Genomic DNA, 72,089 nt, shown 5'->3' with positions numbered 1-72,089 from the left:
CAAACATTCATCAAAAAGGCAACTTCTCAAAGAGCTTGCAGGTTACCTTTTATGGAGGGCTAGGGGATTTTTCCAAAAGAGTTAGGTAAGCACTAAGATGATGGATAGTGGGCAAAGCAGTGACATTAGTGCAATTTTGACTGGTTGCTATGTTAGTTTCTTTATATTAGGTGAGTCCTTGAAGAATGTTGGATACTAGCTCAGTTCTCGCTTTGTTATCTCCTCCAGCTAGGTGTCCCAGGAGCTGAATTATTCTCCCTGAGTCAGGGACATCTTTAAAGGCCCAAATGTCAGTGGCTTATTCTGAGGAGCCCAGTAAGCTTCCTGGGAAACTGAAAAATTTTTTTAAGACTCATTTATTTATTTTATGTATGAGTGTTCTATCTGCGTGTACAGCTACACACCAGATGAGGGCATCAGATTACATTATAGATGGTTGTGAGCTATGTGTTTGGGAATTGAACTTCGGATATGTGTAAGAGCAGCCAGTGCTCTTAACCACTGAGCCGTCTCTCCAACCCAGGAATTGAAATTTTTACTCCTAAGCTTTTTTGACCTCTCAAAAAGACCAGCTGAGTCAAGTAACCTGGACTCCTGGGGGCTGCCAGAGACTGAGCCATCCACCAATAGCATACATGGGCTGGACAGTTCCCTGTACCCTCAGAAAAAAGGAGCAAGTGTGCAGCTTGGTCCTCTTGTGGATCCTCCAACAGTTGGAGTGAGGGCTATTCTCTGACTCTGTTGCTTGACTGTGGATCCTGTCTCCCTATCTGACTGCCTTGTCTGACCTTAGTGGGAGAGGATGTGCCTAGTCCTGGAGTGACTTGATGTGCCAGGGTGGATTAGTATAAATAGGGGCCTCCCCCTTCTCAGAGTAGAAGGGGAGGAGGTATGGGGGAAGGGGCTGCTTGAAGGGAGATTTGGGAGGAGGCGGGCTCTGATCAGAATGTAAAGGTGAATAAATAAATAAATAAATAAATAAATAAATAAATAAATAAATAAATATAAATGAAAAATATTTCTACCCATGGAAGGGTCCATGATTCGCCAAAGAATGACACCATGGACTCAAATCTCAATGAGTGTTTTATTCTGCACAAGTCCAGCATGCTGGGGTCTCCCCATTACTAAGATGGAGAAACAACCAAGTAAGCTCTCGGGCCTGATTTAAAGCACTTTAAGGAATTCTGGGGTAGGTGATCTTTATGCTAATCTCTTGGGTCCATCTCTACAGACATTCCATTACTGGGCTGTGGGGGCTGGAAACTTGCCGGGGAGGTAGTTGAGAACCTAGCCTTCTCACCTGAAGATTCAGATATGTCTGTCACTCTTGAGTATATATGCAAATACTTTACCTGCTACTGTGGAGATACTTGCACATGATCATTGTTCCTGTATTCATAATAACCAGAAGTTAAAAACAGCCTAGATGTCCATCAACTGACTAGTAGATACTGAACATATGGTACAGGTATATGATGTAATCAAATAAGCTGTTAAAATTATAAAAATTAGAAGGCCTCTAGGACAAAATAATTCAGAGAGAAGTAACTCACACCTCCAAAGACAGATATATGTTTCTCTTTTTTTCCTGTATTAATCATTCCATTTATTTATATTTCAAATGTTATCCCACTTCCTGGTTACCCCTCCACCAGCTCCCCATTCCACATCCGCTCTTCCCTCTCCCCTTTGCCTGTATGAGAGTGCTTGCAATCCCCCTACGATCCTCCAGTCCTTCTGCTAGCTACCCCACCAGGTTCCCTGCACTGGATCTGATGACTGGCTCCAGGCATCTTCATCTGCATTGGTCAGTTGCTGGCTGAATTTCCTCAGGATCCGCCACATTAGGTTCCTGCCAGCAAGCACTGCTTGGCCACGGCAACAGCGTTGGGTTTGGTGTCTGAAGACATGATGGATCTCCAGGTGAGGAAGTCCTTTGTTGGCCCTTTCTTCAATCTCTGTTCCATTTTTTGTCCTTGTTCTTCCTTTGGACAAAAACATTTCTGGGTTAAAAACTTTGAGATGGGTGGATGTCCTCATCTCTTGCCTAAAGGCTGTGCCTATCTGCTGGAGGAGGTTTCTAGAGGATCTCTCTCCCCCTTCTCTGAGCATTTCGACTAAAGTCATCCCTGTTGGAGCCTGGGAGCCTCACATTTCCCTGGTGTCTGGGACCCTCCAGTGTCTAGCCTCAGTTTCTCATCCCCACTGCAACATATAAAAATATGTTCAATTTCCTGACCCTATATACCTCTCTGACCTCTCCTCCAGATCCTGATGCTGCCACCCTTCTTTCCTCCTCCCTGGTCCCCCTTTCCCTCGCCTCCCACAATCATTCTGTTCTCCCCTCAATGCAGGACTGAAACATCCACACCCTGGTCTTTCTTCTCCATATGTTCTGTGGGTTATAGTATGGGCATTATAGGCTTTGGGCTAATATCCACTTATTAGTAAGTACATACCACGTGTGCTCTTTTGCTCCAGGGTTACCTCACTCAGGATGATATTCCTTTTTTTTTTTATTATTAACTTGAGTATTTCTTATATACATTTTGAGTGTTATTCCCTTTGGCGGTTTCGGGCAAACATCCCCTAATCCCTCCCCCTCCCTTCTTTATGGGTGTTCCCTCTCCATCCTCCCCCATTGCCGCCCCTCCCCCAACAATCTAGTTCACTGGGGGTTCAATCTTAGCAGGACCCAGGGCTTCCCCTTCCACTGGTGCTCTTACTAGGATATTCATTGCTACCTATGAGGTCAGAATCCAGGGTCAGTTCATGTATAGTCTTTAGGTAGTGGCTTAGTCCCTGGAAGCTCTGGTTGCTTGGCATTGTTGTACATATGGGGTCTCGAGCCCCTTTAAGCTCTTCCAATTCTTTCTCTGATTCCTTCAACGGGGGTCCTATTCTCAGTTCAGTGGTTTGCTGCTGGCATTCACCTCTGTATTTGCTGTATTCTGGCTGTGTCTCTCAGGAGAGATCTACATCCGGCTCCTGTTGGCCTGCACTTCTTTGCTTCATCCATCTTGTCTAATTGGATGGCTGTATATGTATGGGCCACATGTTGGGCAGGCTCTGAATGGGTGTTCCTTCTGTGTCTGTTTTAATCTTTGCCTCTCTATTCCCTGCCAAGGGTATTCTTGTTCCCCCTTTTAAAGAAGGAGTGAAGCATTCACATTTTGATCATCCGTCTTGAGTTTCATTTGTTCTAGGCATCTAGGTAATTCAAGCATTTGGGCTAATAGCCACTTATCAATGAGTTCATACCATGTGTGTTTTTCTGTGATTGGGTTACCTCACTCAGGATGATATTTTCCAGTTCCAACCATTTGCCTCAATTAATTTCATAAAGTCATTGTTTTTGATAGCTGAGTAATATTCCATTGTGTAGATGTACCACATTTTCTGTATCCATTCCTCTGTTGAAGGCATCTGGGTTCTTTCCAGCTTCTGGCTATTATAAATAAGGCTGCGATGAACATAGTGGAGCACGTGTCTTTTTTTTTATATGTTGGGGCATCTTTTTGGGTATATGCCCAAGAGAGGTATAGCTGGATCCTCAGGCAGTTCAATGTCCAATTTTCTGAGGAACCTCAGACTGATTTCCAGAATGGTTGTACCAGTCTGCAATCCCACCAACAATGGAGGAGTGTTCCTCTTTCTCCACATCTCGCCAGCATCTGCTGTCACCTGAGTTTTTGATCTTAGCCATTCTCACTGGTGTGAGGTGAAATCTCATGGTTGTTTTGATTTGCATTTCCCTGATGACTAAAGATGTTGAACATTTCTTTAGGTGTTTCTCAGCCATTCGGCATTCCTCAGCTGTGAATTCTTTGTTTAGCTCTGAACCCCATTTTTTAATAGGGTTATTTGTCTCCCTGCGGTCTAACTTCTTGAGTTCTTTGTATATTTTGGATATAAGGCCTCTATCTGTTGTAGGATTGGTAAAGATCATTTCCCAAACAGTTGGTTGCCATTTTGTTCTACTAACAGTGTCCTTTGCCTTACAGAAGCTTTGCAGTTTTATGAGATCCCATTTGTCGATTCTTGATCTTAGAGCATAAGCCATTGGTGTTTTGTTCAGGAAATTTTTTCCAGTGCCCATGTGTTCGAGATGCTGCCCTAGTTTTTCTTCTATTAGTTTGAGTGTATCTGGTTTGATGTGGAGGTCCTTGATCCACTTGGACTTAAGCTTTGTACAGGGTGATAAGCATGGATCGATCTGCATTCTTCTACATGTTGCCCTCCAGTTGAACCAGCACCATTTGCTGAAAATGCTATCAGGATGATATTCTATAGTTCCAATCATTTGCCAGTGAATTTTATGATGTCATTTTTTTTGTGTTTGTTTAAAGCTTTATTTTATTTATTCAAGTAGCTATAGCTGTTTTCAGACACACCAGAAGAGGGCATCAGACCCCATTACAGATGGTTGTGAAACACCATGTGGTTGCTAGGAATTGAACTCAGGACCTTTGGAAGAGCAGTCAGTGAGTGCTCTTAACCTCTGAGCCATCTCTTCAGCCCAAAGTCATTGTTTTTAATCACTGTGTAGTATTCTATTGTGTAGATATACCACATTTTCTGTATCCATTCCTCTGCTGAAGAACATCTGGGTGGTTTCCAGCTTCTAGTTATTATAAATAAGGCTGCTATGAACATAGTACAGCATGTGTCCTTTTTATATGTTGGAGCATCTTTTGGGTATATTCCCAGGAGTGTTAAAGCTGGATTCTCAGGTACAACTATTTACAATTTTTTCAGGAGCTATCAGACTGATTTCCAAAGTGGTTTTACCAACTTGAAGTTAGTCCCATCAGCAATAGAGGAGTGTTCCTCTTTCTCCACATTCTCTCCAGCATCTGCTGTCACCTGAGTTTTTGATCTTAGCCATTCTGACTGGTGTGAGGTGGAATCTCAGGTAAGTTTTGATTCACATTTCCCTGATGACTAAGTATGTAGAACATTTCTTTAAGTGTTTCTCAGCGATTTGATATTCCTCAGTTGAGAATTCTCTATTTGGCTCTTTACTCCACTTTTTAATAGGATTATTTGATTCTCTGGAGTGTAGCTTCTTGAGTTCTTTGTTTCCTGTATCAGATGTAGAGTTGGTAAATACCTTTTCCTCATCAGTGGGTTGCAGTTTTGTCCTATTGACAGTGTCCTTTGCTTTACAGAAAGCAAATGAGATCCCACTTGTCAATTGTTATCTTAAAGCATAAGCCATTGGTGTTCTGTTCAGGAATTTTTCACCTGTGCCCAAGTAATCAAAGCTCTTCCCCACTTTCTCTTCTATTAGATTCAGTTCATCTGGTTTTATGTGGAGGGCCTTGATCCACTTGGACTTGAACTTTGTACAAGGAGATAATAATGGATCAATTTGCATTCTTCTACATACAGACCACTAGCACCACTTTTGGAAAATGCTGTTCTTTTTTTCCACTGTGTATGGTTTTGACTTCTTTGTCAAAGATCAAGTGACCATAGGTATGTGGGTTCATTTCTGTGTCTTCAATTCTATTCCATTGATCTATCTACCTACCTGTTTCTGTACCAAAACCATACAGTTTTTTTTTATCACTATTGCTCTACTTGCCTGTCTCTGTACCAATACCATGCTCTTTTTTTAATCACTATTGCTCTATAGTATAGTTTGAGGTCAGGGATGGTAATTCCCCCAGAAGTTCTTTTATTGTTGAGAATAATTTTCTCTATGTTAGGTTTTTGGTTATTCCAAATGAATTTGAGAATTGGTCTTTTTAACTCTATGAAGAATTGAGCTCTGTGCCCAGATCCCACTGGGAGAGAACTGGTCTTCTAGGGGTGCTGACACACCTGAGAACATAGGTGAGGCCACCACTTCTGCTCTGAGAGACCTGCCCGGAGTCCTCAGGACACAGGAACCAAGGAGCAGTTTGGGATAGGATCCTTCTGGTTTCTATCTCTGCCAGAGGGTGACCCTGTGCCACAGCACTCAGTACCCAAATCCTGTTGGGAGAGAGCTGTGCTGATACACAGGCTTGGAGGGTCAAGCTACTGTCAGACCACCTAATACCAGAGATAACCAGATGCAAAAACCAAAGGGACTTGGTGTCATCAGAACCCAGTTCTTCGACCACAGCAAGTCCTGGATATCCCAACACACTGGAAAAGCAAGATTCTGATTTAAAATCACATCTCATGATGATGGTAAAGGACTTTAAGAAGGACATAAATAACTCCTTTAAAGAAATACAGGACAACACAGTTAAATAGGTAGAAGCCCTTGAAGAGGAAACACAAAAACCTCTTGAAGAATTACAGGCAAACACAACCAAACAGGTGAAGGGATTGAATAAAATCATACAGGGTCTAAAAATGAAAATAGAAACAATAAAGAAATCACAAAGGGAGACAACCCTGGATATAGAAAATCTAGGAAAGAGATCAAGAGTCATAGACACAAGCATTACCAACAGAATACAAGAAATTGAAGAGAGAATCTAAGTGACAGAAGATACCATAGAAAACATTGACACAAGCATCAAAGAAAATGGAAAACGCTCCTAAACCAAAACATCCAAGAAATCCAGGCCACAATGAGAAGATCAAATGTACGGATAATAGATATAGAAGAGAACAAAGATTCCAACTTAAAGGACCAGTAAATATGTTCAACATAAATGACTTAATTCCCCAATAAAAAGACATAGACTAACATAGATACATAAACAGGACCCAGGATATTGTTGCATAAAGAAACCCACCTAAGTGACAAAGACAGATACTTCGTCAGAGTAAAAGGCTGGGAAAATGTTTCCAAGTAAATGGTCCCAAGAAACAAGATGGACTAGCAATTCTAATATCAAATAAAATTGACTTTCAACCAAAAATTCTAAAAAAGATAAGGAAGGACACTTCATACTTGTCAAAGGAAAAATCCACCAAGATCAACTCTCAATTCCGAATATCTATGGTCCAAATGCAAGGGCATTCACATTCATAAAACAAACTTTACTAAAACTCAAACACACATTGTACCTCACACAATAATAGTGGGAGACATCAAGAACCCACTCTCAGCAATGGAAAGAACATGGAAACAGAAACTAAGCAGAAACACAGTTAAACTAACAGAGGTTATGAACCAAATGGATTTCCCATATATAGAATGTTATGTATAACATTTCACCCTAAAACAAAAGACTATACCTTCTTCTCAGCAACTCATGGTACCTTCTCCAAATTTGACCACATATTCTGCCACAACACAGGACTCAATAGATAGGAGAAGATAGAGATAATCCAGTGCATCCTATTAGATAAAGATGGACTATGGCTGGTCTTCAATAACAACAAAAACTACAGTAAGCCCGCATACACATGGAAGCTGAACAATGCTCTACTCAATGATAACTTGGTCAAGGAAGAAATAAAGAAATTAAAGACTTTTTAGAATGTAATGAAAATGAAGGCACAACATACCCAAACTCATGGGACACAATGAAAGCAGTGCTAAGAGAAAAACTCAAAACTCTGAGTGCCTCCAAAAGTAAACTGGAGAGAGCATACATTAGCAGCTTGACAGCACACGTAAAAAGCTCTAGAATAAAAAGAAGCAAATACACCCAAGAGGAGTAGACAGCAGGAAATAATCAAACTCAGAGCTGAAATCAACCAAGTAGAAAAAAAAAAAAAGAACTATACAAAGAATTAACAGAACCAGTAGCTGGTTCTTTGAGAAAATCAACAAGATAAATAAACCCTTACCCAGATTAACCAGAGGGCACAGAGAGTATAACCAAATTAACAAAATCAGAAATGAAAAGGGAGACATAAGAACAGAATCTGAGGAGATTCAAAACATCATCAGAACCTACTACAAAAGCCTATACTCAACAAAACTGGAAAATCTGGAGGAAATGGACAATTTTCTAGACCAGATACTAGTTACCAAAGTTAAATCAGGATCAGATAAACCATCTAAACAGTCCCATAATTCCTAAAGAAATATAAGTCATTACTAAAAGTCTCCCAACCAAAAAAAAAAAAAAAAAAAAAAAAAAAAAAAAAAGCCCAGGACCAGATGGGTTTAGTGCTAAATTCTATTAGACCTTCATAGAAGACCTAATGCCAATAGTCTCCAAACTGTTCCACAAAATAGAAAAAGAAGGAACACTACCCAACTCATTCAGTGTAGCCACAATTATGCTTATACCTAAACAACGCAAAGAGCCAACAAAGAAAGAGAACTTCAGACCAATTTCCCTTATGAGTATTGACACAAAAATACTCAATAAAATTCTGGCAAATCGAATCCAAGAACACATCAAAATGATCATCCATCCACAAGTAGACTTCATCCCAGGGATGCAGGGATGGTTCAATGTGTGGAAGTCCATCAACATAATCCATGATATAAAGAAACTCAAAGAAAAAAAAACCCATGATCATCTCATTAGATGCTGAAAGCAGTTGACAAAATTCAGCAACCCTTCATTTTAAAAGTCTTGGAAAGATCAGAAATTCTTAGAAATTAGACCCATACCATAGTAAAAGCATAAACATAGTAAAAACAATGTACAGCAAATCAGTAGCCAACATTAAACTAAAGGGAGAGAGACTTGAAGCAATTCCACTAAAATCAGGGACTAAACAAAGCTCCCCACTCCCTTCTTACTTATTCAATATAGTACTCAAAGTCCTAGCCAGAGCAATCAGACAACAAAAGGTCAAAGGGATGCAAATTGGAAAGGAAGAAGTCAAAATATCATATCACAGATGATATGATAATATACTTAAGTGACCCCAAAAGTTCCATCAGAGAATTACTAAGCCTGATCAACAACTTCAGCAAAATGGCTGGGTATAAAATTAACTCAAGCGAATCAGTAGCTTTCCTCTACTCAAATGATAAACAGGCTGATAAAGAAATTAGGGAAATGACACCCTTCACAATAGTCACAATAATATAAAATACCTTGGTGTGACTCTAACCACACAAGAGAAAGATGTTTATGACAAGAACTTCAAGCTTCTGAAGAAAGAAATTGAAGACAATCTCAGAAGATGGAAAGACCTCCCATGCTTGTGGATATAGTAAAAATGGTCATTTTTTGCCAAAAGCAACCTACAGATTCAATGCCATCCCCATCAAAATTCCAACTCAATTTTTCATAGAGTTTGAAAGAGCAGTTTGCAAATTCACTTGGAATAACAAAAAATCCAGGATAGGGAAAACTATCCTCAACAATAAAAGAACTTCTTGGGGAATCACCATCCCTAACCTCAAACTGCATTACAGAGCAATAGTGATAAAAGAAACTGTATGGTTTTGGTACAGAAACAGGTAGGTAGATAGATCAATGGAATAGAATTGAAGACCCAGAAATGAACCCACACACCTATGGTCACTTGATCTTTGACAAAGGACCTAAAACCATCCAGTGGGAAAAAATAGCATTTTCAACAAATGGTGCTGGGTCAAGGTCAGCATGTAGAAGAGTGCAAATTGATCTGTTCTTATTGCCTTGTACAAAGCTCAAGTCCATGTGGATCAAGAACCTCCATATAAAACCAGATACACTGAAACTAATAGAAGACAAATTGGGGAAGTGCCTCGAACAGATGGGCACAAAGACCAATTTCCTGAAAAGAACACCAATGGCTTATGCTCTAAGATCAATAATGTACAAATGGAAAATTGCAAAGCTTTTGTAGTGTAAAGGACACTGTCATTAGGACAAAATAGCAACCAACAGATTGGGAAATGATCCAGTTTTCCTAACCAGTCTTACATCAAATAGAGGGCTAATATCCAATATATACAAAGAACTCAAGAAGGTAGACTTGGGGAATCAAATAATCCTATTAAAAATGAGGTACAGAGCTAAACAAAGAATTCTCAACTGAGGAATATCGAATAGCTGAGAAACACCTAAAGAAATGTTCAACATCCTTAGTCATCAGGGAAATGCAAATCAAAACGACTCTGAGATTCCACCTAACACCAGTCATAATGGCTAAGATCAAGTACTCAGGTGACAGCACATGCTGGCAAGGATGTGAAGAAAAAGGAATACTCCTTCATTGTTGCTGTGATTGCAAACTGGTACCACCTCTCTGGAATTCATTTTGACAGTTTCTCAGAAAATTGGATATAGTACTTCCTGAAGACCCAGCGATATCACTCCTGGGCATATACCCGCAAGATGCTCCAACATATAACAAGGACACATGCTCCACTATGTTCATTGCAGCCTTATTTATAATAGCCAGAAGCTGGAAAGAACCCAGATGCCCTTCTTCAGAGAAATGGATACAGAAATTGAGGTACATCTTCACAATGGAGTACTACTCAGCTATCAAAAACAATGACTTCATGAAATTCTTAGGCAAATGGATGAAAACTGGAAAGTATCAGCCTGAGTGAAGTAGTCCATTCACAAAGCACATACATGGTACACATTTATTCATGAGTGGATATTAGCCCCAAACTCAGACTATCCTAGATATAATTCACAAACCACATGAAGCTCAAGAAGGAAGACTAAAGTGTGGATGCTTCAGACCTTCTTAGGAGGGGAACAAAAATACTCAAAGGAGGAAATATGGAGACAAAATGTGGAGCAGAAACTGAAGGAAAGTCCATTTAGGACTGCCCCACCTGGGGGATTCATCCCATATGCAGACACCAAACCTAGACAATATTGTAGATGCCAAGAAGTGCATCCTGACAGGAGCCTGATATAGCTGTCTCCTCAGAGGCTTTGCCAGAGCCTGACAAATACAAAGGAAGATGTTTTCAGCCAACCATTGAACTGTGAACTGTGTCCCCAATGGAGGAGTTGGAAAGGACTTTAGGTGGTGAAGAGGTTTTCAACCTTATAAGAAGAATAACAATATCAACCAACCAGACCCCCCAGAGTTCCCTGTGACTAAACCACAATTCTAAAAGTACACAGGGATAGATCTATAGCCCTAGCCGAATATGTAGCAGAGGGTGGCTTTGTCGGGCATCAACAGGAGAAGAGGCCCTTAGTCCTGTCAAGGCTTGATGCCCCATTGTAGGGGAATGTTAGGGCGGTGGGTGGGTGAGGGAAGAACACCTTCATAGAAGCAGGAGGAGTGGAGATGGAAGAGTGGGTTTCTGGAGGGGAAACCGGGAAAGGGTCTAACATTTACAAAGTAAATAAAAAACAAGAAAAAGAAAAGAAAAAGAAAGAATTGAGTTGGAATTTTGATGGGAATTGCATTGAATCCATAGGATGTTTTTGGTAATATTTTGGCCATTTATACTATGTTAATCCTGCCAATCCATGAGCATAGGAGCTCTTTCTATTTTCTCAGGTCTTCTGAGATTTCTTTCTTCAAGGATTTGAAGTTCTTATTTGCTTGGTTAGAGTTACCCCAAGATATTTTATATTATTTGTGACTATTGTGAGGGGTGTTGTTTCCCTAATTTCTTTCTCAGTCCTTTTATCCCTTGAGCAGAGGAAGTATACTAATTTGTTTGGGGTAATTTTATATCCAGTCACTTGGTGAAGTGGTTTATCAGGAGCTTTCTGGTAATATCATCTGCAAATAATGGTATCTTGACTTCCTTCCTCCCAATTTGCATTCCTTTGATCTCCTTTTGTTGTCTAATTGCTGTTGCTAGAACTTTGAGTACTATATTGAACAGTAGGGGGAGAGTGGGCAGCCTTGTTGTGTCCCTGATTTTAATGGGATTGCTTTGAGTTTCTCTCCATTTAGTTTGATGTTGGCTATTGGTTTGCTCTATATTGCTTTTATTATATTTAGTTATGCACCTTTAATTCCTGGTCTTCAATACTTTTATCATGAATGGGTGATGTGTCTTGCCACAGGCTTTTTCAGCGTCTAATGAGATGATCACCTGTTTCTTTTTCTTTGAGTTTGTTTATATAGTGGATTTCGTTGATAGATTTCCATATATTGAAGTATTCCTGCATTTCTGGGATGAAGCTTACTTGCTCATGGTGAATGATAGTTTTGATGTGTTCTTGGATTCGGTTTGTGAGTTTTATTGAGTATTTTTGCATCGATATTTATGGGGAAAATTGGTCTGAAGTTCTCTTTCTTTGTAGGGTCTTTTTGTGGTTTAGTTATACACATAATTGTGGCTTCATTGAATGAGTTGGGTAGTGTTTCTTCTGTTTCTATTTTGTGGAATAGTTTGGAGAGTATTGGTATTAGGTCTTCTATGAAGGTCTAATAGAATTTAGCACTAAACCCATCTGGTTCTGGGCTTTTCTTGGTTGGGAGACTTTTAATGACTGTTCCTATTTCTTTAGGAGTTATGGGACTGTTTAGATGGTTTATCAGACCCTGATTTAACTTTGTTACCTGATATCTGTCTAGAAAATTGTCCATTTCATCCAAATTCCAGTTTTGTTGAATGTAGGCTTTTGTAGTAGGATCTGATGATCTTTTTAATTTCCTCATGTGTTGTTATGTCTATCTTTTCATTTCTGGTTTTTATTAATTTGGATACTGTCTCTGTGTCCTCTGCCTAAGGGTTTATCTATCTTTTTGGTTTTCTCAGAGAACCAGCACCTAGCTTTTTGATTCTTTGTATATTTCTTTTTGTTTCTACTTGGTTGATTTCCTCCCTGAGTTTGATTATTTCCTGCTGTCTACTCCTCTTGGGTGTATTTGCTTCTTTTTGTTCTAGAGCTTTCAGGTGAGCTGTTAAGGTGTTAATGTATGATCTGTCCAACTTCTTCATGGAGATACTCAGAGGTATGAGTTTTCCTCTTAGCATTGCTTTCATTGTGTCTCATAAGTTTGTGCATGCTGTGTCTTTATTTTCATTACATTCTAAAAAGTCTTTAATTTCTTTATTTCTTACCTGACCAATGGAATAGATAGTTATTCAGCTTCCATGTGCATATGGGCTTTCCATTATTTTTGTTGCTATTGAAGACTAGCCTTAGTGTGTGGTGGTTTAGTAGGATACATGGGATTAATGCAACGATCTTGTCTCTGTTGAGGTTTGTTTTGTGTCCAAGTATTTGGTCGAATTTTGAGAAGGTGCCATGAGGTGCTGAGAAGAAAGTGTATTCTTTTGTTTTAGGGCGAAATGTTTTGTAGATATCAGTTAAATCCATTTGGTTCATAACTTCTTTTAGCTAAACTGGGTCTCTGTTTAGTTTCTGTTTCCGTGCTCTATCCATTGATTTGAGTGGGGCTGTTGAAATCTTCTAATACTATTGTGTAAGGTTCAATGTGTGCTTTGAGCTTTAGTAATATTTCTTTTACAAATATCGGTGCCCTTGCATTTGGCATAGATGTTTAGAATTGAGAGTAGATCTTGGTGGATTTTTCCTTTGATGAGTATGAAGTATCCTTTCTCATCTTTTTTGATAACTTTTGGATGAAATTCTATTTTGTCAGATGATGTTCAAATATTTACTCCAACTTCTTTCTTGGGACAACTTGCTTGAAAAATGTTTTCCCATCCTTTTACTTTGAGGTAATGTCTGTCATTGACTCTGAGGTTGTATGTTGTATGCCACAAAATGCTGGATCATGTTTATGTTTATAGTCTGTTAATCTATGTCTTTTTATTGAGGAATTGAGTCCATTGATATCGAAAGATATTAGGGACCAATGACTGTTGCTTTCTGTTATTTTTGTTGTTAGAAGTGGAATTATGTTTTTGTGTTTCTCTTATTTTGGGTTTGTTGTGAAAAGATTAATTTCTTGCTTTTTTTATTGCGTAGTTTTCCTCCTTGTGTTGGACTTTTCCTTCTATTATCTTTTGTAGGGCTGGGTTTGTAGAAAGATATTGTTTCAATTTGGTTTTGTCTTGGAATGCCTTGGTTTCTCCATCTATGGTAATCGAGAGTTTTGCTGGGTTAAAGTAGCCTGTGCTGGCAGTTCTGTTCTCTTAGGGTCTGTGTGACATCTGTCCAGACTCTTTTGGTTTTTAGAGTCACTGTTGGGAAATCTGGTGTAATTCTGATAAGTCTCCTTTTATATGTTACTTGACCCTTTTCCCTTACTGCTTTCAATATTCTTTCTTTTTTCTGTGCATTTGATGTTTTAATTATCATGTGATGAGAGGAATTTCTTTTCTGGTCCTTTCTGTTTGGTGTTCTGTAGGCCTCTTGTATGTTTATGGGTATTTCTTTGTTTAGGTTAGAAAAGTTTTCTTTTATAATTTTGTTGAAGATGTTTGCTGGCCCTTTGAGTTGGTAATCTTCACTGTCTTCCATACCTATTATCCTCATGTTCATTCATTTCATTGTGTCCTGGATTTCTTGAATATTTTGAGATATGAGATTTTTGATTTTTGTATTTTTTTGACTGTGTGCCAATGTCTTCTATTCTGTCTTCTGCCACTGAGACTCTCTCTTCTTTCTCTTGTATTCTGTTGTTGATGCTTGTATTTGTGGCTATTGATCTCTTTCTTAGGTTTTCTATCTCCATGGTTGTCTCCCTTTGAGTTTTTTTATTGTTTCTTTTTCCATTTTTAGATGTTTTATGGTTTTGCTCTATTCCTTCACCTGTTTTATTGTGTTCTCCTGTATTTCTTTAAGGGAAATATTTATGTTCTTAAATCCTCTATCATCTTCATGAAATGAGAGTTTAGATTTGAATCTTGCTTTATAGATTTGTTGGGGCATCCAGGACTTGCTATGATGAGAGGACTGGGTTCTGATGTTGCCTTGTCAAATCTGTTTTTGTTTCGTATGTTCTTGCACTTGTCTCTTGGCATCTGGTTATCGCTGGTGTTATCTGGCCTCTCTGTCTCTGACTGGAGCCTGTCCTTCCTTTGAGCCTGTGATCCTTCAATCCTGTGATTCTGTGACCCTGGATGTGTCACAATACTTGGGGAGTCGAGCTACAATGGAGGTATGGGCTTCTAGTATTGGGGCTCTGGACCCTGGCACATGTGGGAACTGGAAGCAACATGTATGTTTCTATGTGTTCTCTTACATGTGAATGCTAGCTCTAAATCCTATAATATGTACACTATAATCAATATAACCATAAAGGTTAGGTACTGTCTCAGTCACTGCTGCACTGCTGTTAAGAGACACTATTACCAAGGCAACTTTTCTGCTAGAAAGTATTTAATTGGGGACTTGCTTAAAGTTTCAGAGGTTTAACTCACTATCATCATAGTGGTAGAATGACTGCATGCAGGTGGGTGCTGGAGTAGTAACTGAGACCTACATCCTAGGTGGGCAAAGAGAAAAGAAGATAGACTAGATCTTACATGGGCTTTTAAAGCCTCAAAGCCTCTTCCAAGTGACATGCTCTCTCCAATAATACCACACCTCATATTTCTTCTAGTCTTTTCAAATAGTTCTACTCCCTTGTGATTAAGCATCAAATTTATAAATGGTAGTTAAAAGATTTGAAACATCTAGTTGTGTATCAACTCAATTTTTCTAGGTTCAATTGCATAAATTTGTGATTCTTCAGTAGTAAAGTCTTACTTTTAGGTTGTCAAAGATAACCAATAGCGTTGTGAGTAGTTTATTATATTTGTTTATGTGGGGTATCTATTTTATCTGACTTTGGATATTTTAAAGAGACTTACAGGGTTGGAATTTTTTAAAGACTGGGACTTCTAAAGTTGTACTGTATTTAATACTTTAGTATTTATGATGTCTTGGGGATAAACAAGAGAGAGGATTATAGCTTAACAATGATGTGTTTGGAGTAGACTTGTATTAACTCATCTTTGTTGTCAACTTGACAAATGAAAAGAGGAAATCTCATTTTAAGACTTGCCTAAGTGAGATTAAACTGTGGGCATCTCTGTGGGGCCTTTTCTTAATCACTAATTGTTGTAGGAGAACCCAGTTGGGTATGGGTATATCATCTTTAGGTAAGTGGGCTTGCACCTCCAAATAAGTTAGGAGAACATAATCTGGAAGTGTAAGGTTCCATGATTCACTGAAGAAAGACACCTCAATAGTATGTAAATGCAAGGAGAGTTTTATTCTGCATTAGTCCAGCATGTTACGGTTTCCCATTACCAAAAAAGAGAGACAAATAAGTGATCTTGCAGGCTCAATTTAAAGCACATTGGTAATCCAGGGTAGTTGAGCTTCATCTTACTCTATCTCTAGGCATTTCAGAACCATTATAGGGCATGAGGGCTGAATCCTGAGTTTTTTTCTATTAGTAATTGACTTGCCTCGCTTGCCTGTGCTTGCCCAGTTCTTAGGCCTAGTTTCCTTAACTGCCAATTTGAATTATGTTATGGAATCAGCCTAACCTTCTCAGTAGCAAGGTGTTAAGTGATGTTTCTCTATCCCTTTCTGTTTCAAGCTCCTGCTTGAGTTTCTGTCCTGACTTTCTTTACTGATGGACTTTTGGTTATGGTGCCATCAGAGCAAAACTACAGCCCAAATGTAGCATTGCAGGCCTTCACTAACACAACCCAACCCTTTGGAATAGTTTTTTTTTTCCAACACAGTTGTGAACTCTCATGTTTTACCTGATTCTTAATAACAGGTTTGGTGTTCTATCACTGTTGACGTTTGTCTAGACATTATTTCAATATTTAATATCATAGGGGAATTTTCCCTTGAACACACTAAGAGACAGTATTGGAGATCTCAGATCTTTCAAAAGCTTTTTAAGCTCTTGCTTAGTCTCCTCCGTGTGTGTGTGTGTGTGTGTGTGTGTGTGTGTGTTGTGTGTGTGTGTTTGATTGTGTGTGTTTCTTGATTGTGTGTGTGTGTGTGTGTGTGTGTGTGTGTGTGTGTGTGTGTGTGTGTGTGTGTGTGTGTGTGCTTTGATTGGGACAACTGTAGAATCAAGAGTTCCAGAGACTAGGGGGGAAATCTTGCCAGAAACAGGAACCTGGAACCGTCCCCTCTATGACGGAGAGCAGCGCGCTGCCGGAAGTGACGCGTGACGTCCTGCGTGCGGCGGTGCGTCTGGTAGAAGGAGAAGATGGCGGTGTCCACAGGTTGGTTCCTAGCCCGGGTCGCCGCGTTCTCCCTGCTGGCTGTCCGGCGGGCCACGCGGGACTGCGGGTGCGCAGTACGGAGGGCCACGCGAGGGGCAAAGGGTGGGGCGGGCGGTGAGGAGGTCGGCCCGCGTGTGTCCGAGCCCGCGGTGACGGGGAACCTGCGCGCCCACCGTCAGCGGCGGCCCTGCGGTACCGGCGATCAGGGTGCCGCAGCCGAGCTGAGGGTGGCTGAGGGTGGAGTGTGCTGGGGCTGCCCGGGTTGGCAGTGGCATTGCCCATCAACGAGGCAATGGCGGAGAGGCATCCTGGATGGAGCCGGGGACCTCGGCTGGGAGTCCACCAGACACGTGCGGGAGGACAGGACTAACAGGTCCGCTGCTGTTCGGAGTAAGAAAGCGATGATTTTACCTAGCTGGCAGAAACCGTGTTCTTTTTTCCTTCTTATTTAAGTGGAAAAACTACAGTACACTGAGCAAGAGAGAAGCTTATTGAAGGACAGTTGGTGCCTTAGATAAGGTGTTCTACTTCTGTCTACAATACTCGGTTTCCTATGAGCAGAAAGTTGAAATTTAAGTGTTGACAGGGCTTAGAAATTTGATGACTTTAAAAATGTTAAGTTAAAAGAGTTAAATTGTTGAATTTTAGCATTTAAAAATGATGTTTCATAAGATTTATTTTTTCCAGTTCTTATTGAATCTAGGTTGTAGAAATGGAAGAGGTTGAATGGATGTTGTGCTTGTTACATTTCAAGGTAGTACCTTTATATTTTCCCTATTGTTTAAATCCTACCTTTATTGTGTATAGGTGTCATAAACAATAAAATCTTTAGAAATTCTACCTCTGGAAGATACATCAATGGTCTGATCAGAGCAGTCTAGGACCAAGGATCATTTTAAAAGTGGTATTTTAATGTTATAACCCTTAATCTCTTACTTGTTATTTGAAATATATGTGCGTATTAATGGGGCCATGTTTTTTAAGAGTTATGCTCAATATCTTAAAGTTTAACTAATAAAATGGCATATGGTAATAGGAAAAATGTCAATTTGTGATTGTATTTGTTTTTTTGAAACGTATTTAACACTACTCATGTGAAAGAATGCTAAGTATTTTGAAGAGAGCAGCAATTAGATAATATGAATGGCACATACTTTTTGTCAAACTTTAATTTTGGAAGTTGAATGTATACAATAAATAAGCTTTGATGGATTATTTGCACATGTATTACATATTAGATATCTGTATTCTGTTTGTTATTGTCACTGGTTTTAGACCAAGGAAATGGGAACCTTGATATAATTAAAATACATTTTAGAAAATGGAGCTTATTTATTTATTTTTTGAGTGGGTGTCCCATGTAGCCAGGCTGGCCTTGAACTCTTAACTGGAAAAAGTTTGGAGAAAAATGATTCAAATTAGATTGAGAATTCCTTCTTAAAAAATTGAGAAAGCAAAGAAGTAAAAAGTTACACATAACTCAGAAGCAAGATTATAACCCAGTGTTCCCTCCATCACAAGTAACTGAATTTGGAGTATTTCTCAAAGGATGAGTTTCCATTCTATTTTAGTCTAGACACTGACTTTTATATATTCCTTACTTGATAACGTTTTCTTTTATACTTTTAGTTCCTTCTCAGATGGTGTTTGAAGTTTTCTCCATCCTTTCCCTAAGTCAAGAGGATTTTACAGAATTTAGCTTAAACATTACTCAAGGGAAGAGATGTTTATTAATATTTAGTATCTGTGACTAAAGATTTTATTTGATTCAATTACTGTAATTTAGTGCGTAAAAAAGGAAGTTGTGTGTGTTTTGTGGTAGTGCTTTGAGATAGGATTGTGAGTTTCTGATGAGCCTGGGCTACATAAGGCTAGCCTAAGCTGGGTAGTAAGGTCCTGTCTCAAAAGTAAACAAAAACTGGACACTTTTGTCATAGTTTTAGATTTACAGAAAAATGGTGAAGATGGTGTTCATTAAGTTTTCTTCCTTTAATAACTTAGTATGACACATTTTTTGAAATTAATAACCTAATATGTCAACATGTTAACTATATATTTTCAGTTTTTACTTTAGGTCCCCTTTTGGTATTAAGAGCTCTTTTTAGGTACTGCATTACATTCTAACATGACATTGAAAAACATTCTCTTAGATTGTATTAGTGTTTGATGGGACTGTAGTTTCTTTGAATGCAGATACATGGGAGGCTTAGGGAAAAAATGAGATTTTGTTCCCTTTTCATAGGTCTGTGTAAGGTCAGGAAACAAACAAAGAAAAATAATTACCCTTTTCAGAAGTGGTCAGAGTTGTTTATTTTGGAAAGACTAGTGTGAGGGCTGGAGGTGGCTCAGTGGTTAAGAGCACTGGCTGCTCTTCTAGAGGTCCTGAGTTCAATTCCCAGCAACCACAAGGTGGCTCACAACCATCTGTTATGGGACCCAATGCTCTCTTCTGGTGTGTCTGGAGACAGCTACAGTGTACTCACATACATAAAATAAATAATCTTTAAAAAGAAAACAACCAAGATGTATAGAACGACTAGTGTGGTGTTATCCTGATTTCCCAGCTTGTCTAGACTGCTATGCCCTGTAGGCATGCCACTTAATTACCAGACCTTGCTTTCTTATGTTATATATGCCAGTGCTCACAAGCAGTACTGGAGGACAGTGCCTTGAGCCTCAGAACTAAATGATGGAAAAATTGAACTTGTGTGTGTTCTTTTCCTCAAACTTTCACTGCTGGCTTAGTAGATTTTGTTGTTGTTGTTGTTGGTCTTTATATAATACATTCTTCATAAACTCTTGATACTGTGAACAAATAAAATAGCCTCATTATACAAGTCAGTCCTTTCTCTACAGAGTAGTTTGGTGAAGGGAAAATGGCTATGAAACTTGTTTAAAGCAATTAGTTAAATGAAAAAGTTACTCTAGGTCTTTGAAAATGTCAAGACATTAAAAACCCTGGTTGACTACAAAGGTGAAAAAAGTAGTAAAATTAATATTTGGCCTAACAAGCATAGTATGGACATTACAGTTTCTTTTTTCTGTTCTTTTGTTTGTTTGTTTTGTTTTGTTTTTTTTAAACAGGTTCTCACTATGTAGTTTCTGCTGTTCTGGAACTCACAGAGATCCACCTGCCTCTGTTTCTGGAGTGCAGAAACAGTTTCATTTTTTGATAAAACACTTGCCAGATGTAATTTGAACACAACTCTCTTTCTTCCAGTTACTTAAGGTAGGATGTAGAACAGGAAGCTTTCTTTTTTAGATTTGGTAAGTGGGTAAATAGGTGAAAAGTCCTGAGCTAGATTATCTATCAGGGCTTTGTACTTTGTCCCTGTGTTAGGAACTATCTCAAGAGGTTTCCGTGTGGAAGGTTTTAGTGTTATGGCGTCTTCCTTTGCAGCTTTTGCTGCTAGGATGGAATTTAGGCTTCTCATATATGCTAGGTAGGTACTCTGCCTAGTGCTATGCTCCCAGCACTCTTTTACTTTATAATTTGGTACAATGTACCCCTAAGTTGCCTAACCATTCCTTGAACTTACGATTCTTGTCGAAGCCTTTCAAATAGCAGAGGTTACAGGTCTGTAGCATCAGGCCTATCTGAAATCATTCTTTGCTTACAACCATTTTTTCCACTTGTGTAGGTGAAGTCGCCAGGGAGGTGGAGGTAGGAGAATATAGAACTCAAGGTCATTCTTTGCTATATAGTTTTTTTTTTTTCCCTCCAGTCCATAAAGTACATGTGGGGATCTGAATTAAGATCCCCAGAACCTACATAAAGCTGGGGAATGCAGGTGGTGTCCATCTGTAACCCAGTGCTTGGCATGGTGTGGTAAAGACAGGTAGATTTTAGAGCTCCTTGACCAAACCAATACCAATAACCAATCACTAAGCTCCAAGTACAGTAGGAAGCATTGTCTCCAAAAGTGAAGAAGCTGTTGAGGAGGTCATTTGATGTTGACCTCTAGTCTTCATATACACACATATATTCCATGTGATGATAGCATAGTATGCTAGCAGAAGTTGGGTTAGTTAGGGTTGGTGTTATTACACTGTGCTTCCAGAAATCCATGCGGATGGGAACCATTCATAGCAAGGGTTACATAACTGTGGAAACAAATATTTGCTTAGTAATTATTTTGGGAATTGTTTAACATAAAATTTACAGGTAGATAGAAAACATGTTGACTAGCATAATAAAATTTGTTGTTTGAGAACTACTGTGAAGTAAGCCTGGAAGACAAGGCTTGGGAGTAGTGAGCTGTCTAGACAAGGTTTGGGAGTAGTGTATTGTTTACAGAGTGTAGTTCATTTGTGTAAGAATAAATGTTATTTTCAGTTTAAATTGGGACTTAGCAAATATTCAGACTATAAAAGAAGAATCTTTTCATCATCTGTAAGGTTTTTAACGTTGAAATAATAGTTGTAGTAAACAGTATATTATAGATCTGTCTTTTAAGCCAAGTTGAGATGTAAACTAAGTCTATGTAATGAGTACAGCTTACAGTTTAGTGTATTTAGAGGTGTGTGAAGTAGAATAAGATTAAAAGAAAAAGAATAGTCAGATACTGACTTATTCATTTATTTGGTGCTATAATTAAGCACTGCTTGTACTGGCTGTTTATCAGTCATGATTTCACTTGCTACCTGAAGCAATGGGTCATTACCCTTCACAGCTTGCTGACTGCCACATAACCTTCTGTAAAACCTCACTTGCTTTCTCAGTCTACCCTGTTGTTTTAGAGCGTAAGATAAAATATGAACTGGTCCCAAGACTGAGGCCTTGCAGGAGGTGTCCTGACTCTGGTACATCGCTGACATCTCATTGGTGGCAGAGTGCTTTTTCCAGGACATGTCCCCAATGTGAATAGTTTCTTAGGAAGTAATTCTAAATACACTAGCACTATTCTACTTCCCCCAGTCCCTAGCAGTTTCCACATTACTTTTTCCCTAATAGATTTGCCTCTTTTTGTCTTTGTATGTGTGGAATCATGCTGCTCTTTATGCTCTTTTCTATGGTCTTTATATCCACCTTTTTCACTGTTATGGCTTAAATATGACTACCCTTGTCCAAGGCTCCTGGGTTAAAGGCTTGATGGTTGTTTGGTAGATCCAGTCATTGAGAGTTGATTGATTTCGATGTAATCGATGGGTTAATCCATTGATGTATTCATAATTTGATGACATTTGGGAAGGAGTAGAAAGTAGGACATAGAGCCCTGTTAAGGTCTTTTTGTGTGTGACCCTTTTCTCTCTGGTTTTGTGCTTCCTGATGGCTGTGAGGTAAGCAGCCGTGGGCTAAAACAATTGGGGACATCTGAAGAAGGACTGTAATTTTTTTTTTTTTTTTTTTTTTTTTTTTTTTTTTTTTTGAGCTGGGGACCGAACCCAGGGCCTTGCGCTTGCTAGGCAAGTGCTCTACCGCTGAGCTAAATCCCCAACCCCAAGGACTGTAATTCTTAAAACTACCCTTCAGTTGTTGAGGTGGTTCGTTACAGTGATGGGAAACCTATACTGTGTAATGTGCTGAAGGGCTATTTGTGTTACAGTGTACATAAATACTTTTATTCTGTTTTGTGGTTAAAGAAATGTGGTATATGTTTACCACATTTTTTTATTCGTCCATTCACCTGTTGATGGGCATCAACTTTTGAAGATTGGCTACTTTTTAAAATTTATTTTGGCCATTGGGAATAAGGCTTCTGTGAACATTTGTATCTGCTCTAAAACATGCTTTTAAAAGGTAGATACCTAATAGAGTGGTGACTGTGCTTAACTGTTGGAGGAGCCGTTGCTCTGCTCTTCCAGGGGGAACTGGTTTTAAAGCCTTGGTAGCAGTGCCTGATGGTCCTGCTTTCTCCACATGCTCACCAGTACTTGCTGACTTTTAGGTTTAGCCATCCTGTGCATAGGATGCATGGGATTTTGCTGCTTGGTTTGTATGAGATGCAAGGTCTGATCATGTATTTCTTACTCCAAAGACTCATTTAACTGAGTTCAGAAAACAGTAGTGAGGATAGCCTGTGTCTCTGGGCAATCTGTTCTTGGAGCTTTCCTTTGGCTTCCTTAATCTCTTTGCCAAAAGTTTAGCATATTCTGCAGCACCTCTCTTATTTTTATCAGTGCATTGTTTCTTCAGAGCAGTGTGCCAACATGTGTGTTGTAGGACATGTGGAGTAATCTTGGGTGTTTTGCTCCTGGGCTGCTTATTTTCTTTGTTTGCAGGCATCCTAACAACATGTCAGTAGGCATGGTCTTCTTTACAGATACTGAAAAGTTTTCAGTTCTACTAGCTCTTTTGGGCCCCACCTAAGGCATAGTAATGTCGGTTAGTCCAAGAATTAATCTTGTCTCCCCCCACCCTCCAGGATAACCAAGTTGAGACCACTTCGATTGGTGTCTACACTACATCTGTGAACAGACTTGTGCTTCCTCTCTCTAGTTCTCCTTGGTCTAGGACAATCAAGTTCCTTTACTCATCAGCAGGCACATTCTGCTGATGGTCAGGATACCTTGGTTTATAGGGAAACCAAATCATTCCTACTACTGATTTGGACCAAATAACCCTTTCACTCTTCACCTAGAGCATTAGCCACTTCTGTGGCTGTAGGCTTCTCACAAAGTATAAAGTTTGTATTCATTTTTCTCTTTCATGAGTTTCTGACCTTGGGTGGCTAGGAAGGAGATACTCATTGTCTTCTTAACAAATCTTCATCTAAGAGGCACCATTAAAAAAGCTTTCCTGTGGTTTTGATTGGCATTTTTCTGATTGCTAGTGATGCTGAGTATCCTTTTGTATGTTAGCCATCTATATGTTTCCTTGAGAAGATTCTATGTCCAACAATTGTTTTCATTTTTAATCTTATATTTTAAAGCAGGGTGTCATTAAGCTTGAATTTACTATGCATTAAAACTGGCTTTGAAAAAAAACTATATGTACATATTTCAAAGTGGAAAGGGTTTTTCTGTATAGCCCTGGGATGTCCTGAAACTCAGTCTGTAGACTAGGCTGGCCTTGAATTCAGAACTTCTACCTCCCAAGTGCTGGGATTAAAGCCCAGCTGAAATATTTTTAAACATTTATTTATTCTTACATTTGTGTGTGTGTGTGTGTGTGTGTGTGTGTGTGTGTGTCCATATGTATGTACCACATGAATGTGGAGGTCAGCGGATAGCTTGTGGGAGTTGTATTGTCTCCTTCCATTATGTGGAGTTTAGGGATTGAACTTGTGTGGCAGGCTTGGTGGCAAGCACCTTTATCTACTGAGCCATTTTGCCAGTTAGTCTTGAACTCTCGACCCTCTGGGCTTTACTTACCGAATGATGGAATTATAGGCATATGTTACTATGGTCAAAATTCTTGGGGTTGGGGATTTAGCTCAGTGGTAGAGCGCTTGCCTAGCAAACGCAAGGCTCTGGGTTTGGTCCCCAGCTCTGGAAAAAAAAAAGAAGAAAAAAGAAAAAAAAAGTCTTTGACTATGCTTAAATTGGGCTGCTTTTTCTTGTTTTAAATTTAGTTAGAGAAGTTCTTTATTCTAGTAGAGGTTCTCAATTAATGTCCTTTGCAAATGTTTTTCCCCCATCTTTGTCACTATAGATATAGTAATAGCAGAACTAAATTTTATTACATTTAAAAAACTCAGTAATCACTGTGCCTTTTTATGCCTATGGGACTTACCTCAGTTCCTGCTGCTATTCCCAAGCCTGCCTTTTTGAAAGTCCACTGGGCCAGCCAGAATATATCAGAACTTAGCTTTCTGAACCCCATCACTGTGCTTGTTTTCTCTTGTTTCCTTTCTGTTGAGAGCTTGTGCTCATGCATAACATATGCCTATAATTCCATCATTTGGTAAGTAAAGCCCAGAGGGTCGAGAGTTCAAGACTAACTGGCAAAATGGCTCAGTAGATAAAGAAATGTATGCATTTCCTTGCCCTCTTTCCACATCACCCAGCACACTACCTGGCAGGAGGTGAATCTGGGTATTGTCTCTCTGAGGACTCAGACTTTTGAACTCTTGAGTACTTGTTGCTTCTCAGGCTAGGGTCATCCTTTTTCTCTCTTGTTTTGCTTCAGGGTTTGAAGATGTTACTGTGCTGGTTCCTCCCAGTCAGTACCATCCTCATTCTCTCTGGTGTGGGGTCATCTTTAGAGCCCTGTGTTGTCACTGGCTTTGATGGGTGCTTTATGGCCTCACTTGCTCTTTTGCTTTTCTAATTGATGACCTTGTGAGAATGATTGTTCATGATTATTACCATGATGGCAGAGTGGCGGAAGGCTGATTTCACCTTAAGATTTGAAGTGTGACTTCACATTAAAAACAGCAATATAGCTAATACTCAGGGATGTTGCAAGCCATCTGCTCTCTGTCGATGCTGTAATTGTGCCATAGGTCTTTCAGTGTAGTGACTGAAATGTTACTGACAAGTACAAACAGTGCACAGATTGGTAAGTTATTGCGCTAGTATCATATACCCAGATTACAAGATGCCATTTACTAAACAGTACTGACAAGAAGCAATTTCTTCACAGGAAATGCTTGCTGTTGAAAGTCTTTCATTTATTTTTGAAGTGTTTACCTCATAAACAATGGTTTGAAGGGATAGCTTTTTATTTTGTTTCATATAATCTTCTGAATTATGGAAGTTAACTACAATTTCCTGGATTATCTAGAAGAGCAGTTATAACCAGTCAGAAGACCACATATCTATATCTTTTAAAAGATGTGTAATTCCTAATTTTACTGAGAAATTAGAACTAGGAGATAGAAAGTCTTATCACTTGCATATATCCCTACTTTATTCTAAGAAAAGCACCTCTTCCTTGTTCTGCAATAAACACTGTTGGATGTTTTCCTGGAGCATGCTAAGCTACTGCTATGTTCTTTCTTGAGCTTGTCTCTCTCACATCTATAACATATACAGACACTTTGGGGCTTTGTATTTGAATGAGCGAATCCACTACCTAATTTTGTCATTGAGTTTTAAGATCTTAGGGGGAAGCATGTTGTTTCTGTTCAGTCTCAGCTGCACTTGGTTTAGGTTGGTGCACAAATATTGAGAAAAGAAAAAAACAGGTTTGTAACTAGGTACCTATTGTCATCATTTTCTGTGGTATTTGCTCTGTCAGCGGCTTAATGAGAAAATAAATTGCTCCAGTACAATCTTACATGGTGATATTTTGCTGCTTTTAATTTGCCATTCTGAAGTAAAAGAATCCTAAAGGTTTGTTATGTCTAAATTCATTAATATAACAGGCTTATTTCCTCTTTATCTAGTGATATTAATATATAGCAAATAGATTTGTGAATGGGTAATCTGTGTACTTTTAAGGTGCTGTGGATAGAGATGGTCAGAATCCCTGTGTTTGGCATTAATAATAATTGTGTGATTAGGTCTTTTTTAAAAAGTTGTTTTATTTATTTACATTCCAAATTTGCCCCCCTTCCCAGTCCCTCCTCTAAGAGTTTTTCACCCCTCCTCTTTGCCTCTGAGAGGCCCCCCCCCCAACCCTCCCACTTACTGCATCCCTGTACCCCTGCATTCCCCTTCCCTGGGACATCAAGTCTCTGCAGGAGTAAGTGCAGTGCGATTAAGTCTTAATCCATTGTCTATACCATAGTGTAATGTAGTTTGCAAGTCATCTAAGTTGGTGGTCCTTTGACTTGTGGTTGAAGTTATGGTTCAGATACTTCAAATGTTCAAATTCTGATTTGAATTTTGTTTTTTCATTTTGTCTAGTTCAATTCCAAGTCATATTTTAGTGTCTTTCATTTGTCTTAGAGTTGATTGTACTTTATGTGGACTCGTCTTATGTAGTTGATGCCATTTTAGATTTATAAAGATTAATAAACATACTTTTTTGGAGTGAGCATGGGCTGGACCTAGGCCCCCTGCACGTAAGTAGCAGTTGTACAGCTTGGATTTCATGTGAATTCCCCAACAATTGGAGCGGGCGCTATCCCTGAATCTCTTGCCTGCCTGCCAGTGGATCCTGCTCCTCTAACTGGGCGGAGGGTATGCACCTAGTCTTGCAATGACTTGGTGCTGGGGTGAGGAGTGGGGGGTGTCGAATGGGGCCTGGGGTGGTGGTGTTGATACCCAAAGGCGGGCTCGGCCTATCAGAGGAAGGGGAAGGAGGAATGGGGGAGAGGGGATCTGCACCAGATGGTATTGGGAGGAGGTGGGGCTGATATTGGGATATAAAGTAAATAAATAAATTTAAAAAAGGTACTCTTGGGGTTGGGGATTTAGCTCAGTGGTAGAGCGCTTACCTAGCAAGCTCAAGGCCCTGGGTTTGGTCCCCAGCTCCGAAAAAAAGAAAAGAAAAAAAAAAAAAAGGTACTCTTTGGGGTGAATGTGTTAGGAATGTATTAGATTTAACATACTCTATTAAAATGTTTCTCTTCTCATCTGTGAATGAAACATGTTATTAATTTAAAATAGTTCCAGGCTAGCTAGAGCTATATAGTGAAACCCTGTTTCAAAAGAAAGTAAAACACAAAACAAAATAAGTATATTGCATACATATTTTTTTAAAGATTTATTTATTTATTATACTTAAGTACACTGTAGCTGTCTTCATACACACCAGAAGAGGGCATCAGATTTCCTTACAGATGGTTGTGAGCCATCATGTGGTTGCTGGGATTTGAACTCTGAAAGAGCAGTCAGTGCTCTTAATCACAGAGCCATCTCTCCAGCCCATATCGTATATTTTAAATGTTAGATATGTCTTCGAAATTCTTATTTTGGAAACTAAAATTAAATTGCTGTTCTAGTGAGTCTTCATTTTGTCAAGATAATCTTGTTCTCTGTAAATTAATGTGAATAAAAATTTACTATTAAACTAATATTTGTATAAATTGTGTCTATAGATGATGGCTGTAATTTAATTGCAAAGTTTTTGTTTTCTGTAGCTTAACAGGGCTGGGAGCATAGCTCAGTGGTAGAATGGTTGGGGTGCTTGAGGCCCTAGGTAGTGGTTAAGTGATGGAGATTAACTGGCAGCTGTCGAGTTCCTTTGATGAGGGTCAGGAGCCCTCTGTATTCTAGAAAACCTTACCTTTTGTTGCATTTCTAAAATTGAATGAGATTCTCATGGGAAATTACTGGTGTGTGTATATTCATGTATATCATTTGCTAGTTGAACTGTATGTCCTTGACTAAGAACCTCAGCTATGGGAAAATGATCATTTTATGATAATTTCCTCACGATTAATATATGTATGAAGCTGATTGAGTAGGAATTTATATACATGCTCAGTACTGTTGGTTATGTTTGACACGATGCTTTCTAGTGGCATTTTCATTAAAAATGTTTGTATATTGCTTCTAATGAAGTTTAAACTGTGTGTGTATACATACATGTATACATATATATGTATGTATACACACACAGTATACCTTTAAACAGTGTATTTTGATCATATTCTTTCTTCTTCCTAAGCCCTTCCTATATGCCCCTATCTCTCACCTGTTGTCATATTCTTTCCCTCTCTGTCTCTTTTTCTCTGTGTGTGTATCAAAAGCAAAATTGAAAAACCAAAACCAAAACCAAACAAAACAAAAAAATAGCAGAAACAAACCCCCCATCCACACACAAAAATGGAGTCTGTGTTGTGTTGGCCTATTACTCCTGGGCATGGCGCCTACTCTGGAGTGTGATTGATACATTCAGTGATACTCCAGTAGTGAAAACTGACAACGTAGGAACTGACAGAGACTATGGCAGCATGTACAAGACCTATTTAGGTTCAAACCAGACAAAAATCCCAGCATTGAGAAGGGGAAGTGGACATAAAGTCCCACCTATCCAAGAAGGCATTTACAACTGACACCTGCTGGCGTTTTCATTTTGAGGGATTGTTACTGAGTCAGATATTTCCTGAGGCACAATTTTTATTTGAGGGAAGTTTGCCTTTGGGTGAAATAATTTGTGAAAACTAATTCACAAAAGGCTTTGATTTAAACATGCATCTCTTGATAATTTTGAGCTTTTTACATTGACATTGACATTCTTTTGTATAGGAGTTAAAGTTCCTCGTAATTTTCGCTTGTTGGAAGAACTTGAAGAAGGACAAAAAGGAGTAGGTGATGGTACGGTTAGCTGGGGCCTTGAAGATGATGAAGACATGACACTTACAAGGTGGACAGGCATGATTATTGGGCCACCAAGGGTCAGTGCTATAAATTATACATTTAATGCTAATATCTGTTGTTTATTTTGAGTAAACATTTAATTTTATTGATATTAAAAGCAACTATGATAACTTTTGACAGGAAGAATTCCTTCATTTTTATATATTGTATGTACATTTATTTATTGATGCCTCCTGTTGGAAGTGTATAAGCTTGATTATCAGAGGACTGGGGTAGAGTGACATGGTTGTTGTCCCCAAAGTGTTTGTGTTTTAGTAAAGAAGAAAAGAAACATCAAGTGCTAGATTCTAATATGGCTGAGCACGTCCACCACCTGGGATAAATATAGGAAAGCTGAGCATAGGACAAGCTACCTTTGGAGTGGCCCACCAAGGACTGCTGGCTGGTAGGACTTTTGAAGGTGGAGATGGGGAAGAAAACATTCCATATCAGACAGGAAGAAAAGTAAGGACATGGAGGGGATACATGGGGGAGAGTGTTGCATGTTACCTGCTCTCTTATGTGACTGAAGATCTCTAAGTTAATGCAGTAATTACACATTGCTGTACCCTATAACGTTTAACAGATCTGGGATACTTAATGCCCTAGTTTATAAAATATAGTAGCAAGTAAGACACTTCTAGATGCAGTGGTAGAACATGTGAAATTAGTGCGCATACAACATGGGTTTTTTAGCAACAATAAAACAAAACAACTAGGTTCCCCCCCACCCCCTTTTGAGATGGGGTTTCTGTACAGCCCTGGTTGTCCTAGAACTCATTCTAGACCTGGCTGCCCTTGAACTCACAAAGATTTGTCTGCCTTTGCCTACTGAGTGCTGGGATTAAAGGTGTGCGCCATCACCGGCTGGCTGAGATTCTTAAATATTTTCTAATATTGCTGTGGATCTCTTGTGCATTTGTTCTTATGTCTTTCTCAGGTTTGTGTTAAGGTGTTTTGTTTTGGTTTTTTATGTATTTCTTTTTCCTATATGGAGAAACTTTCTATTGTGCATTTATTTAGTGGTCTTATGCAGTGCATTGAAATAGGTATTTTTTAATGTTTGTGACTTGTGGCATCTTGGAAAAATACAAATTTGAAAGATTTATTTGTTTTCTTGCTACTGTGATGCTTGGGATTAAACAAAGCATCCACATGTATTAGGCAGGTTCCTACTCCTGAGCTGCATCCCCAGACTCTGGGTTTTACCCTGAGATATAATCTCTGAATCCTCCAGGCTGGCTGTGAACTCACTATGTAGCTTAGGCAGACTTCGTACTTTAATCATGCTAGTTTAGATTTCTGAGTAGTTCAGGATTACTGTTTCTGCCATGGGGTCCAATTTTTCTTTCTTTCTGATGAGAGAATTTTATCTATTCTGTTCCAGTAGAATTTAGATTTTTTTCCTGGTTATTAAAAAAGTGTTTCATCTAATTAGCAATGTTAGATAAGAAATATGTTTTATGATATTTGCTGGAGTTCTCTTTGCAGTCCTTTTAGACCAAGTCTGTTAAGAGGCCACAGTTTGAGGACTTCATGTATACTCCTTCTGAAGTCTCTTTCTGACCTCTCCTGCTCTGATTCTGATAAGACATTTGAGAAAGCAAATATAAGATTGATGGGTAAAAGACTTTGTAATTTAATATTTGTGATGAAAACTTTGATTTTTTTCACTGCCTATAAACATTATTATGATAGTCTAGCTAAAATAAATTAAAAGCAAGTGGCTTTTTAACATTCTGGTATAGAATGACTTAAAGGTTTAAGTCAAAACTTGGTAAAATAGAAATGTGAAATTATTATTATTATTGTTGTTGTTGTTGTTGTTTAGATTTATTTCATTTATATGAGTACACTGTCGCTATCTTCGGACACACCAGAAGAGGGCATCGGATCCTATTACAGATGGTTGTGAGCCACCATGTTGTTGCTGGGAAATCAGGACCTTTGGAAGAGCAGTCAATGCTCTTAACCACTGAGCCATCTCCTTAGCTTTTAATTTGAAATTATTTAGGTTGGGTTTTTCTCTAGCCAGTGCCCTCAGTAGACTTTTATCTGAAAAATGTGTCTGAGCTTATCAGTGGTCTTGCAGGCAGACTCTTAGCCAAGTTTCCAATGGGGAGGAAATGCTGTAGTCTCTACTTTATTTCTCAAACATTTGGGTCCTCATTGGAATTCCTAAGCTGCTTGCATTTCCTGGGGTCATACTATGTCTTGGCCTTGCCCCGTTGGAGCTGAAAGCTATTTCTGTAACTTCTGTCTACAAGCTCACTGAGACCCAGGGACATCGATGCCATAGACCACCTTGTGGGACATTGTATTGGAGCTGTAGGGGATGAAGAACACTACCTTATCTTCACCTTACAAGGTTTATGTCTGAGGTGTATAATACTCATTTATTTCATTAGAGATGACAAGGTAAACTTTACAGTGAAGATCCAGAGAATTTTACACAGGTTGGTTGAGAGTGTACAATCCGGCATATGCTTGCACAAAGAAAGTCTGATCTAGTAGCATTAAACAGGGTGGAGGAGCATTGAACAAGACCTGTTAGGTTCTTCTGTATCTCTGTCTTCAGAAATGAAAAATTTCCTTGTTTCTGGCTATAGGATATGAGGTAATGGCCTATGTTAGGGCACACCTGCCAGGTTTTATCACCTGATTAGAGAAGAAGAGAAAGACCTGCTTCTGTTCATTTTGTGTTTGCTTTTTTGGGAGTAGAGTCTTGCTATATAGCCCAGGCTGGTTTGAGACTTGGAAGTGATCCTCTTGCCTCAGCCTCTCTAATGCTTGGATTGTAGTCATTCCACTATGTCTAGTGTTTTTTGTTTTTCCTTCCTTTTAAATAACTTATTTAATTTGATCTCCATTCAAATTGGAGAACCACGAAGAAGATTCTCTTGAGAACTGTTTGATTTTACTCATTTTTGTATAGTACCAAATTGCTGGGAATATTGACTGTTTGCTGTTAAATTGGAGTTTTATAGAGCTCTTTCAGAATATTAAAGTATTTAATAACATGTGTCAATTTGTTTTATACATTCATATTACAGTAGTTTAATGTTACAAATCTGAAATCTCTTTGAGAGTAGTTTTTAATTTATCAAAACTGAATGTTTGAGTTGACTTATTTTCTCCCTAGTTTTATACAGATATCAGTGTGTATTAAATTTGTTCCATTCACTTATTCTGTAATTTCCTGTTTTAGTACTATACTACTAAGCGAACAAAAACTATAATGAGAAAGAAAGGCTAATTATGAGAATAAGACCTGAATAGCCTTGAGGTATAAGTTATAGCCTTTAAATTACTGTTTGATAAAATAGCCATATTAGCTAAGCTTCATTAATTAGAAATAATGTTTGAAAATAATGTGTAAATATATCATGTCTATTAATTCAGATAATGGGGTTAATAACTACAGAAGTCATTAATAATATAAGTAATGGAAAACAGGAAGTTGTTTTGTTGTTGTAAGATGGCATGCCATGATTTTCGTTTTGCTAGAAGAAATTGCCTGCTCATCTCTGAAAAGCAGAGATCATTCATACTTTTTTATCCAGCAAATCCATGTGAGAATAAAAAGAAGCATTGTTTTTAGTATTACTGAGATGATAGAAATAAATGAGATTACTTGAAACAAATGAAGGTCAAAACCTTTATGTGTGTGTGATACAAACCACATACTTGTCTTTTTCGTATATCTTTTTTAAAAATTTAAGTTTGTTTTTCTTTGTAATTTGTTATAGGCACCATTTATGTCACAAGAATAATTCGATTATTCTGATTCAGTTTGTAGGATTGTTTTAGTTTCATACCATACTTTAAGTATGCTTGGTGCATTTTTCCTAACTATATAGTTCAAATAACTTTGTACAAAATGTTTACACATCAAAAGCAACATAAAGAGTATATTCATACTATATTTCTTAACAGTTGGGCAAGTATTTTAGTTTTGTCATTATGATTATTCCTTCTTTTCCCTATCCTTCCAGACAAACTATGAGAACAGAATATACAGCCTGAAAGTAGAATGCGGATCTAAATACCCAGAAGCACCTCCATCCGTTAGATTTGTAACAAAGATTAATATGAATGGGATCAATAATTCCAGTGGAATGGTAAGTTTTGATAATTTTATTTTTATATAGCATATATATACACACATATATACACACACACATATATATATATACATACATACATACATACATACATACATACATACATACACACACACACACACACAGCGCTGGATTTTAAGTTTTGTTCAGCTGAAAGACTAAAGAAATTTGTCACTCAGAAGGTAGAGGCAGGGCAATTGGGATTTGAGGTCAACCTGGGCTGCATAGTTGGCCCTGCCACAAAATAGATAAAGTCTGTCTTAGGTTGTTTTCTATTGTCTTCCTCTCCTCACCCTCTTCAAGATAATGCACATACTTGTCTTTTTCACATATCTTTTTTAAAAAAGCAAAATCCAAATTTAAGTTTGTTTTTCTTTGTAATTTGTTATAGGCACCATTTGTGTCACAGGAAAAATGGAATAATTTGATTTTTCTTTGTTTCTTTTTTTTTTCTTTCTTTTTTTTCTTTTTTATCGGAGCTGGGGACCGAACCCAGGGCCTTGTGCTTGCTAGGCAAGCGCTCTACCACTGAGCTAAGTCCCCAACCCCTAATTTGATTTTTCTGATTTCAGTTTTAGGATTGTTTTAGTTTCATACTATACTTTAAGTATGCTTTAACTCCACACTAGCCTTGAATTTGAACCAGTCCTCCTGCTTCAGCTTTTTGAATGTCAGAAATAGAGACATTAAGCCACCATTAAGTCTGTCCTTAAAATCTTCATGTGTCTACAAGTTATGGTAGTACTTTTCTTAGAATTTTATTAATTGCATCAGTAATCTTAGTTTGAATAAATCTTGGCTTGATAAAAGACTTATTTTTCCAGGGGCAGTGGTGGTGCACACCTTTAATCCCAGTACTTTGGAAGCAGAGGCTCTTGGATCTTTGATTCTGAGGCCACCCTGGTCTTCAGAGTGAGTTCCAGGACAGCCAAGGCTACAGAGAGAAGCCCTGTCTTGATCCCCAACTCCAAATTTAAAAAAAAAAAAAAGGATTTTTTAGCGTTAAAGGTACTTTTTTGAGATTAAAAGGATGAATATTCATAAAGGGTATTTTTGAGGAACAAGTGTGTCTGTTTGAATACTCAAGACTGAGCATGGTTAACACATTAAAGCAGATAAAAAGAATAAGCTCAATTTCTAACGTGACTGGATTGTTTAGGTTTGTTGGACTTAGGACTCATGCTCTTGAGGTGCCACGTTTAGGACAGACTTAATGCAGAGTACATGTTAGGGAGCAAAATGCGTGGTAGGATGAGCTTTGTCCTTACGCAGAAGTGGGACTGCCAACACTGTTGACTGTGTATGTTCTTGTCTACCTCATCTGTGTTTCCTCTCCTTATCAGTATTTTCATGCTGCTAATACTTTATGTAGTACACATCCATTCTTCCTCCCATTCTCTTATATTATTAAAAGACAAAAGTTTATGCTAATACTGCTAGAAACAGTAATTTTGGTGTCTGCACAAAGGAAAATGTAAATAAAGCGAAAGTAGCTGTTCAAGGCCCTTTTCTTTCTGCACACATGATGTACAGAACCCAAACCTCACTAAAAGCACACGGGGACCAGATGTTTCTTGACATAGGTAGAAACTATTATCTCATTGGTGGGTGCCCAACTCCATATCTGATAAGACTGGCTGATTGGCACAAAGGGGAAGGGGAAGATTCAGGAAATATTCAGTACTTCTGGTCTACAACTATGTTTGGAGTCAGACTTGTACTACCACTGTGCCACAAGTTCTATCCTTGGGGAGGAAAGGGTTTAATTTCATTGGACACTTATGGGAAACATCACTGAGAGAAATTGGGGCAGGAACTGAAGCAGAGCTGTGGGAAGATTGTTCTGACTTGCTTGCTCAGCTGCTGCTCTTACTGGCCCAGGGATCCACTGCCTACAGCAGGGTCGGCTCTCCGTCAGTTACCAGTTAAGGCAGTGCCTTAGACTTGCACACAGGCCAGTTGGATGGACGCAGTTCCTCACTTGAGGATCCCTGTCCCCAGATGCCTCGAGTCTGTTTCAAGTTTACAAACACTAACCATATAAAGTGTGTATGAAAGTAGAGGTAGGCTCCTATGGAAGTCGAGGACTCCTTTCTGGAGTCAGTTCTCTCCTCCTATCTGCCACCAGATTAGCCACATTTCCTGCTTCCACAATGTTTACAACGCAAGTAGCCAGGATAATAACCACTATCACTTTGTTTCAATTTAAAAACAGATTTTAAATCCAAAATTGTGACTTTTTCATTAAATATATGGCTAGAGGTTACAGTGAAGGAGAGCATCAGGATAAAATCTAAATTGTATCATCGTATTCATGCTTTCAAGTCTTTTGGTTTTGGCCCTAGAGGTAACCTTTTCTTCATTTTAGTAGGTGTCATTTCTTTAAATGTTCCCAACATGTCTCACTTTGTATGTCATTATGAACATGCCAATTTGAGATTCTTCATGTTGAACTATAAAAATTGGATTTCTTATTTTCATTGTTTAAAATTCTATGTGTCATTTGCTGAGCAATTATATTATTTCAGGTTTTCACTGAAAAGTTTGCTGTAGCAAGCGCTAAAATTTTTTGCAAACATGTGTGAATGTGTGTGCGCGCACACACACACAAAATACTTGTTCAAAATTTGAGGGTAGGAGTGCACCTAGTCATAAAATATGGGCTGTTGGTCTAGTTTTTCTGTGTGAGGTGTGACTGACAAAGCCTCTGTGAATCTGCTTTTCATGGCAGTGGCCCAAGGAAAGTTCCCTTTACTCAGTTTCATTTAGTAAAGCTCAGACAGGAAGTGGCTAATGGTCTTCAGCCAGCTTTGCAAACTGCCTTTTGCTCCATGTTATTTTGTTCCAATTTTTAAACAACTTATGTTCTTCATAGAAACTTAAAAAATACCAATAATGAAGGGAAAACTTGCACACTCATCCCGGTGGTTCAGTGTGGCTGAATAATTAGAATATTCAGGAGCTATTTGAAATTGGAGCAGAGGAAATGAAGGAAAATCGAAGGAGTTGCTGCTAAAGTCACTGAGCATGCAGCAAAGCATGTCTGTGAATAGAAGTTTACCAGGTGTGTGTATGGGGGCATTAACATTTTCATAAAGATGGGAGAGAAAAAAATGTTTGAATTCTGTCTTATAAACATAAGTTTTGCAGCGTTTAGGAGAAAAACTGATATCCGGTGTTTTTCATACTTGGACCTGACCCCGTTTTCTCCAGGAGCAGCCAATGCACTGCATTGCTGAGCATCGCAGTTTTAAATTGAAAATTTATTTCTAATCTTAATAAATACCCAGGTAACTGAATTAAAACATAAAACATTGGACATTTTATTTTAATATTTTTATAATTTATAAAAATAAGTACAGGCAACAATTTGTTAAGTCTTAGAGACATTTCTATTTTTCTCCCACTTTCAGATTTGAATTAACTTGTTTAAAATTTGTTGGAGAACTAGAGGGGACAGGTAGGCATGGCTCAGCAGCCCACATTTTTTAAAAAAAATGCCCAATGTGGTGAGCTTCAGACCTGTAATCCAAGCACTTCTAAGGCATGGTACATAAAAACAAAAATCCAAACAACCACAGAAAAGCCAAACAATCAGGAAGGGGACTGGACTGTTGGGAAGGACTGGGACCAGTGGGAAGGGGAATGGCAAACATGTTGACTGCTAATTATGGAAATGAGAGGATCTCAGCAGAAGAGTTTGAGGGTGGACAAACAAAGAGGCAGATGTGTTGGGGAAGAGATGAGTAGAGTTCCTTATCCATAAGGTTGCAAGTGTGACAGAATGTACTTAGGGAGGAAAAGTAATAGAAAGGATCAGACTATATCCCATAGCAGAGGCCATTCCTAATGTGGTTTGGATTCAAAATGAGCTGCTGAGCGACTTTTTCCCCTGTGGAAATCACTTCAGAGTTGGTTCACTTGAATCTAGATCTCAGGCAAGAGAGTGGCTTAGAATATTGAATAAGTCCTTAAAGTAATACTCCACAACGGTCATGAATGTTCCTCCTCACCTAAAGTTTGGAAAAATATTGAGGATTCCCAAGTTCCCTATTGGTAGTACTTGCTAAATACAAGGTAATCTCTGGCCAGAAACAAAACAAAACAAAGCTGGAAGAAAAAAAGCCATTGAATAGCTAAGCAACAGCCAAAGAAATTCATTACTTCCGAATTTCCCTATTCCATTTACCAGGGAGGTTTCAGTCTCTTCAAGAGACACAGTGTAAGGGGCTGGAGAGATCAATGGCTCCATAATAAGAGCCTACTCTTAGTTTTCTATTGCTCTGGTAAAATACTTTGCAAAAGCAATTTGGGGAAGAAAGGGTATATTTCAGTTTACAACTTCACACCAGAGTCTATCACTAAGGAAGTTACAACAGGGTCTCAAACAGGTTATGTACCTGGAGGCACGAACACAGTCTATCATTGAAGGAAGTCATGACAGGTCAGGGAGGCCATGGAGGAGTGCTTTTTACTGGCTTGCTTCTTAGCCTGCTTTCTTATTTCACTCAGCCAGCACAGGGGTGGTACTGCCCACATTGAATTGGGCCATCCCTCATCAATCAAGAAAATGTCCCACAGGTTTGCATGTAGACCAAGGCTATGGAGGTATTTTCTTGATTATGATACCTTCTCTGATAATCTGAGCTGCTGTCAAGTTGATATAAAAACGAGCCAACATAAGTGCGCCTTGTTTTTCCAGAGGACCTATTGAACACTTGCCTCTTAAGTTCCAGTGGATCCTCTTCTGACTACAAGGATACTCACAGATACAAAGACAAACACTGTTCTCTCTTTGTCACCAAAAAAAAAAAAAAAAGTAAAATGAAGGGCTGGAGAAATGGTCAAAGAGCACTGCTGCTCTTCCAGAAGACCAGGGTTCACTTCCCAGCGCCCACACGGCAGCTCATAACTGTCCATAGCTCCAACTCCAAATGGCTTGACCCCGGACACAGACATAAAGCAGGTGAACACCAGTGCACATGGAATAAAAATAAGTAATTCTTTTTTTAAAGTAAAAATACATCTTAAAAAATTATCTTTTTTTTTTTTTTCTCTTTACAATGTTTGGGAGTTCGGTTGTGTTTGTGTGTACCTGTATATTCACAGAAGCAGAGCTTGTCATTTGGTGTCATCTTTAGCTGTTCTGAACTTTTTATGAACCATGGGTTTTCTGATTTCCTCCCTCTACCCCATGGTGGGATACAGGTGCACACTGCTCTGCCCAGCTTTTTTGACTTGGGCGTTAGGGATTGAACTCAGGTCCTTAAGTTTACACTTTACTGACTGAACTATCTCTCCAGCACAAAACCCGGCATTTTTGACTTGTATTACAGAAAAGCATTTTCAGGGTGAGTCAATCAATGTGCAGGAGGGTTTATTAAGAAAAATTTAGTGTTAAAGGAGGGAGAAGGATATTTAAGAATAGTTAAGTATAGTTGTGTAAGCCCAAGTGGCAAGAATGTTACCTAGCTATCTCTTTACAGCCATTTTAATACGTGTGGCTGTGGCTTTTCATGTAATCTTCATTCACTTGCAGGTTTTTTTTTTTATTTTCTTTTAATGTTTTTAGCCCTCTTTGGGTTTCATTACCTATCCACCTTTGCCCTCTCTTGTTCTCTATTTCCCTGTCCATTGATCCCTTCTTTCCCAATAGTCCTCCCTCCTGTTTTGTTTTTTTTTGGGGGGGGGTGCCATAGAAGATATTGTAATTATTCTTAAGTGGTCATTTAATATTGTATTGGGTAAAATAAATTTGTATTAAGATAACTCACATTGCAGGGTTTTTTTTCCAAAAAACTTTTATATAGTTCTGACCCCTCCCCAGAACTCTTAGTGAATATTTAAAATCTTTGCTATATATTGATTGCTACATTGTTCTCCAGAAATCAGACTGCAATCCTGCAGAGTTTGTTTACTGAACATGTAGGCTTCTGTTCATTAAAACTTTACTATGTTACAAGTAAAACAAGTATAACTCAAGTTGTTGTTCATTTTCATAGGAAGTAGTGGCTAGGTTAGAATTCCTAAACCTGCTTAGAGTGGATCGGTCATGTGGTATAGCTACTCCATGGCAAGCCTCCATGTCAGCTTACTAGGCTAGAACCAGGCCACCATGCTTGCCACTCTGCTCACAGGCCAGCAGGTGGTAGGTGCTAGGGACCAAACTCAGCTCCTCTGGAAAAGCAGAAGGACCTTGATGCTCTCACACAGTTCATGATCTGGTACTATTACCTGTATGTAGTGTGAGTCGTGTTTCTGGGGAGTACAGTGACAGTGGGTGTGTGTTGAACTGCAAAGCTTAGAGTTGTGTCAGTGTCTGTTCCATTAGCTGTGTAGAAGAGTATCTCATCGAGGGCGGAAGAGATGGCTCAGAGCTTACCAGAGGACCTGAGTTCAAATCTCAGCATGCACATGGTGGCTCATAACCATCTATAATGGAATCTGGTGTGTTCTTCTGACCTGCAGGTATACACAGATGCAGAATGCTGTATACATAATAAACAAATGAATAAATAAATCTTAAAGAAGAAGTTTCTTACCAATATACTTTCTCAAAAATCCCTTTTATTGTCCTTTGGGATTTGAAATATGTTTTAAGTTAAATTATGTACATGTGCATGTGTGTAGTTTATTTGTACTTTTACCGCAGCACACATGTTGTGTCAGGGGACAAATTTCAGGAGTTGTTTTCTTTTCATCATATGGATCATAGAGATTGAACTTAAAAGTGCCTTTACTTACTGAGTTGTCTTGCCATCTCCAGGGAACTATTAATAAAAATAAATTACAGGCCTGTCCATATGCAGATGGATGGCTTCAAATAGGAGTAATGCAACTTTGAGAGGCATCTTACCAGCTACCTGTCTGCCCGCATCTACTTTAGTCTATACATTCATATACATTCATTATATTATAGTTGGGTGGTTAACTTTTTATTGTTTAGTTGTAAGAGTTTTTCATATATTGGGGAAGTGGTATATCATACATTTAGTTTGTAAGTACTTTGTTCTATTCTCTGTGTTTGTTTTTTACTGTATTGATGGTGTGGTTTACAAATTGCTTTTAATTTGGTGCTTCGTTTTGAGACAGGACATTATTGTATTATCCATGTTCTTTTTCTTTTTTTAATCCACTTTACATCCTGATCTATGACCCTCCCCCATCTTCCTTTCTTCCTTTCCCAGAGTTCCTTCCCCCCAATTTCCTTCTTCACATGAGAGAGTGAAGGCTCCCCCTGGGTGCCCCCCACCCCCACACATCAGGTTTCTCTGGGGGATAGGTGCTTCTACTGAGGCCAGATAAGACCACCAAGTTGGCTGAACAGATTCCACAGGCAGGCAACAACTTTAGGGATAGCCATCACACATTGTTTGGGACCCACATGAAGACCAAGCTGCATATCTATTACATATGTGCGGGGTTGTGGGGCTAGGCCCAGCTTATGTATGCTGTTTGGTTCAGTCTCGGAGACTCCCAAGGGGCCAGGTTAGCTGACATTGTTGGTCTTCCTGTGGAGTTTCTATCACCTCCAGGTCCCTCCGTGCTTCCCCCAACTCTTCCATGAGAGTCTGCCAAGCTCCATCTACTTTTTGACTGTGGGTCTCTGCATCTGCCTGGGTCAGGTGCTGGATAGACCCTCTCAGATGACAGTCATGCTAGGTTTCTGTCTGCAAGCATAACTGAGGATTGTGAGTAGTGTCAGGGACTGGTGCTTGCCCATGGGATGGGTCTCTAGTTGGATTAGTTATTGCTTAGTCATTCCCTTTGTGTCTGCTCCAGCTTTGTGCCTGTATTTTTTGTAGGCAGGATAAATTTTTGAGTAGAAAGTTTTTTGGGTGGATTGGTGTTCCTATTGCTTCACTGGAGTTCCTGCCTCGTTACAGGAAGTGACCTCTTCAGGTTCCATATTCCCATTGCTATAAGTATCAGCTACGGTCACTCCCATTGATTCTTGGGAGCCTTCCCTAACTCAGGTCTCTGGCATGTCCTTGAGATCACATCACCACTACCCCACACCAGCTGCAAATTTCCATTCATTCTCATGGGAATCTGGCCATCTCCCGTCTCTTCCTGATCCTGAATCTACCCTCCTACCCTTACCCTCCTGAGCTCTTCTCCCATCCAGTTCCTTTCCTCCATCTGCCTCCTGTGACTATTTTGTTCTCCCTTCTAAGTGAGATTCAAGCTTCCTTGATTGTCCCTTCCTTGTTGTTTAACTTCTTTGGGTCTGTGAAGTATAGTGTGGCCATCATGGATTTTATGGCCAGTATCCATTTATAAGTGCATACATAACCATGCTTGTACTTTGGGTCTTAGTTACCTCACTCAGGATAATAGTCTCAAGTTCCATCCATTTCCCTGCAAAATTCATGATGTCCTTGTTTTTAATAGCTGAACAGTATTCCATTGTGTAGATGTACCACATTTTCTTTTTCTATTCTTCAGTTAGAGACATCTAGTTTGTTTCCAATTCTGTCTGTTATAAATAAAGCTGCTATGAACGTAGTTGAGCAAGTGTCTTTGTGGGGTGGTGGGGCATCTTTTGGGTAGATGCCCAGGAGTTGTATAGCTGGGTCTTGAGGTAGAACTATTTCCCAGTTTCCTGAAAAACTGCTAAATTGGTTTCCAAAGTAGTTGTGCAAGTTTGCACTTCCAGCAGCAATGGAGGGACGTTGTTCTTGCCAGCATGTATAGTCACTGAAATTTTGATCTTAGCCATTCTGACGGCTGTGAGATGGCATCTCAGAATCATTTTGATTTGCATTTCCCCGATGACTAAAGATGTTCAACACTTCTTTAGGTGCTTCTTGGCCATTTGAAATTCCCCTGTTGAGAATTCTGTTTTGCTCTGTGCCCCATTTTTGACTGGGTTACTGGGTTGTTGGAGCCTAACTTCTTGAGTTCTTTATACATTTTGGATATTAGTCCTGTCAGATGTAGGGTTGTTGAAGATCCTTTCCCAATCTGTAGATTGCCATTTTGTCCTAATGAAAGTGTCCTTTGCCTTATAGAAGCTTTAGTTTTGTGAGGCTCCATTTATCAACTGTTGATCGTAGAGCCTGAGCCATTGGTATTCTGTTCAGGAAGATGTCTCCTGTGCCAGTGAGTTCAAGGATACTGTCCACTCTCTGTTCTATTAGATTAGTGTATCCAGTTTTCCATTGAGGTCTTTGATCCCTTGAACTTGAGTTTTGCAGGGTGATAGATATGAACCTATTTGCATTCTTCTATATGTAGACATTTAGTTAGACCAGCACAATTTGCTGAAGATCCTTTTTTTTTTCCCCACTCTATGGTTTTGACTTCTTTGCCAAAAATCAAGTGTCCATAGGCGTATGTGTTTATTTCAGGGTCTTTGATTAGATTCCATTGATCAACATATCTATTTCTGTACCAATGCCATGCAGTTTTTATCACTATTGCTCTGTGATGTAGCTTGAGGTCAGGAATGATTATGCCTCCAGAAGTTCTTTTATTGTTCAGGGTTGTTTTAGCTATCCTGGGCTTTTTGTTTTTCCATATTAAGTTGAGAATTGTTCTGTCAAGGTCTGCAAATAATTATGTTGGAATTTTGATGGGAATTGCATTGAATCTGTCAATTGCTTTGGTGGTGTGGCCATTATCCCTATGTTAGTCCTACTGATCTATGAACACAGGAGCTCTTGCCATCCTCTGATAACTTCCTCAGTTTTTTTCTTCAGTGACTTGAAATTCTTGACTTAAAAGTCTTTCACTTTTTTCGTTAAGAGTTACTCTAAGATTTTTATATATTACTTGTGGTTATTGTGAAGGGTGTTATTTTCCTAATTTCTTTCTCAGTCCATTTTTCATTTGTATAAAGGAAAGCTACTGATTTCTTTCAGTTTATTTTGTATTCAGCCACTTGCCTGAAGATGTTTATTAGCTATAATAGTTCTTTGGTAGAATTTTTGGGGTTGCTTATGAATACTATCATATCATCAGCAAATATCAATAGTTTGAATTCTTCCTTTCTGTTTTGTATCCCCTTGATCTCCTTTAGTTGTCTTTTTGCTCTAGCTAGAACTTCAAGTACTATATTGAATATACATGGAAAGAGTACCCCTTTCTCTATTGAATAGATAGGCCGAGAACAGCCTTGTCCCTGATTTTAGTGGAATTCTCGTAAGTTTCTTTCCATTTAATTTGGTGTTGACTACTGGCTTTCTTTATATCGCTTTTATTATGTTTAGGCATGTACCATGTATCCCTGATCTCACTAAGACTAAACATGAAGGGTGTTGGATTTCATTAAAAGGTTTTCAGCATCTAAAGAGATGACCATGTAATTTTTTTTCTTTCTTTTCTTTTCTTTTTTTTTTTCTTTTTTTTTGGTTTGTTTAATATGGTAGATTACATGGTTGGATTTTTGTATACTGAATCATCTCTGCATCCCTGGGATGAAACCTATTTGATCATGGTGGTTGATACTTTTGATATATTCCTGCATTCCTTTTACCAGTTTTTTTTTTTTTTTGAGTATTCTAGCATCAGTGTTCATAAGAAAAATTGGTCTTAAATTCTCTTTCTTTGTTGAAAATTTGTGTGGTTTATGTATCAGGGTGACTTGGCTTTATGGAATGGGTTTGGCAGTGTTCTTTCTGTTTCTATTTTTGTGAACAGTTTGAAGAAGTATTGGTGTTAGCTCTTTTTTGAAAGTCTGGTGAAATTCTGAAGTAAAACCATTTGGCCCTGAGCTTTTTTTTTTCTTTCTTTCTTTCTTTCTTTTTTTTTTTTTTTTTTTTTTTTTTTTTTTTTTTTTTTTGTTTGGGAGACTTTTAATGACTGCTGCTATTTCCTTAGGGGTTCTTTGAATTTCCTTTTTTGTTATGTCCCACTTTTTATTTCTGATTTTTGTCCATTTGGATACTGTTTCTCTGTATCCTATCTCTTAGCTTTGTTGATTCTTTGTATTGTTTTCTTTGTTTCCAATTGATTGATTTCTGCCTGATTTTGATTATTTACTGTTTTCTGCTCCTCTTTGGTGTGCTTGCTTCTTTTTTTTTCTAGACCTTTCAAGTGTACTTTAAATTGCTTTGTAATTTCTTTATAGAGACACTTAGTGCTATGAACTTCCTCTTAGCCCTGCTTTCAATGTATCCCATAAGTTTGGGTATGTTGTGTCTTCATTAAATTCTAGAAAGTTTTAATTTATTTTTTTATTTCTTCCTTGATCCAGAATTCATTGCATTGAATAGAGAGTTCTTCAAATTCCATGAGTGTGTAGGCTTTCTGGTATTTCTGTTGTTGTTGAAGTCCAGTTTTAATCCATGGGGTTTTGATAAGATACAAGGTGTTATTTCAATTTTCTTGTATCTGTTGAGGTTTGCTTTGTGACTGACTATATGATTAGTATTAGAGAAGGATTCAAGAGGTACTGAGAAGATATATTCTTTTGTATTTGGGTGAAATATTCTGTAGATGTCTGTTAGGTTCATTTAGTTCATAATGTCTGTTTTGTTATTTTTCCGTTTAGGTTTTGTCTGGATGACCTGTCAATTGGTGAGAATGAGGTGTTGAAGTCCTCCACTCTTATTTTTCTTAATGTGTGGGGTTTGATGTACTATATAAGCTTCAGCAATGTTTCTTTTACAAATGTAGGTGTCCTTGTGCTTGGGGCATAGATGTTCAGAATTGAGATATCAGCTTGGTAGATTTTTTTTTCTTTTGATGTGTATAAAGTGTCATTCCCTGTCTCTTTTGATTAATTTTGGTTAAACATCTATTTTATTAGATATTAGAATGGCTGTTCTAGTTTGCTTTCCCAATTTCCTTGCTGTTTGTGTGAGGATATTTTAGATGTAACATTTTCATTGACAAATGTATCAGTTTCTTCTGTTGTATGTTCCAACCAGAGATTCTTTCTTCCATCTCTGCTGTCTGCTTGGCGATGCTTGCATCAGTCCTTTCTGTTCTCTTCCCTATGTTCTCCGTCTCTAGGATTCCCTCAGTTTGTGTGTGTTTTTCTTTAATTGCTTTTATTTCTGTTGTCACGTGTTGAACAACTTTATTTATTTCCTTCCCCATATTTAATTCTATTTTCCTGTATGTCTTTAAGGATTTTATTTGTTCCTCTTTAAAGGCCTTTCTACCTGTTTGGTTGTATTTTCCTGTATTTCATCAAGAGATTTATTCATTTCTTCTTTCAACTTTATAAGATTGGATTTAAGATCATTTTCTTGTGCTTTGGTTGTATTAGGATATCCAGAACTTGTTGTAGTAGGGTAGCCGTGCTCTGAAGGTATCGTGTTGCTCTGGTTTTTGTTCATTGTGTTCATTCGAGGGCCTTTAGTTGTAGTTGTATTGTTGTCTTTAGTCCTTGGACTTCAACTGGATGATCCTGGTATGGGAAGCCTCTGATGTGTATTCTTGGGCCGAGAGCTGGTGGGATAATGGAGGTTCAGCTTGGGTAACAGGTGGCTCTGGGCAGCTATGCGTATCCCAGAGGACTCAGCCAACAGAGGAGATGGTTTCCAGAAGGGAGTCTAACCTGTATGCTTCTAGATCAACAGGTCTGATCACCCAAGCTGTTCTTAAAGTCTTAGCTCAATATATCCATGTATACTCATTTAGGCCTTTTGTTTCCATCAATAATACTTCAGTTCCTGGTGCACAAATATTAATTTTGCTACTATTATTGTGTGTACATATATTTAAATATTTTTATTTATTTATTATGTATACAGTATTCTGTCTGCGTGTGTGCCTGAGGCCAAAAGAGAGCACCAGATTGCATTATAGGTGGTTCTGAGCTACCACATGGTTGCTGGGAATTGAACTCAGGACCTCTTAGGTAGTGCTCTTAAGCTCCGAACCATCTCTCCAGCCCTTGTTTTCCTAATTGTTGCTTTTAGATTCATTGTAAATGTATAGAAATGCAGCTTTTTAAAAAAAAATGTGGATACTATGATCTTATTAGCTTTAGTACTTTATTCCTCCCCTACATCCTGCTTCCTCTTCTCTTTCTCCTCCCTTTCTTCTCCCTTCCTCTCCCTGTTTCCACTTTCTTGGCCACTCCCTTTTCCTGTCTCTTCCTGTGTTTTTGAAACAAGGCATTCCTGACTGGCCTTGCTGGTCTCCAGATCACAGAGATCTGCCTGGCTTTGCCTCCAAGTGCTGGGATTAAGGTGTGCACCACCATTCCTGGCCTCCACTAGTTTTCTTAATGTTATTCTTATAGTTGTCTGTGTACAAGATCATGCCATCCACAAGTAGTAGTTCAACCTTTTTCTTCTTAGTTTTATTAGAAATAGAAAGGAATGTTCTAGTGTTAGTAGATTTGTCTTAAATCAGCAACAATAATTAACTCAGGTTCATCATTGAAAAGGATTTATACATGATTACAAAATTGTTATTTAATGTAATATTTATGTGCATATAGAAATTCTGGTAATAAGATTGCTACATGTTCATTGTAAAATACAGAAAATACTAGAAAATCTTGTTCAAGTATATCTTTTAAAATATATAATTTTAAAATACATTAATTCTGAACCTTGCTGTTACAATAAACATGTTAAATTTGTAATTTCATAGTATAACATTCTTGTTAAATTATATTTAAAATATTGGTATATAATACATCATCATTAATAATACTGTTAATTTTTCTTTCTTTTTTTTTGAGATGGTCTCCATATCTAGCCCGGCCCAGGCTGACTTGAATTTTGTGATCCTCTCTTCTCTGCTGGCTGGGTGTGTTCCACTGTGTCTGGCTATGGTTCTGCAGTGCTTTACACTTGGTAGTTAATTGTCTCTCTTTTCTTCTTCTCTCAGGTGGATGCACGGAGCATACCAGTATTAGCAAAATGGCAAAATTCCTATAGCATTAAAGTTGTACTTCAAGAGCTAAGACGTCTTATGATGTCCAAAGAAAATATGAAGCTTCCACAGCCACCAGAAGGACAGACATACAACAACTAATTTTAGTGGATCTCAAACTTGTCTTAAATCAACAACCTTCTACTCATGTTAATGTCTTGATTAAATATCACCATGCAAAATACCCACACATTAAGTAAAAGAATTGCAGCTGGTAAACATGACCTGGACAGTTGTAAGAATATATTTAATATATGTACACCTATTATGTTTTCAGGTAACAAGAGAAGTGCAGCACAATTTTACTTTCTCTTCTTAAAAGCACTGTCATTTAAACATGAATCTGAAGCATTCAAAATGGAATTCAGGTTATCAAGACAGAAGCATGGCAAAAGAGTGTCAGATGGCCACGGGAACCTTTGTTTTTCTGAAAGTAAAGTCTCAAGAAGGAAGAACAGAACTGGCAGGCTTTATCCACCATATTTAGAGCTGCAGATGGAATTGTTTAAAGTAGCAGACATAATGACTAGTCACCAATTGTGTTAATCCTTGAAGCGGTGTGGGTGCTGACTACTGTTAGTGTCAAACATAGGTGCAGGATGGTTTTGATACCTGTATTTATAATAAAAAGATGTTTGGGGTTTTGAATTTCTGTTAAAAGCTGTTCTCGTTTGTTACATGTAACAGACATGATAAGTTGTTTACAGTCTTTGTTTAATAAAACATGCTTAGAAGTTTTAAGTGAAGACAACAAAAAGGAAATAGGTGTTGGATATGTGATTTTGAGATGAAAGTTAGTCTTAAAATGTAAATAAAATATGGAATGTGTCTTCAAAGACTGTGCTATTTCTGTTACATTGATATATGCTATAGTAGCCATATCAAGGTAGCAAAATTGGGGGTTATTAAGCTAGGCATGGTAATGGCAAAGGCAGGAAGATTTTCAGTTCCAGGCCAGCTTGGGCTGGTACATAAGACTGTATGTAAAACCAAAGAAATACTGAGAGAATATCAAAGATTTTCATTGAAATTCTATTTTATATGCTTATGTTTGGAACTTACAGAGCATCTTTTTGACTTCTTACATGCTCAGTTTAATTTCTTTGCACAAAGAGGTATCTCGGTTACTACATTTCAAGTTTTATTTCATCATGGGTAATTTTAAAATTGCATTTTAGCAATTTTTATAGTTACAGACTGCAAATTATTCAAGTACTCATTCATTTTTTTCTTTATGACATTTTTATTTTTCTATGAAGCTTTTGTTTCATTACAGTTGACTGAATTGAAGACATTTCTTCACCTATCTTTACATTTTTTTTGTTACTTTATTTGTGTGTGTGTATTTGTGTTGTGTGTGTGCGCACATGCACATATGTGTGTGTATACTTGTATGAAGATCAGAGGTTACCTTTGGAGTTGGTTCTTGCCTTCACTTTTATATGTGTTCCTGATGTCAAACTCTGATCACCATGTACCATATGTCTGAATAAGGGAATGAGTGCCTTCACTGAAGAGTCATCGCATTGGTCCCTCTTCTAAGACCAATGAAAGTTAATTTTATCATTCCACTCCACATTCACTTTAACGAATATGTGTCTGAAGTTGAAAGTTCATTTTTATTCTTTTATCATATTGACAAAGTTTGATTGTCAAAATAAAAAATTAGATGTTCAAGCTTTGCCTATAAAGAAAGTAAAGGAAAAGTATTACTAGTAGACTGGATTATTTTGGTTACTTTTATAGCCAAGACAGGTTTCTTTAAACATACTTGGCATGTTTTGATTAAGCTGTTTAAAAATTAACCTTTTTTTAGTTAGCATTTCATTAATTAAACACTAGACAGTTTGTCTAAACATTATCATCACTTTTGTATTTTGAAACAGTATCACCTATGATAGCCTCAAACTTGCAGAATTACTTCTGTCTCAACCTCTCAAGTACTGGTTCTGGTGTACACTGCAATGTCCAGCATAGATGGACTCATTTTAAATGAACTAGTTAATTATCAGCGAGGTTTCTTTATTCTGTGTGTGTGTGTGTGTGTGTGTGTGTGTGTGTGTAGGTGTAGGTGGGGAGGAGTAGTGGTGTATACAGAAGCCTTAGGTTGACGTCTGGAGTCTCCTTTAATTGCTCTTTCACTTTATATAGTGTGAGACAGGGTTTCTAAATGAAGCTCACTGATGCGGCTAGACTTGCTAATCAGCTTGCTACCGAGATAGATCCCCTGCCTCTGCTTTCCAAGGCCGGAATTACAGCCTCAACTGTTATTTTATGTGGGTTCTAGGGATCTGATATCCGACGAGCATTTTCGACCATTGAGCCATCTCAGTCCCTCAAAAATGTTCTAAGTATTTAAAAATCACACAGAATGTACACATTTTCCATGTGTTAATTATTAAAGTAGACTTAAGCATTATACTTAATATTTAATGGTTAAAGATTACATTGAATTGCATCAATACTATAGAATCATTATCAGTCTGTTTTCTGCCTTGAAAATGTGTCTTGTGATATTTGGAAACTAGAAAGTATTGGGATGCTTTTGATAGGCTCTGATAGAATCTGGTACTTTGGTCTCATGTTGTCTTTGTGTATGTTACCCAAGGCTGTTGTCAGACAGAGTCCTACCTATTTAAAAAAAAGGGGGGTTGTTGATTTTAGCAGAAATCTGAGTCAGTTAAAAGATTTCCAAAGCAAAATCCATTTTGCATGTAGCAATTATATATGATAATCTAAGATATATTAATTCATGAAATTTTAGAGTCTTATAAGACAAGTTTAAAAGCAAATTTTCCTTTGTAAAGTGGCTAGGGTTGCAGGAATGTTGTGGTATAGACTAGAAAGTTGCCTTAGAAATTTGTTTCAAGAGATTTTTAAGGATGACCCTTGATACCTGTATGTTAATTAAAAGTTAGGTAAAATTCTTGTTCCAATAGGTTCCTGTTATACCTAATTACTTTGTTATTTTCAGAATTGATAATTTTTTATTATTTGATAATTTAAAATAAAGTTACTGCATGTGTTTAGGGATCTGTATATAATTTTCTAGGATTTTTTTTAACAAACATTGGGAACTGTCAAAGGCACCTAGTCTCTTGGGTGTAAAAACAAAACCTGTAATTTTTTATTGACCTTTTAAAGAACTATTTTACTCAACATTTGGGTACGTGAATAAATAGGAAATTAGTTCGGTTTATCAGTACAAGCTACTTTACCAAGACTGGTTACAATTGATGTGTTCTACATTTTGAATGTATGTGAAGTTAGTATTTGTGTGTGTGTGTGTGTGTGTGTGTGTGTGTGTTCAAAGAACAACTTAGGAATTTGTTTTCTGCTTCCACCATGTGAGGGATTGGACTCAGGTCATCTGGCTTAGGTAGAAACACCTTTACCCTCTGAACCATCTGGCCTGTCCCAAGGGAATCTGACACTGAGCATATTGGATGTTTAGAAAGTTTTCTGGAATGTTGAAAAGAATTTTTCTGAAAAGAAAACTGATAACCGTATTTGTTGATGCAAAAAATAAATAAAAATCAGAACCATTTTGTAAAATCAAGGAGTTTGAGAGACTCATAGAATCAGTTACATTATTTAAAAAGCCATTAGAAGGCTCAGGGAATGAATCTGATGACTTGTTTGGATTTGCAGAAGCTATGTACAAAGCTAGACAGTGTTGTATGTGAGTAATCACATGTTGCTACCAGGAGGTGGGAAGAGAGACAGAACTTTTAAAAAAAGTTTTATAACCACTGCATATAAACTGGTTACTATGGTGTTTATATCCTTAGTAAAAGGTACACAGCTAAGAAATGAGGGTTTTACCCATCTCATTTTTCCATATAATTTAAAAATACTTAGGTAGGTTCCCCCTTTTAAGTTTATGAGATCAATGATAAAAGCTGAATAGATCTTTCTTAACTTAGAAGATCAAGCAATGGTCCTTTCTCAATTGACAAACTGGATGAATCCCATGCAACAGTTGGGCAGTAATGTATGCCAACAAATGTAGGCATAATGACACTTGTCTTTGCTCAGTAACAAGCAGCTTCTTTTTTTTTTTTTTTTTTTTTAAAGATTTATTTATTTATTGTATATAAGTACACTGTCGCTGTCTCAGACTCACCAGAAGGGCATCAGATCCTGTTACAGATGGTTGTGAGCCACCATGTGGTTGCTGGGATTTGAACTCAGGACCTCTGGAAGAGCAGTCAGTGCTCTTAACCACTGAGCCATCTCCAGCCCCAACAAGCAGCTTCTTAAGAAAAAAAAAAAAAAAAAAAACAAAAACCAAAAATCCCTAAAAGCTGGCTAAAAGATTATATACAAAAGCAAGATTGATTTCTGCTTCCAAGCTGTTGTCTTACAGATTCTATGGATATCTGACCCAGCATCTTTGTGCCAGGAAAAGCTGAGGTTGAATCCCAGCTGGCCATGGCTCATGCTTCTCACTTCTTGGGCCTCCTCATGAAGAAATGATTGGTGAGTTGGTTTCAAGCATATATATCCAACTTGCCCATCTCCTTGTATGTGACTTACATAGTTATTTTCCAAGTATGCCAGAGCTGTGAAGGTTTTGTAAAGAAACAAGTACTAGGAGAGTAAAAGGTTTGTATTTACTATTTTTGGATTAAGCCACAACTGTACCAGAGAAGTAAACAGCAGTTACTTTAGTAACTTATAAAGAGGTAAAGGCAGACATTATGATTGACCTTGAAACTGAGCTAAAGGCAAGGCTATTTGATGAACCTAAGTGTCAAAAATGTAAGAAAAGTGGACGTCTTAAGTTATATCTGGCCTAAAAGCGATACTTGGAGAAACAGGAGCCACCAAAGAAGTAGGAAAAAAAAAAATCCTGAACTGGAAGAGACAGTTGTAGAAATAGAGGTGAAAAGGGGATAGATTTTTTTTTAAAGATTTATTTATTTTATATAAGTACACCGTAGCTGACTTCAGATACATAAGAAGAGGGCATCAGATCTCATTACAGATGGCTGTGAGCCACCATGTGGTTGCTGGGATTTGAACTCAGAACCTCTGGAAGAGCAGTCGGTGCTCTTAACCACTGAGCCATCTCTCCAGCCCTGAAGGAAGATTTTTAATCAGATATTCTCATACTAAAATAACATTTTTTTATTTATATTTTTTTGAGACAAGGTCTTACTGTGTCGACTGAGGCTGCCCTGGGACTTGTTAATTGATCAATCAGGCCTCAAACTCACAAACTAACTCAAGCAAAATAGAAGAGAGGAATAAAATTAGTTTTAATTGATGTTCTTTTTCCTGTTTTGGTGTGATGATACTCATTACAATGGATAAATATGATATAAATATGATAAATATGGGTGTTACAAATACTTCTGTAACACCCAAGTTGAGTTCTATAATCTTTAAAAATGATCAATCTTTTAAAATTTTTTGGGTTCTAGTATAATTACATCATTTCCCCTTCCCTTTCTTTCAATATACCCCTTGTTCTCTTTCAAATTCAATGCTTTTTTTATTAGTTGTTGTTACATACATACATATATACTACACACACACACACACACAGACACAGACACAGAGACACAGACACAGACACACACAAACACACACACACACACACACACACACACACACACACACAGCCTCAGCCTGTATAGTGTTATTTGTATATATTCAGGTCCGACCATTTGGTATTGCATAATCAATTGGTATGCTCTTCCCTGGGGCTAATGAAGCATTGAAGTCTCACGGACAGTCAGCCTGTAATTAAAAAAAGAAAATTTATTAACTGATAATTGACAGAATTTATACTGTTTTATTTCTTCTTAAATCACAAATAAATATGTGATGATTGTTAGATATCAATATTTTGCCCAGTGTTAATGCCTCCAAGGGCATAACATTTTATTATGGAGTTGAATATAAATGACCATGGCCTGGTCTGGAAACATGAATTATGATTGACCTTGGAAGTGAGCTAAAGGCAAGACTACTTTGGTGAACCTAAGTGTCAGAAATATAAGAAAAGTGGACACTTACGTTATGTCTGGCCTAAAAGCGATACCTGGAGAGCATGAGCCACCAAGGAAAAAGAAAAAGGAAAAAGGAAATGTTTTCCACTGAGGAAATGCTTATAGGAGATAGTTACTAGTTAACAGAACAATTGGTTTTGATAACGTATCAAATACATTACTGGGACCCATATTCAAGCAGGCAACAGGCACATGAGGAATATACCACTGTAGGCTTTTGATGCTGCCTGGTAACATTCTTAGCTTTTGGATTGGTGAAGGCTAGTGGATTGCTAAGGATGTGATGGTGGTGGTGGTGTTATTTACTTGCTCTTTTACATCTTGATTGAAGCTTCTCCCTCCTACACAGTGCCTCCTTTACACAACTGCTCCACTTCTTAGAAAAGGGAAGGCCTCCCATGGGTATCAGCCAGCCTTGGCATATCAAGTTGCAGTAGACTAGGCACATCTTCTAATTGAGGCTAGACAAGGCAGCCCAGTTAGGGGGAAGGGATCCAAAGGCAGGCAACAAAGTCAGAGATAGTCCCTGCTCCCACTTTAGGAGTCCCACACGAGGACCCAACTGCACAACTGTTGAAATATGGTCTCTGGTTGGCAATTCAGTCTATGAGCCCCTGTGGGCCCATGCTGGTGGATTCTGTAGGTTTTCTTATGGTCTTGACCTTTCTGTCTCCTTCAATTCTTCCCTCCTTATAGGATTCCCCAAGCTCTACTTAATGTTTGGCTGCGAGTCTTTGCATCAATTTCTGTCACTTGCTGGGTGAAGCCTCTCAAGATTTGGATTTCAAAGCAACTGCAAGTCCAAAGATAGTTTGGTTTAGGTCTGCCATAATATGAAACTCATTTGGCAGTGTATAATCTTTTGGTATGGGCACTACATCTCCCAGACCCCCAGTTTCTGCCTTTTTTCTTTGTGAGTTAACAGTTCTTATTGACCAGGCACCACATACATGTACATATACATGTACATACACTGCAGGGCTAGGTTGACTCTTCCTAGGATTTATTAGAAATAAACCTGAGTAGACAGGAAAACAGTCTTCAGGACAGAGAAAAGGTGATAAAGCCTCTAAGATAGAAGTCCCTGGATCATATCATCAAATCTTCATTCATCCTGCCTATATATCTGATATACTTTAAAATGTCATACAATCGGTTCTTAAAATTTTAAAAAAAAAATGGAGCGGCATTATGGCTAAAAAGTAAATAATATGAAAACAGGCATTTTAACTACCTCCCCAAATTCTCTGCATGTGTTAAGCTATACTAGACTGAATCCTTTGTTATCTTTTAATTCTAGTTTTTTAAAAACTAGTTTGGTTCCATAGTATAACATCAGATATAGTGGCTACTTTTAATTCTAGGAAAGATTGTTTTTTCAGTAATAGATTTTTGTATATATTATTTGTCTTATTGGTAATGCATCAGATTTCAGTTTGGGTAGGAAAGTGAATAGTTACATTGCAGGAGAAATTAAATAACCATGACATTTTGAATTTTTCCCACAGCTTTTCCTGTGCATCAGATATTATTGATATATATAAAGAAGGGGTCAGACTTGTGAGAAATCAGGATTCCCTAACCAGATTTTGTTCCACATTTCACAGAAAAGAAAATGGGACTCTAGTGTGGGAGTCACTTGTCTACCTACTTCCCACTGACAGAATGAGCACTGCTCAGAATTTCCCAATCTTAGCTAACTGTACTATGAGATGCCCTGAATATTTGTTTAATTGGGAGAATGAAGGCTCTTGGAGTATAGTGCCTTAAGGTTACAGTTCCATCTATTATTTTCCATAATAGAAGTTTTCCGTAAACTTTCCATAGATCATTACTGCTAGCCTCTACACTAACAAATGTTGGTAGTTGCCCTTCAGCCACTTTGGATTCTGTCTGTACTAAAGTTGTCAACTGTTGTAAGTTAAAAGTCCACCTCTGAGATTGGACTTAGATCATAGTTTTAATCCATTCTTTGACTAAATCATTTTAAAACAGTATTCTTTATTCTCTCAGGGTTAGTAACTCTATATGTTCTGTTTTTGAACATGAGTCTTTTTTTTTTTTTAAAGCAATCAGTGTCTTCATTTGCAATGAATTTAGCTTGTTCCAAATTTTACATACTTTCAGAAGGGTTCTTTTGGCTGTAGCATTTGGTCAGTTTTGGTGAATGCTGTTACCATGTTTGCTTTTGTGCAAATGTAATAAAAAGAATCAACCCCAAAATTTTATGAGTCAATAAGGTAGAAGATATTCTAAGGTAAGCAGGATCCCAGTTGTAACCACAGTGCTTCCCAAATCCTTTGAGGTTTGATGGTAAATTTCATAATCTGGAATTTAAGTTTGGCAAGTTATTCCTACAAGTTGGATTTTCTGAGATACACATGGATGGTTCCCACACTGATATTACCTGTCACATTTGTAGGGCAGCGGGAATATTCTAAATGGGTCTAGGGTCACAGGACACAATACAAACTATTTTGGCAAAGCAAGGGAAAAAAATCACTTCTGGAGAAGAATGTATTACCATGTCAAATCATGCAAAACAACTACAACAACAACAACATCCACTGGGGGTCTGGTTGGGTTATATTTCTAATGTAAAGAGGGCCCCTTACCTCTGAGTAGTCAGAACTTGGTCTCATACTCATAAATAATTGGCTAACTCAGAACAGTTCAGCAGATAAGCAAAGTTCATTTTAAAAGTGTTGACTTGGGGACATTGAATTTCTGCCAAATGGCTTCACACTTTTTTAAAAAATAAAGTTTTGTCAAGAGACAATATATTTTGTTTACATTTCCCACAGTTTCCCCCTCTTTCACAATACATGTCACTAAACATTTTCTCTGCTCGGGTTTGTAAAATGGACTACTTAGTTAATTTTAGCAAATACCTTGACCCTTTGTTAAATGACTAATGTGAGGAGTATTCCCTACATAGAAGAAAATGCAGAATAGAGCACACATAGCTAAATCATTATATGTTTACGTTGTGATTACAGGTTTGGATGATAAGACACTGTCTTTTAATCCTCATCAAAAGTCATGAGGGGTATTATTGCTTTTCATTTTAAGGCAATGCATTTCCTCTTAAAATATCTATTTGGTCTATAATGTTAGGTCTAGCATTTCTCTGTTTAGTTTTTGTTGTGATGACCTGTATGGTGGAGACAGGTATTGACGTTGCTATCAGTGTATGAGGGTCAGCATGTGACTTAAGATGTAGTTGTATTTATTTTTTGAGCTGGGGTGTCCTTGTGTTGATTGCATATTTTTTTTTTTTATTAACTTGAGTATTTCTTATGTACATTTGGCAAACATCCTTCCCTCCCCCTTCCTTATAGATTGTTCCCTCCCCACCCCCCCATTGCGCCCTCCCCCGACAGTCTAGTTCACTGGGGGTTCAGTCTTAGAGGACCCAGGGCTTCTCCTTCCACTGGTGCTCTTACTAGGATATTCATTGCTACCTATGAGGTCAGAGTCCAGGGTCAGTCCATGTATAGTCTTTAGGTAGTGGCTTAGTCCCTGGAAGCTCTGGTTGCTTGGCATTGTTGTACATATGGAGTCTCAAGCCCCTTCAAGCTCTTCCAGTTCATTCTCTGATTCCTTCAACGGGGGTCCCGTTCTCAGTTCAGTGGTTTGCTGCTGGCATTCGCCTCTGTATTTGCTGTATTCTGGCTGTGTCTCTCAGGTTCGATCTACATCCGGCTCCTGTCGGTCTGCACTTCTTTGCTTCATCCATCTTGTCTAATTGGGTGGCTCTATGTATGGGCCACATGTCAGAGCTCTGAATGGGTGTTCCTTCAGTCTCTGTTTTAATCTTTGCCTCTCTCTTCCCTGCCAAGGGTATTCTTGTTCCCCTTTTAAAGAAGGAGTGAAGCATTCACATTTTGATCATCCGTCTTGAGTTTCATTTGTTCTAGGCCACTAGGGTAATTCAAGCATTTGGGCTAATAGCCACTTATCAGTGAGTGCATACCATGTATGTCTTTCTGTGATTGGGTTAGCTCACTCAGAATGATATTTTCCAGTTCAACCATTTGCCTCACAATTTCATAAAAGTCGTTGTTTTTGATAGCTGAGTAATATTCCATTGTGTAGATGTACCACATTTTCTGTATCCATTCCTCTGTTGAAGGGCATCTGGGTTCTTTCAGCTTCTGGCTATTATAAATAAGGCTGCGATGAACATAGTACGTGTCTTTTTATATGTTGGGGCATCTTTTGGGTATATGCCCAAAGAGGTATAGCTGGATCCTCAGGCAGTTCAATGTCCAATTTTCTGAGAAACCTCCAGACTGATTTCCAGAATGGTTGTACCAGTCTGCAACCCACCAACAATGGAGGTGTTCCTCTTTCTCCGCATCCTGCCAGCATTTTGCTGTCACCTGAGTTTTTGATCTTAGCCATTCTCACTGGTGTGAGGTGAAATCTCAGGGTTGTTTTGATTTGCATTTCCCTGATGACTAAAGATGTTGAACATTTCTTTAGGTGTTTCTCAGCCATTCGGCATTCCTCAGCTGTGAATTCTTTGTTTAGCTCTGAACCCCATTTTTTTAATAGGGTTATTTGTCTCCCTCTTGGTCTAACTTTTTGAGTTCTTTGTATATTTTGGATATAAGGCCTCTATCTGTTGTAGGATTGGTAAAGATCTTTTCCCAATCTGTTGGTTGCCATTTTGTCCTGACCACAGTGTCCTTTGCCTTACAAACTTTGTAGTTTTATGAGATCCCATTTGTCGATTCTTGATCTTAGAGCATAAGCCATTGGTGTTTTGTTCAGGAAATTTTTTCCAGTGCCCATGTGTTCAGATGCTTCCCTAGTTTTCTTCTATTAGTTTGAGTGTGTCTGGTTTGATGTGGAGGTCCTTGATCCACTTGGACTTAAGCTTTGTACAGGGTGATAAGCATGGATCGATCTGCATTCTTCTACATGTTGACCTCAGTTGAACCAGCACCATTTGCTGAAAATGCTATCTTTTTCCATTGGATGGATTTGGCTCCTTTGTCAAAAATCAAGTGACCATAGGTGTGTGGGTTCATTTCTGGGTCTTCAATTCTATTCCATTGGTCTATCTGTCTGTCTCTGTACCAATACCATGCAGTTTTATCACAATTGCTCTGTAATACTGCTTGAGTTCAGGGATGTGATTCCCCCAGAATCCTTTTTATTGTTGAGCATAGTTTTAGCTATCCTGGGTTTTTGTTATTCAGATGAATTTGCAAATTGTTCTGTCTAACTCTTTGAAGAATTGGATTGGTATTTTGATGGGATTGCATTGAATCTGTAGATCGCTTTTTGGCAGAATAGCCATTTTACTATATTAATCCTGCCAATCCATGAGCATGGGAGATCTTTCCATCTTCTGAGGTCTTCTTCAATTTCTTTCTTCAGAGTCTTGAAGTTCTTGTTGTACAAATCTTTTACTTGCTTGGTTAAAGTCACACGAGGGTACTTTATATTATTTGGGTCTATTATGAAGGGTGTCGTTTCCCTAATTTCTTTCTCGGCTTGCTTCTCTTTTGTGTAGAGGAAGGCTACTGATTTATTTGAGTTAATTTTATACCCAACCACTTTGCTGAAGTTGTTTATCAGCTTTAGTAGTTCTCTGGTGGAACTTTTGGGATCTTAAATATACTATCATATCATCTGCAAATAGTGATATTTTGACTTCTTCTTTTCGATCTGTATCCTTGACCTCCTTTTGTTGTCTGATTGCTCTGGCTAGAACTTCAAGAACTATATTGAATAAGTAGGGAGAGAGTGGGCAGCCTTGTCTAGTCCCTGATTTTAGTGGGATTGCTTCAAGTTTCTCTCCATTTAGTTTAATGTTAGCCACTGGTTTGCTGTATATGGCTTTTACTATGTTTAGGTATGGGCCTTGGATTCCTATTCTTTCCAGGACTTTTATCTTGAAGGGTGTTGAATTTTTGTCAAATGCTTTCTCAGCATCTAATGAAATGATCATGTGGTTTTGTTCTTTCAGTTTGTTTATATAATGGATCCGTTGATGGTTTTCCGTATATTAAACCATCCCTGCATGCCTGGGATGAAGCCTACTTGATCATGGTGGATGATTGTTTTGATGTGCTCTTGGATTAGGTTTGCCAGAATTTTTTGTTGAGTATTTTTGTCGATGTTCATAAGGGAAATTGGTCTGAAGTTCTCTTTCTTTGTTGGGTCTTTGTGTGGTTTAGGTATAAGAGTAATTGTGGCTTCATAGAAGGAGTTGGTAGTGCTCCATCTGTTTCAATTTTGTGGAATAGTTTGGATAATATTGGTATGAGGTCTTCTATGAAGGTCTGATAAATTCTGCACTAAACCCGTCTGGACCTGGGCTCTTTTTGGTTGGGAGAGTCCTTTTGACTGCTTCTATTTCCTTAGGAGTTATGGGGTTGTTTAACTGGTTTATCTGTTCTGATTTAACCCGGTACCTGGTATCTGTCTAGGAAATTGTCCATTTCCTGCAGATTTTCAAGTTTTGTTGAGTATAGGCTTTTATAGTAAGATCTGATGATATTTTGAATTTCCTCTGAATCTGTAGTTATGTCTCCCTTTTCATTTCTGATTTTGTTAATTTGGACACAATCTCTGTGTCCTCTCGTTAATCTGGCTAAGGGTTTATCTATCTTGTTGATTTTCTCAAAGAACCAACTTTTGGTTCTGTTGATTCTTTCTATGGTCCTTTTGTTTCTACTTGGTTGATTTGGCTCTGGTTTGATTATTTCCTGCCTTCTACTCCTCCTGGGTGTATTTGCTTCTTTTTTGTTCTAGAGCTTTTAGGTGTGCTGTCAAGCTGCTGACATATGCTCTTTCCTGTTTCTTTCTGCAGGCACTCAGCGCTATGAGTTTTCCTCTTAGCACAGCTTTCATCGTGTCCCATAAGTTTGGGTATGTTGTACCTTCATTTTCATTAAATTCTAAAAAGTTTTTAATTTCTTTCTTTATTTCTTCCTTGACCAGGTTATCATTGAGTAGAGCATTGTTCAATTTCCCGTATATGTGGGCATTCTTCCCTTATTGTTATTGAAGACCAGCTTTAGGCCGTGGTGGTCCGATAATGGGATTATTTCTATCTTTCTGTACCTGTTGAGGCCCGTTTTTTGACCAATTATATGGTCAATTTTGGAGAAAAGTACCATGAGGAGCTGAGAAGAAGGTATATCCTTTTGCATTAGGGTAAGCGTTCTATAAATATCCGTTAAGTCCATTTGGCTCATGACTTCTCTTAGTCTGTCTCGTCTCTGTTTTAATTTCTGTTTCCATGATCTGTCCATTGATGAGAGTGGGGTGTTGAAGTCTCCTACTATTATTGTGTGAGGTGCAATGTGTGTTTTGAGCTTTAGTAAGGTTTCTTTTACGTATGTAGGTGCCCTTGTATTTGGGGCATAGATATTTAGGATTGAGAGTTCATCTTGGTGGATTTTTCCTTTGATAAATATAAAGTGTCCTTCCTTATCTTTTTTGATGACTTTTAGTTGAAAATTGACTTTATTTGATATTAGAATGGCTACTCCAGCTTGCTTCTTCCGACCATTTGCCTGGAAAGTTGTTTTCCAGCCTTTCACTCTGAGGTAGTGTCTGTCTTTGTCTCTGAGGTGTGTTTCCTGTAGGCAGCAGAATGCAGGGTCCTCGTTGCGTATCCAGTTTGTTAATCTATGTCTTTTTATTGGGGAGTTGAGGCCATTGATGTTGAGAGATATTAAGGAATAGTGATTATTGCTTCCTGTTATATTCATACGTGGATGTGTTATGTTTTGTGCTTTTCTTCTCTTTGTTTTGTTGCCAAAAGCTTGATTAGTTTCTTACCTCTTCTTGGGTATAGCTTGCCTCCTTATGTTGGGCTTTACCATTTATTATCCTTTGTAGTGCTGGATTTGTAGAAAGATATTGTGTAAATTTGGTTTTGTCATGGAATATCTTGGTTTCTCCATCTATGTTAATTGAGAGTTTGCAGGATACAGTAGCCTGGGCTGGCATTTGTGTTCTCTTAGGGTCTGTATGACATCAGTCCAGGATCTTCTGGCCTTCATAGTTTCTGGCGAAAAGTCTGGTGTGATTCTGATAGGTCTGCCTTTATATGTTACTTGACCTTTTTTCCTTACTGCTTTTAATATTCTTTCTTTATTTTGTGCGTTTGGTGTTTTGACTATTATGTGACGGGGAGGTGTTTCTTTTCTGGTCGAATCTATTTGGAGTTCTGTAGGCTTCTTGTATGCCTATGGGTATCTCTTTTTTTAGGTTAGGGAAGTTTTCTTCTATGATTTTGTTGAAGATATGTACTGGTCCTTTGAGCTGGGAGTCTTCACTCTCTTCTATACCTATTATCCTTAGGTTTGATCTTCTCATTGAGTCCTGGATTTCCTGTATGTTTTGGACCAGTAGCTTTTTCCGCTTTACATTATCTTTGACAGTTGAGTCAATGATTTCTATGGAATCTTCTGCTCCTGAGATTCTCTCTTCCATCTCTTGTATTCTGTTGGTAAAGCTTGTATCTACAGCTCCTTGTCTCTTCTTTTGGTTTTCTATATCCAGGGTTGTTTCCATGTGTTCTTTCTTGATTGCTTCTATTTCCATTTTTAATTCCTTCCACTGTTTGATTGTGTTTTCCTTTAATTCTTTCAGGGATTTTTGTGTCTCCTCTGTATGGGCTTCTACTTGTTTATTTATGTTTTCCTGGAATTCTTTCATGCATTTTTGCGATTCCTCTCTGTAGGCTTCTACTTGTTCTCTAAGGAGTTCATCATGTCTTTCTTGAAGTTCTCAGCATCATGATCAAATATGATTTTGAATCTAGATCTTGCTTTTTCTGGTGTGTTTGGATATTCCATGTTTGTTTTGATGGAGAATTGGGCTCCGATGGTGCCATGTAGTCTTGGTTTCTGTTGCTTGGGTTCCTGCGCTTGCCTCTCGCCATCAAATTATCTCTAGTGTTACTTTGTTCTGCTATTTCTGACAGTGGCTAAACTGTCCTATAGGCCTGTGTGTCAGGAGTGCTGTAGACCTGTTTTCCTCTCTTTCAGTCAGTTATGGGGACAGAGTGTTCTGCTTTCGGGCGTGTAGTTTTTCCTTTCTACAGGTCTTCAGCTGTTCCTGTGGACCTGTGCCTTGAGTTCACCAGGCAGGTCACTTGCAGCAGATAAGTTAGTCTTACCTGTGGCCCGAGGCTCAAGTTAGCTCATGGGGTTCTGCCACGGGCTCTCAGCAGTGGCAGCGACCAGGAAGATCTCTTCTGGGAGCCTCCGCCTCTTCCGGGAGCCTCCGTTGCACTCAGGGTTCAGATGGCCTCGGTGTTTTCCTCGGTCTTTGTTTCCTTCAGGATCCGGTCTGTTTCCTTCAGGTTTGTCTCAGGCAGGGCTCCTGCTGCTCCTGGGCCCTCCCCACAGGAACCCAGGGCCTTGTACAGTTTCCTCTTGGGTCAGGGATGTGGGCAGGGGTGGGCAGTGTTGGTGGTCTCTTCGCTCTGCAGCCTCAGGAGTGCCCACCCGACCAGGCAGTAAAAGGTATCTCTCCACGGGTTCTGGGAGCAGAGAGCTGCTGCGGGCGGGCGGGTGTGGGACTTCAGTGGCTTACAGGGACGTGCCTGGTCCTGGGATTCTGCCTCTGTTGTCCCGATTCCACCAGGCAAGTCACTTGGGCAGTTAGTGCCTGGTTAGAGGCTCGGGATTCGCTCAGCGGGGTTCTGCCCCACCATGGTGTGTGCGCGGCAAGCGATTGCATATTTGTTAACAATTGCCAGGTCCTCTTTGTTTATTTTTCCTTTGATGCATATACAGTGTTCTTCCTTATCTCTTTTGATTGGTTTCTGTTTGAAGTCTATTTTATAAGATACTAAAATGCCTACTATTTACTTGGAATGTCTTTTTCCATCTTTTCAGCATGGGATGATATCTATCCTTGATGTGAAAGTGTCTTTCTTAGATGTAGCAAAAAGATGGATATTCTGTTTGTATTCATTCTGTTTGTGTCTTTTTACTGGTTAATTGAGACCATTGATGTTGAAAGATGTCAATGAACACTATTGATTATTTATTGTGGTAGTATGTGTGCTTCCCCTCTTTTGATTTGCTGGTCTGAGAATAGTTTTTTCCCCTGTGTTTTCTTGGGTGTAGTTAACCTCTTTAGGTTGGAGTTTTCTTTCAGGCACCTTCTGTAGAGCTGGATTTGTATGTAAATATTGCTTAAATTTTGTTTTATATGGAATGTCTTAATTTTTGTGTCTATCATGATAGAAAGTTTTGCTGGGTATAGTAGTCTGGCTGGAATCTCATCTCTGAGAGCCTGTAGAGTATCAGTCTGGGCCCTTCTAGATTTTAGTGTGTCCATTGAGAAGTCAGGTTTTATCACATGGGTCTGCCTTTATATATCACATTGTCCTCTTCCCTAGCAGCTTTGAATATTACTTCTTCATTCTGAATGTTTAGTGTTTTGATTTTTATGTGCTGAGGGGATTTTTTTTTCCTGGCCTGGTCCATTTGGTATACTGGATGCTTCTTACACCGTGATAGGCATTTTCTTCTTTAGATTAGGGAAATTTTCTTCTATGATTTTCTTGAAAATATTTTCTGGGCCTTTGATCTGGGCTGCTTTTTCCTCTATTCCTATTATTTTTAGATTTGGTCTTTTTATAGTGTTCCAGGTGCCCTGGATGTTTTGTGCTAAGTCTTTTTAGATTAAACATTTTCTTTGACTGATGTTTCTATTTCTTCTATTGTGCCTTCAATGTTTGAGATTCTCTCTGTCATCTCTTGTTTTTTGTTGGTGAATCTTACCTCTGAAGTTCCTGTCAGGGTTCCTAAATGCTCAATTTACCTCAGTTTGTATTTATTTGCTTTATTGATTACATTTCCACATTTTGTCTTACACTGTATTAATTTCTTTTCACTTTGTGTTTCCATAGATTTCCTCTTTCTGTATGACTTCATATTCACATGGTCAGAAAGACCTATTTTAAAGTCTTTTTCTTGTGCTTCAGCTGGAATATTCAGGACCTGTTGCTCTGGTAGGGTTGCTGGGTTCTAGTGGAGATAAATTGTCATGGCTATTACTGATTGTGTTTTCACGCTGGAATCTGGGTATCTGGAATTGAGAAGATTGTGATTGCAGGTGCTGATACCTGGTCTTGTTGGATAGGTGTTTAGTTTCTTGGTTTCTGATGTGTATGAAGTGTCCTTTCTTATCTTTTTGTTAATCTTTGGTTGTGTGTCTATTTTGTTGGATATTAGAATGGCTACTCCAGCTTGTTTCTTGGGACCATTTGCTTGGAAATTGTTTTCCAGCCTTTTACTCTGAGGTAGTATTTGTTTTTGTCATTGAGGTATGTTTCCTGTATGCACCAAAATGTTGGGTCCTGTTTATATATTCAGTCTCTTAGCTTATGTCTTTTTATTAGGGAATTTAATCCATTGATACTAAGATAGATTAAGGACCAGTGATTGTTTCTTCCTGTTATTTTTGTTGTAAGAGATGGAGTTATGTTTTAGTGACTATCTTCTTCTGGGTTTGTTTAAAGAGTACTTTCTTGCTTTTTATAGTTTATTTTAGTTTCCCTCCTTGTATTGGAATTTTGCATCTATTATCCTTTGTAGTGTTGAATTTTTGGAAAGATATTGTTTAAATTTAGTTTTGCCACGGAATATCTTGATTCCTCCATCTATAGTAATTGAGAGTTTTGCTGGATAATAGTAGCCTGGGCTGGCATTTGTGTTCTCTTAGGGTCTGTATGATATCTTCCCAGTATCTTCTGGCTTTCACAGTCTCTGTTGAGAAGTCTGGTATAATTCTGATAGGTCTCCCTTTATGTGGTACTTGACCTTTTCCTCTTACTGCTTTTAATATTCTTTGTTTTGTGCATTTGGTGTTTTGATTATTATGTGATGGGAGGAATTTCTTTTCTGGTCCAATATTTTGGGGGTTCTGTAGGCTTCTTGTTTGTTTATGGGCATCTCTTTCTTTAAGCTAGGGTAGTTTTCTTCTATCATTTTGTTGAAGATATTTTCTGGTTCTTTAAGTTGGGAGTCTTCACTCTCTTCTATACCTATTATCCTTAGGTCTGATCTTCTCATTGTGTCCTGGATTTCCCCAGTGTTTTGGGCTAGGAGCTTTTTGCATTTTGCATTTTCTTGACCATTGTGTCAATGTTTTCTATGGTATCTTCTGCCACTGAGATTCTCTTTTCTATCTCTTGTATTTTGTTGGTGATGCTTGCATCTAGGACTCCTGATCTCTCTCTTACATTTTCTATCTCCAAGGTTGTGTCCTTTTGTGACTTTTTAAAAAAGATTTATTCATTTATTTTATGCATGAGTACATTGTAGCTGTCTTCAGACACAGCAGAAGAGGGCATCAGATCCCTTTACAGATGGTTGTGAGCCACCATGTGATTGCTGGGAATTGAACTCAGGACCTCTGGAAGAACAGTCAGTGCTCTTAACCGCTGAGCCATCTGTCCAGCCCCTTTTGTGATTTCTTTATTGTTTCTATTTCCATTTTTAGATCCTGGATGGTTTTGTTCAATTCCTTCACCTGTTTGGTTGTGTTTTCCTATAATTCTTTATGGGATTCATGTGCTTACTCTTTAATGCCTTCTACCTGTTTACTTGTGTTTCCCTGTATTTCTTTAAGGGAGTTATTTATGTCTTCTTTAAAATTCTCTATCATCACTATGAGATGTGATTTTAAATCATAGTCTTGTTTTTCAGGTGTGTTGGGGTATCCAGATCTTGCTGTGGTGTGAGAACTGGCTTCTTATTATACCAAATTGCCTTGGTTTCTGTAGCTTAGGTTTTTGTACTTGCCTCTCACCATCTGGTTATCTCTGATGTTACCTGATCTTGCTGTCTTTGACGGAGCTTCTCCCTTCTGTTAGCCTGTGATTCTCTCTTGGCAGTAATGGGGTACAGAGAGCCATGGTTCTAGGCATGTCAGCACTCCTGGAGACCATCTCTCAAGGCAGGATTTGGGTACAGTGAACTGTGGCACAGGATTAGGTTTGAAGTACAGGTGGAAACCAGAATGATCCTGTCCCAGGCTGCTCCACTGTTCCTGCACCTTGTGGCCTGCTGGTGGGTCTCTCTTGTGCCAGGTATTGGAGGAAGAGTTGTGTGGTGACAGCATTCCTGGGAGATTAGCCTTAAACTCATTTTTAAACATTCAATTTATATTTACCTCTATTTTTTTCATCTTTATTAACTTGGGTATTTCTTATTTACATTTTGATTGTTATTCCCTTTCCTGGTTTCCAGGCCAACATCCCCCTAACCCCTCCACCTCCCCTTCTAGCTGGGTGTTCCCCTCCCCACCCTCCCCCCATTACCACCCTCCCCCCAACAATCACTTTCACTGGGGGTTCAGTCTTGGCAGGACCAAGGGCTTCCCCTTCCACTGGTGCTCTTACTAGGCTATTCATTGCTACCTGTGAGGTTGGAGCCCAGGGTCAGTCCATGTATAGTTTTTAGGTAGTGGCTTAGTCCCTGGAAGCTCTAGTTGGCTGGCATTGTTGTTCATATGAGGTCTCAAGCCCCTTCAAGCTCTTTTAGTCCTTTCTAAGATTCCTTCAACAGAGATCCTGTTCTCAGTTCAGTGGTTTGCTGCTGGCATTCGCCTATGTATTTGCTGTATTCTGGCTGTGTCTCTCAGGAGAGATCTACATCCGGTTCCTGTCGGCCTGCACTTCTTTGCTTCATCCATCTTATCTAGTTTGGTGGCTTGTATTTACCTCTATTAAGCCTGGATATTTTTCATTTTTTTAAATATTCTCTCCTTTGTTCTATCCTTTCTACTTATAATCCCACCATTACATTTTTTAATATTTAACTTTAAAATAGATATAGATTTAAGATTTATAGAAAATTGTGACAGCAGTATAGAGGGCTACCACATATTTTTTGTTATTGACCCTGGTGTACTTCATTAATTTATCAATGTTTGTATATTGTTAAAAGTCCATACTTTATATAGAATTCCTGAACTTTACTGAATTCTTTCTATCATCATTATTATTCTAGACTCCTATCCATGATAAAAATTATCTTAAATTGTCAAATATATTTTGGCATCATTTGGGTAAAAATTTTTTAAAAAGGCTTTCATGTCTCCTTCTTCTTGATGAAGTTAACAGTTTTGCTATTTTCAGTCTTATATTGCATATAATGTCTACTAGTAGAAATTTTCCTATTGTTTTTATTTATGATTATGGGATCAAAAGTTTATGGCAGGAATGTAATGGAAGAAAGTTGTCATTTTTTAGTCACACCAATGAAAGGGCACATGTTATCAACACATTATTACCATAAGTCATTATTGGCCTAGTTTATTTCTTTAAGATAGTGTTTTGCTATGTGACCTATACAGCCCTTGATGTTGGAATTCTTGTGCTTGTGGTTGACATGAGACTTGTCTGACTGTCACTTGGTTGAAATAAAATGTTTATAATTTGTGTCTATGGAAAGCTGCTCAGTTCCCCTCTTTTTGTATTGGGGTTTGGAAAAGTCATTATGTGCAGCCTATACTTACAATGTGGGGGGTTATATAAATTGTTTAGAATTCTTTATGAGAGATTGATTGTCCTTCTTCTTCTCTGACTTATTTTTTCTCTCCCAAAGTAGAATACTATGTTATTTATTTTCTTGTTCAAATGGAAGGTTTGTCTGTTGGAAACTCTTTCAAGCGGCTCCATGTCTTTTTGGCAGGAATGGGTATTTCTGCAGCACTTTCTAGGTCCCAGCACCTGCCTTATCTTGTATATGTTCTTGCTTTGTCTTGTAAATTTCCTGCCCCAGTCCTAAAATGTGCCATGTCACTGCAGAACTCTGCTTTCTTTCATTGCAGGAAGATGTTAAAAATAAAGATCTATGTTCAGAGCTGTTAGGGCATTGCTTATAGTCCCTCTCAACTGACAGAGCAAGCAAATTAATGTTTGTGTTAATCTGCACATATACACACATCATAAATCTTTTTGCATGTATCCATATGTATGTATATAAAGCCCTGACTCATTCATACTGATGTCTCAAATCCCAATCCATCACCATTTGGACCATTCTAGTCTTGCTTGCCTGTGAACTTTCAACTGTGGAAAACCTGTCTCCCACCAGCTGCTATCCATTAGTTTTTTCTTAGTCCATTCTCACCCAGGTTTGTGAGATATTTTTCACACATTTGTACAGAGCTAGATCCTTTTGTCATAGGCTAATTTTTTATATTGAGATATTTCTCAAATTCCATGTGACTTAAAAAAGAAAACCTTACATACACTCAAAGGGATACTCTCCCAAGTAGAAGGGTGAACGGGTTTTATTTAAGGAACAATGTTAGATATGAGCATTGAAGAACCAGAGTGGACACTGGCAGAGAACTTTATCATTCTGCATTTACTCCTTTGTTACATTGCCAACTCGCTAGGCAGATTTTCTGATTGTTATTGTTATGATACCACTTACAGTGTGTACTTGTGCAGCAACACATTTCTGAATATGAAGTAGTCAGGCAATATGTTTTCACTGATGGCACATGGGAAGAATTAATATCTACCATTTCTAGACAGATGCTTTTGCAATGAAGTCTGGAATTGATTCTTCATTCTGTGCCACAAAAATTGGGTATAATTCAGGTAGTGATTCTGTGTTTACCTCATTTATATCTAGTTGCTCAAGGAAGAAGACATACAGTAGGCTGCAGCTGGCCTGGTTAACATGTGGTGGCTATGGAAAGCCCATAGAATTTGGACCATTGGTTTTTGCAGGAAATCTAGTTACACACACACACACACACACACACACACACACACACACACTTACACACCCACTATCTTAGTGTATTTTTGTCAAGACAGAATGATTCTTAATGATATTCTGCTATATGCATTGATCAGAACCTAATCCAATCATCATCAGAGAGGCTTCCTGCAGAACCCGATGGAAGCAGATGCAGAGACCCATGCCCAACATTAGGTGTGTAGCTTCAGGAAACCTAAAGAATAGGTAGGATTGTAGGAGCTAGAGTGTCAAGGATACCAGGAGAACATGGGCACAGAATAAACAGGCAGGGCTCATAGGGGCTCACACTGGAAGAGCAACCACGGAGCCTACATGGATCTGTACTAGGCACTTTGCATACATACTGTGGTTGTTTAGCTTGGAATTTTGGGGGACTTCCTAACAGTGGGAGTGTCTCTGCCTCTTTTGCTTGCTTGTGGGATTCTTTTCTTCCTACAAGGTTGTCTAGTCTAGCCTTGATACGAAGGTTTGTGCCTAGTTTTGTTGTGCTCATGTTATACTGTGTTCAATTGATATCCCTGGGAAGCTTACTCTTTTCTGAAGGGAAATTGAGGAAAGAAATGGGAGAGAGGGGAATTGTGTGGGGAAACTGTGAGGAGGGGAGCCCGTGGTTGGAATTTATGGTATGAGAGATAAATAAAAGAAAAAAATCCAACAAAAGAATTAAAAGGCAGGAAAGAAAAAAAAAAAAAAAAAAAAACAACCCAAAGTATGACATGTAGCAGAAGGGAAATTCTTGAACACAACAGATGGAATCAGCAGGTGAAGAAAGAGTATTATTATGGTGAAGAACCACACATAAAGTAGGCACACAAAAAGAAAGGACTTTAACAAAGCAGAGGAGGTGAAGCCTGATCTCTTCCTGAGGGCTGAGGGTTTTAAGGGTCTTTGAGGGGGTATCATCTTCTCCCAACTTAGGGTTGGTCAGTCTGAGTGAAAACAAGGACAGTGATAGGTTCATAAGTTTGTGGTAAACACATTCTAGTCTGGTGTCTGCATTGGTCCTACTGCCAGAAGAAACCCCACTGGGCCATTGATGCTGCTAGGCTTTGTCTTAGGTCAGGAGGGTGAAGATCAAGCCAGGTGTCATGGAAGTTTGCCATATTTATTATCCACTTATGGCTCCTGTTCCATCTGTCTGCCAATCGGAATCTAACTACTTCCTGGTAGCACTGTAGGCTGGAGGCCAATTCTTTTGACACACGAACATTTGGTAGATACTAAATATCCAAGCTGAACATAGAAAGATGTTTAAGAACAGAAAGCATAGTATCATCTCAATATGCCTAGAAAGGGCCTTTGATGAATTTCAACATTGCTTTTTGACAAAAGTCCTGAAGAATGAACATACCTCAGCATAATAAACCTATGTTTGACAAGTCCATAGCCTTGGACTTATACTGCATCATATTAAATGGGCAATCTGAAATTGTTTCTTCTAAGATGAGGAATGAGACCACAGTGACCATTCTCACCATTCTGGCACAATATAGTTTTTGAAGTTTACCTACAACAATGTTAGAAGAGAAGGAAATAAAATGAATACAAACACAAAAGAAAACATTGTATCCTTATGTGCAAATAATGTAATTCAATACTTAAAAGACTATAAACACTTCACAAAAAAACTCCTAGGCTTGATAAGTCTTCCCTTCTTTCTTTGTTCCTTTGTTTGTTTGTTTCTTTCTTTCTTCCTTCCCCCTTCCCTCCTTCCGTTCCTCCCTCCCTTCCTTCCTTCTTCCTTTCTTCCTTCCTTACTTTTTTCTTCTCTTTGCATAGCCCTGATTGTCCTGGAAGTTACTGTGTAGAAAGACTGACCTTGAATTCAAAGTGATCTGCCTGCTTCTGTCTCCCAAGTGCTGGGATTAAAGGTGTATACCACCATGTATAACCTTATAAACACTTTTAATAAATCAACACATAAAATCAGTAGCTTTTCTAAATATAAGTAATGGATATGCTAAGAAAGAAGTCAGGAGAAATGCATTTGTAAAAACCTAGGAATAAACCTAACCAATGAGATGAACTTCTACAACAATGATTTTAAAACACTGAAGAAAGATATGGGGCCAAGAATCTGTGGCTAGACAAGTCATAAGCCTTAAAAGGAGAATTTATTACTATTACTCTACTAATAGACATATTAAAATAATTACTATGATGTATCCTTATATCCACAGATCAGTGCATCTCTCAACCCTTATCAGAGAAGGTTCTTACAGTGGATGGAAATCCAAACTGGTAAATGTACAGAGAATAGAATAATGGTTAGCCCTAAATGGGGCATCTATATTATGCTCCTTGTCCCTAGCCCTAGGGATCCTCATAGAAGAATGGGAAGGAAGACTTTAAGAGATAAACATTGTGATGGTTTGTATATGCTTAGGACAGGGAGTGGCACTATTAGGAGATATGGCCTCATTGGAGTAGGTGTGGCCTTATTGGAGTACGTGTGTCACTGTGGGTGTGGGCTTTAATACTCTAGTCCTAGCTTCCTGGAAGTGAGTCTTCCACTAGCAGCTTTCAGATGAAGATGTTGAATTCTCAGCTCTGCCTGCACCATAACTGCCTGGATGCTTCCATGTTCCCATCTTGGTGATAAAGAACTGAACCTCTGAACCTGTAATCCATCCCCAATTAGATTTTCTCCTTATCAGAGTTGCCTTAGTCATGGTGTCGGTTCATAGCAGTAAAACCCTAAGACAGACATGAAGGATGATGTCAACAAAATAATCTTCTCTTGACACACAGAACAGTTGCACATAGGAATCCATAGCAGTTGAGACAGCATGAACCTGTGTAATCCTGAGCAGACCAAATTCCAGCATGAAGAAGGTAGAATGACAGCTTCTGCCAGCTGAACTGCTCTACTCTATAGACTTAGTATTTCAAGACCCATTCTATCGCCTCCCCACTCCTGCCCCACTGCCTTCCTTGTAGCCTGGACTCTATCTATGGGGACAGCAGACTTCAGCTGCTCAGGTAAAGATCACACCAGTTAGAAGGACAGGTGAGTGAGCTCCTGCCAGTAGAACTGCCTCACTCCCTAGACTCAGTTCCTCAAGACCCATTCTACCACCACTAACCCCTCCCCTACCTCTTTTTCTGCCCATGGCTAGGGCCCTTGCCCCCACGTCCCTAAGACTCTACCTGCCGGCCACACCAGTCAGAAGTACAGAGCCCCAGTGCTACACCAAGTGAGAAGAAAGTTGTCAGAATTCAAGCCCCCAACATAGTCAGTGACTTCCCAGTAGTTCAGAGG

The 72,089-nt window shown here is 38.5% G+C and overlaps 1 protein-coding gene across 3 annotated transcripts; it reads left to right on the top strand.

The window, feature by feature from the left end:
* Positions 1-16,879: 16,879 nt before the first annotated feature.
* Ube2v2 (ubiquitin conjugating enzyme E2 V2) lies at positions 16,880-47,870 on the top strand. 3 transcript variants are annotated; one of them, XM_032899800.1, is made up of 4 exons: positions 16,880-16,933; positions 28,958-29,106; positions 33,064-33,189; positions 46,990-47,870. In XM_032899800.1, exons 1-4 carry the CDS (start codon positions 16,918-16,920, stop codon positions 47,134-47,136), a joined length of 438 nt encoding a protein of 145 aa, XP_032755691.1. In that variant the 5' UTR covers positions 16,880-16,917; the 3' UTR covers positions 47,137-47,870. The 3 variants fall into 3 exon arrangements, with proteins under 3 accessions (XP_032755691.1, XP_032755689.1, XP_032755690.1); XM_032899798.1 differs by lacking the exon at positions 16,880-16,933 and adding an exon at positions 17,147-17,306; XM_032899799.1 differs by lacking the exon at positions 16,880-16,933 and adding an exon at positions 17,622-17,687.
* The last annotated feature ends 24,219 nt before the right edge of the window (positions 47,871-72,089 follow it).

This window comes from Rattus rattus, chromosome 4 (assembly GCF_011064425.1).
Source record: "Rattus rattus isolate New Zealand chromosome 4, Rrattus_CSIRO_v1, whole genome shotgun sequence".
Taxonomy (NCBI): domain Eukaryota; kingdom Metazoa; phylum Chordata; class Mammalia; order Rodentia; family Muridae; genus Rattus; species Rattus rattus.
The sequence above is the reverse complement of the archived record's forward strand: the minus strand, read 5'-3'. Positions and strand labels throughout refer to the sequence as shown.

Bases quoted from the DNA above. Each gene is read 5' to 3' on its own strand.
- Ube2v2 (XM_032899798.1), top strand. From the start codon at position 17,246: ATGGAGCCGGGGACCTCGGCTGGGAGTCCACCAGACACGTGCGGGAGG. The intron at 29,107-33,063 runs GTCAGTGCTATA...CTATCCTTCCAG, and splicing joins TGATTATTGGGCCACCAAGG to ACAAACTATGAGAACAGAAT. The intron at 33,190-46,989 runs GTAAGTTTTGAT...TTCTTCTCTCAG, and splicing joins TCAATAATTCCAGTGGAATG to GTGGATGCACGGAGCATACC.